Source organism: Talpa europaea (genome assembly GCF_964194135.1).
Source record: "Talpa europaea genome assembly, chromosome: X".
NCBI lineage: Eukaryota > Metazoa > Chordata > Mammalia > Eulipotyphla > Talpidae > Talpa > Talpa europaea.
Window position 1 is genome coordinate 6882430 of NC_140081.1, and position 72089 is coordinate 6954518.

Genomic DNA, 72089 nt, shown 5'->3' on the forward strand with positions numbered 1-72089 from the left:
TGCCAAAGACAGTGATTTCGTTAAGTGTGTATTACCAGGTTGTGTCATTTTCATAGATACATTGGTCAGATTAAGAGAAGCAAACCTGTAAACTTTAAAAGTATCCAAAAAGGGTATCTTTTTCTGTATCATTCTAATTCAGACTGAAGTCCCCTAAGTTATCACTTAACTAATCAAAATTCCCTTTAAAAAAAATTTTTGTGTAGGCCTGAATGAAGCAGCTTAGCAAAACAGTAATACTGACAAGACGCCATCTTACACCATTAGCTAACATGGACATGAAGGCAGTGACCATCTACAGTGTGAAATGCCACAGGAAGTCATCAACAAGGGAGGAGTTATGTCAGTCCAATTTCTTCAAGAACACTACGTGGGGTTTCAGCTTCCTGTGGAGGAAAACGTGAGACTCTGGTAAGCAGATCCCGCGAGGCTTGAGAATGTGATATTGACACAAGGGAAGTGCAAGTTTCAGAGAAGCAAGGGGTGCATTCCACTACGGAGCTGGTGGTTATTTAGGGTTTTGTGCCCCCAAACATCAGAGACCACAGAAGGGTGTTTTCAGCATGCATTAAGTACCTCACAGATTACCGACCCACGTGCTGGGCACCTGTGCTGTAACACAAAAAGCTGCCAAGCTACTGCAGACCCGAATTGTCTACAGCAAAGTTCTCTCTGCTAAAATTCAAAACCTCCCCCAAATAAAAAGCAAGGGAACCCTATGTTGCCCCAATTCTTCACTTAATTTTGTTTTCCGTGCTTTATTTTTGGTTTGTGTGGCACATGGACTTAGAGAGATATCTTCCTCCCTGGGCTTTCCTCCACTTCCCTGGGACAACCAACAGCCATGGTGGAGGAAATGTAAGAATGCTCTGGAATGAAAGAGCATTTTTGTCCTGTGTAAACGCCAATTCTTTTTAAATGTGAAGGAAGACAAAGCAGGCATATCAAGGAAAATGTTTAAAAATTTTAGAGTGGCTGCTTTGCTTATCACAAAATAAAGCTCAAATTTCCAGTGTTACCCAACAACTTTGTAGTTAAAAGGCATATTACTTATGAATGGAGGGAAATGATGATGGAATGGAAACTTGTTTGGAATCTGGTTCGAACAAAATGATTATTAAAAAATGCATTTTTCAGAAAATTAAGAGTAACTGAACTAAAAATATTAAGAATTACTGTTCATTTTTAGTATCCAATAACAACTTACTTTTGCATCCTAATTGTGGTACAGCACAAAACAAGAAAAAAGAAAGAACACATTAAACCATCGATCCAGACAACATTAGATTAATTGCATGTAAGGTACTACATGAAGTAACTTTAAGTAAATTAAACTCCATGGTCTGTTTCTTTATTTGGAAAACAAGAATCATAGTACTTACCTTCATATGTTGAGATTGAGATTAGCCTCAGTGCCTGACTTATATAAAAAGTGCTCAAAAATGTTAGTGGATATTGTTATACAATCACAATCTAGATGAAGGTATTTAGCAGTTAGTACTAGATGCAGTACTAGACACTGACTCTATAGACAAAGTTCATGGGATGACATTTTAGTATTGTCTGTATACTCATGAAGAATGGGAAATTAGTTTCGGTGAAAAAAGCTGTTTCTTACAGGCAGCCTAATTCGTGAAGTTTCTTGTCCCCCCCACCCCCCCATGAACCTCCATCTAATGGGGCTACAGACCGAAACCTATATGGAAGATAAAAAACATTAATCACCACCACAAGATTACAATCAGCCAAATACAGAATGGAGGAAATTCTATAGCACACGTGTCTCAGTTAAAAAAAAAAAGGGCAGGAGGGCATAAAGCCAGAGTTGTTCCAGATTAAGAGACTTAAGGGACAACTACTGGATACCAAGTGAGTCTTGCTTGATAATCCGTTTCTAAGAGATGATAAAAATGTATTTTTTGGACAACTCGGGAAAATGGAACCAGGAATAAGCTATTAGGAATTATCGTTAATTTTGGGGGTGTGGTACTTATCTCCTGTGGCTGCATGTATTCAAGTATTAAAGATAAGATGGTAGGATAGCTAGGGCTTGGCCTAAAACACTGAGGGAAAAATGAGGGAAGCCCATGACGTCAGTGCAGTAACAAGCACCGAGGTGATGGCTGTGGCGGCCGAGTGACGCAAACACGAGGTTCTGACGCCCTCCTACCCGCATTTCTGGGAGTTTTCATTGATGAATGTTTTAAAAGAGTCTAATGGAAATGATGCAATAGTTCCCCAAATGATATAAGTCAACCTTATTTATGTTTAGTCTTAAACATTGAATACACTGAAATAATGTCATCTGGATCACAAACACATTAAAGGAAAAAAAATTAATCATTTCTATTTAATGTTTTCAGAAAGTTATACCACCTTTAATGTATTTATTAAAGGACACCGGCAGTGAATTCTATCCAGGGAACATCCTTAGCTTACCCATGCAAAATGCCCCCCCATTCTCTTCCCTGGAGCTGGTCGGATTTCCCCCATGTGTCCACTGTTTGCAATCTCATATAGCATTTCTTCAAGAGAATCATGTTGCTTATTGAATATGCATTATTTAAAATATCCTTTCTAAAGGCCTAGTTTCAAAGAGCCATTTACACATTTTATTCCTTTGAGATATGTATAAATAGTACATTAGATTTTATCAAGTGTTTATACTAGAAAATGTAATCTTCACATGTTCCCCTTAAAAGTGCAGCTCAAAATTACCCAGAAAAACTACTGTCTAAGGTAAGTCAAATTCGTGGACAGTGAAAGTAGAATGGTTGTTAGTTATCAAGGGCTGGGGGAGGGGAACGGACAGTTGTTTCATGGGTACAGAGTTTGAGTTTTGTAAGATGGAAAACTTCTGGAGATGGTTGCACAACAATGCGAATGTACTTAACACTACTGAGTCAGGCACTTAAAAATGGTCAAGCTCATGAATTGTTATGTTTTTGTACCATGAGTTTTAAAGATTACCTGGAAAAACTAAAATATAAAATATATTATCAACAGGGATGGAGAAGAAAAAAAGTCATTCACATGAGACAAAGTACATGCAATACTTTTATTTTAGACATGCAAGGAAAGCTCTTTCAGAATATTTAAAGCAAGCAGCTGTATACAGATAACAAAAGAAGCAACATCTTGTTACAGCACACAGCATCCAAAGCAAACAGGCATGAGACAATGCATATTTATGCAGCGTCAAAACCAGATGAGTAACATTGCAGGGCAGTGGGAAAAAATGGAAATGAAAGGCCAGTGTTTCCCAGCGCTTTCTACGTGTGATTCTAAATTTTGTATTTGGTAGGCCATCCTGGTGCTTTAAATGAACGCAGTCCCTGAGCATGGTAAGAATGGAAATAACGGACCTGCATACCTGTCCAGTGTGCATCGTCAATAGGTCTTTCAGTGGCAAACCAATGTGAGCATCTTTTGAATTTATTGTTTGATAACTTACTAAACTTAGGCTTCAAACTCTTTAGATATAAATATTAGTTATTTGGTACTTTTCCTTTTATAATAAAATATGTTGCATGTTTTATTAAGAGTATACACAATAATGATCAACAGTAGTGGTTTTAATATTTAGAAATATAAAACTACAGTTAACAATTTAATAAGTATTTAAATGAAGGCTTAATATATTATAAAACAAGAACTACTAAAAATAGGTATTTAAATTTTAACTATATAAGTAAACCCAAAATTAATGCTTTGAAGGGGGTTTACTTTCCACGGAACTGATGACACTGCATCAGAGACTTTGGACAGTTTTCTGATGATTCCTAAAGGGACTGATTGTTCTCGCTAGCACAAAGGTGATTCCATGAATGTGGCATTACACATTTCTTAAAACCTGTGCTTTACTTTCAATATTATATACTAATACAGATTTTTACTTTCTTGTATTATTTCCAAATATACTTTTATGTGATACATTAGAACACATTAGCTCATTCGTTCATATAGACGGTGTAATATAATCACATAAATATAGTTTCATTTCTTTCAACATTTTCAGACCAAAGCACACTGTGTATCATGGCACTGTGTATTTCAATCTAGTGTTTCACTTTATCTTCTTTGGTAAACATTTGAAAGATTACTAGGTTTTTCCTCTTGGAGGATTAATCACAGATGGTTCAAAAATGGTGACATGTATGTGGCTTAAGATAAAATTACTCTAAACATTCAAGGGTCATATTTTTTCAAGAAGAAATTCAATCAGTTGTGAGCAGGAATAAGCTACATCAAGAACACATATAGAATGAAAATAAAACCCAAGAAAGACGTGCGAGCAAGGACAAAAATACAGTTGTAAAGGTATTGGTTCTAAAATGTTCTATTATTATACGAGATAATATGAGTCACCAAGCTGAGGATATTTTCTTTCATAAGCATATCAGCTTTCTAGTTCCTCTGTGAAATGCGGCATACACGATGAGCAGTCACTTAGTACACAGGCACATTAAAATATTCATGACGTGGCTGCGAGAGAAATGCATATATTCTTACACACAGCATGTGGACTCACAATCAGACTTCTAGAATCTTTAGTTGACAGTAAAGAAAACTGAAACTCAAGTTGTCTGTTTTTATTCTTTGGTTCATGAATGAATATTTAACTTCTAGACAGTGCCCAGGAGTTCAGCTTCATCTTTTATGATTTTACTGTATATAATGACCACTAAATGAGGACCCACAGCTACAGAATCCTAAAGCAATGTGCTTACTAATCACGCACTGAGAAGGTTTTCAGTGAAGTCATCTGATGGTTACTGACTTAACTGAAAGCTCAAGTTCCCTCTCACCAGTGTTTAAATTCGTCAGGTTTTTGTTAGACAAAGTAAAGGGATTAATCCCTGAATAAAACCCATCACCTTCTAAGGTGACATATACTCTTTTTCAGAGATCCTGAAGGAAAATCTTCCCCAAGAAAAGATGGAAAAGCAGTCACCCATTCGGTAAAAGTTTCAAGAGTTTACTTAGCCTAAAAAAATCCCAAAGATTATGCCTTTGAGACTAAGGGTTATTTATTACTTTTTAAGAAAAGTTCAAGATAGATTTTAAAGAACTCTCCAAAAAATAGTTGTTTAATGGCTCTACAAAAGTGTTTCTCACATCAAGAAGGTAACCTGAGGTTTTAAGCTGACGGTGGGTGTCCAGAGACGGATTTCTAGGGACTCCAAGAACCTCCTGAAAGTACGAGTGAAATAATGGACAGACTTTCTTGAGAAGAGGGCCAGGGCCCTTCACACTCTCTAAGGGCTTACGCCCCTGCCAGAAGGCTTGGGACTCAAAAAAATTAAAAAAAAAAATTTAAACTGTTTAGTTGAATGCTTTTAAAATACCCTCATTTTAATATTTGTTCACCTTGGCACTTTGAAATGTCAGGCTACAAAGTCATGTAAACTTCTAATAAAATATGTAACAGTTCCCTTATACTTATGTAACCATTAAGTACAAAAGTACCAAGAAAAAAAAAGCCTGTTCAATTTTAATCCTCAGATAATTCCTAAACAATTTAAAGAAATAATTGCCCTTTTCCCCCACTCAAATAGATTATAGTGAAAGGAAGCAAGTTAAAATATTATTAATAATAAATGCCCAAATGCTTCACTTTCTGATGGTAGCTCTTATTTTCATATGGGAATTCTATTTCTGTATCAATGGCATTAGTGTTTCACAGTATTTAATTAAGCATTTTTGTCAATGAATCTATTTTAATATTCTCTTGTGTAAAAAAAAATCAATAAATTACAATCCCCAATGATGGATCATTATCAGAGCAAAATTCCCTATGAAAATATCAGCTAAATGAGATAATTGGGACCATCCCTTGGGATTTAATGTAATAAGACTTTACAGGTAATGCTAAAATAGAAATAACAAACTTGACAAACTTAGACTTATAAACCAAACATATAAATCCTACTACATTGTGATGCATGTGAGTACTCCAGCACGTATTCTAGTATGCTTTCTTACACCCAATGAAACTCTTGCTGTGACAGATAGTTTCTGTTTTCTGGAGAGAGAACAAGAAAAGTTTAAGTCTATCAAAAAACCTTCCACCTAAGTAATACCAGTTCTTTGAGCCTTACATTCTACTTTTTAACCTTTTAGTTTTCTCAGTCTTATATCACACTGTATAACCAACCATTGAAAGCTTGTCCCCATTAAAAGAAAAGAGCAAGGCAGTTACCCAAAAGGGGTGATTCTTCCCCAGAGGAGACTTCTTATGAAAGACAACAAACAACTTGATACAAACCATTCACATGAGCCTGCCCAGGCATTTCTGACCTTGTACTACACCTCCAGGAAAGGAAAGGGCTGATGATAAGCAAAACTATTCTTTATACCAATGATCCTTATTGCTGAACTTAAAACAAGAAATAAGCATCCAGTTAGTGTAAAGAATACTATTCATGGGGAGAAAACCCTCTTCACTGGAGAAACATCCTTTAAGGAGAAAAGAAACCCTAAAATGCACAGATATATATTTTTGTGCCATTTAAAATTGCTGCAGCACATTTAAAGTAATTTCCCAGTTTCTATTGCTAAGGTATGAAAAAGTTCTGCTATAAATAAATGCCTTAATGACCTCTTAAGATTTAAGGTTGATTTTTATCTAAATGATATAGATGACCATAAGTAACTTATTTTTCTCATATACAAAGAAAATATTCTACTGTATTAAATATATCCTCTTGTCACCAATACATCTTATGAGTCATGGAAAATTACCTTAATTAAGACTGGGGGAGAGTAAAGTCTGTAGTAACACATACAGGGCCCTGGGCAGAACCAGAGCTACTATCGTAACTACCCAGTACACCAAGTTTCTTCATATGCTAAAATGCCAGTGATTTCAATTATGTGGAAGACAAGACCAGAACGAAAATAGTGAGAACAAAATTTTAATCCTGTCATATTACACAAATACAAGTCACAAGATGCCTTTAGTATAGATTCTTTAGACTTCTTTTTTTTTTGGTAAGTAGATCACACATTACTACTTTCACTCTGAACTGGGCCTCCAACCCCAGACAATCCTTCTGCTCATCATCCATTGGCTCGTCATTAAGTCTATGTGAAACCCTGATCATTTTTCTCAAGTTTCCTACTTCTTCCCATTCTCCTCAGGCCCCAGTAGTCTCTCAAGGTCAAGAAAATAACTTTTGGGCCTCCCTGGTGGCACAAGGGTTAAGATGCAACCTATGAAGATATCTGCCACTCCAGCACCAGTTCGATCCCCAGCTGGCGAGGGAGCAACCCACATGGCGCAGCAGACCTCTCCTGTCTCGCCCGCTCGCTGCTCCCCTCAGCAGTGTATTTCAGTGAGTCTGCCGGTTCTGTTCCCTGCTCTGTCTCTGGTGAATCCTCTCACCCCCTGCACCTCTGGCCTGTACCCCAGCTCTTGTATGCATAAATAAGTAAATCTTAAAAAAACAAAACTTTCTCAATTTCCCTTATTTTTTTAACTCATAAGGGAAAAAAAAAACCTACTGCTTTATCTCTATCATCTTCTCATAACAAAGGACTGCCCAAGCCCAATGCTTTTGACTCCATTCCCATTCTCCCTCCCAGTATACCTCCCCCTTTATTCTATCCTGTGTTTCATAATCTCTGCATTAGCACGTACATTCAACTTTCCTCCTCCCGAGAAGAGTAATATTTTTCTTAATCCCCTACACAAAGGACTTGATGTAGTGGGAAGCGAAGAATGACAAATACAGCAGCGAGAAATGAAGTTGCACCTGTCTTCAAAACCACCTCCTTCCGAAGAAAAGACAAACACAACTACCTTAAAAACCCCCAGATATTCATCACACCAGGCTGATGACTCAAGTGAAATGAGCTGGGAAAATGTAACGAAAACGGTTAAGCTAGCAATGATCTGAAGGCTTAAGTCTTGTGGAGACAAGAGGTACTTAAGTAAATTTAAAATATTGGATCCAAAATTAAAAATCTCATCTCCTGATTTTCTCTTTCTAATACCCAATGCGGTAAGAGAAAATAATCTACATTCAATGAAAAATAAATGTAAGTATAATCTGAAGTTATTGCTCCACTCCAGCTTTTCTTATAAATGGACTTCACTTGTTCCTCGTACTACAGAGTAGTGCCCTTTCTCTTTTGTGTTCTAGAATACAACAGTTCTTTTTACTGTCCCTCACTGAACTCTGTAGCCACTGTGGAACCCTATTCTATCTGTTAAAGACTGAAGAGCTGGACAGTATCCAAATTCATTCAGATCTACATTTAATAATGAATGAAAAGAGAAAAACTGAAAGCACTTAACAGGGCACCTTTCAAATGACGGGACTCTTGGTGTCAGTCCTATTTCATGAGCAAGCGGAGGCACCAGGAGAGTACAGTGCTTGTGTCTCCCGCTAACTTAGCAGGGAACGGCAAGAGTAACATGGTCGCTCCAGCTGGTTAGTGTCTAAAATGGCCAAGAGCACACGACTGCTTCACTTTACATGCTACAACCTTATTTTTATCCTAGTTTTACCTTCTGGAGCAACACAATGTATACTTTTTCTTTCACACCGTGTTTTTCATTAAAAAAATTCTATCATACTGCAGGGTAGGTAAAATGTCAGGCTTTTCTGCCCTCCCGCCATTAGGCTGGATGACGGAACCCTGTGGTCCTGAGTGCATGCCTGATGGCGGCCCCTGGAGTGGGGTGTGGGCCTATGTAGATGGGATTCACCTGGGCTCATACCGCGCTTATAAGGGCAGCGTCATGGGGACGCCAGCAGAAGCAGAACCACGAGCAGTACCACCAGAGAGAGACGAACCGCGAGAAGAGAAGCAGGAGAAGCAGAAGCAGAAGCAGAACCACAACCACAAGAGAGCAGAGAAGCAGAGACCACCAGAGAAGGCCAGAGAGCCCAGACAGAGTGAAGACTTGCTGGGGGCTGGGAGGCCTGCCAGCCTCCCGGCCCCCCCCCAGCCCCCCAGCCTGCTGTGTACCTGGTAAATCCCAATAAGAGCCTGAAAAGCCACCGAGGGCTCCAGGACTCTCTCCTCCTTACCTCGTCTGCTGGGATCATAGAGCTCCTGCTCCATGTCGTCCTGCCGCTACACATACTAATTGCAGGCTTCTTTCACACTTCTAGAAAAGGGGAGGAGAGCTGACTTTTCCAAAGCTAATACTGGTTATGTCGATGTCCTGCTCCTAGATCTTTTCTCATTTCATATATCATTACATAGAAATCTATCTCACTTCCTTTACAGCCAGATAATGGTTTCGTGTATGGTTGTACTGAAATTCTCTTAATTTATTTCCCATTGATAGACATTTGGGGAAGTTCAATGGCTCAATATTTTACATTACTGTGTCTTGGTGTATTTGTATCTCTGTTGGATAAAATTCCTTGAAGTATAACTGATGGGTCAAATGGTGTGTATATTGAACTATTAACAGATGCCACCAAACTAATCCTCCAAAATGGAATACAAGTTTAAGAGCTCATGAGCAGCAAACAACAGCGTTTCTCATCTTTGCCAAGAACAAACAAAAAGATCTGATTGATATTTTAATTTCCATTCCCTTAATTTGTTTTATTTCTTCCATCTGCAAATTATTCATATCAACTGCTGTCTTTTTCTGTTCTGCTGTTGATCTGTTTTTCTTATATGTGTCTTTAAAATGATGGGGATAACTACATCTTGCAAACCCGCCTCTAAAACCTGTTAGTGATGAAATACTAAGAATATGTTAACTTAGCAAATATGTTTAGTCTGTAAGGAAATAGTTTTATAGCCTATTGTAGGCTTTTCCGCCCTCCTGCCATTAGATGAAATGCATGCCTGATGGCGGACACCTGGAGTAGGGTGTGGGCATGCATAGGTGGACGCACCTGAGCCAAGAGACTGGGCATATAAGGCCAGATGCCGGAGGAAACGGAACCACCAGAGGGGGAACAAGCCAGAGAACGCTGGAGAGCCCAGAAAGAGTGAAGATTCACTGGGGGCTAGGAGGCTGCCAGCCTCCTGCCCCCGCCCCCTGCCTGCCATGTTCAGTAAAAGCCTGAAAAGGGCACCGAGCACCCCAGGACTCTCCCCTTCACCCATCTGCAGAGGATCATAGAAAACCTGCTCCACCCTTCTGCCGCGACGCCTATTCTAAGGTAACTAAACTGTATTTGCCTGATCTACATGGAGCACTTGAAATGCCCTAAATTTAATCAGGGTTTTCCAAACATGAAAGATTTCTGGGAGTCACTGAATTTCAAATATTCAAATGCTAAATATCTTTAAGTAAATTCTTTAAGAGGGTACAAAAGAATAACAAAAAAATCTAAATATGGCAAATTCTGGTCATTCAAGCTAGTCCTTTAAGAAATTACCAAATCTCTAAGGGGGATGGGAAAGTCAGCAGAAAATTCAAAAGTGTTCTGACTGCCTGCAGGGTGTATACGCAATTCTGTTTCCAGGTAAAAATTCAATTACTTTAATAGACATTAATGGATTTTGGTTGCTGTTAAGGAAATTAAATTACACAGTGACAGCCCACAAGTTTTTTGCTGTGAGTTAAAGTCAAGCAGAGACTGTCTCCCAAGTCCTGTAAAGGTAACTGGTGAAAGAAGTGATTCTTACAGTCATTTACATGTTCTTAAGCACAGCTGTCCTTCCTTCACAATTAGGATTTTTTTTCTTTCCACCTTCAGCTCACTTTCAGCCAGTCACGTTCACTCTGGAGTACCTATTCCACTGAAAAGAGGCGGCAGTCTCCAGGTGCAAAATTAAACCAGGGATGCTCAACCTGGGCACGACTGACACTTGAGGCCAAATAGCTCCTTGCTCTGGGAGGGCTGTCTTGAGCACTCCAGGCTATTTATCAGAGTCCCCCATCTTTAGGTGCCAGTAGCACACCCATTACCAGTGTGTCAATCAAAAACATGTCCAAGCATTGCACAATGTTGCCCAAGGAGGCACGACTGCTCTACTAGCACCCCAGTTGAGAACCAGAGTTAATCTAATTTGCAGTTGATTAGTGGCTAAGAGTAATGTTCTAGTGTGCTTACCTGGGTTTGCTAATTTTTCTGTAATGGGAATTTTTATTTAATAAAAAGAGGCAACAGAGGAAACAAAATAAAAGTGTCAATAGGGGAAAAGAGAACTCAAACCCTGAAAATTTTCAGAAAGCAATTTTTAAAGGAGGAAAAAAAAAAAACCACCAGCAACAGCTAGGAACTTGCTCTTTGCAGGCCCCGATCCTAGCACCCATGCAACCAATTCGGTAGTTCAGGATCAGAGGTGAAAAAAAGAATAGGATAGAAAATGTGAGAATACAAAACAAAAATTAATAAAAAATCACTTTTGGTTTATAGATGTAACTATTGTGATATTAAAAAGTATTTATTACTATGAATTCTAGTCAAATATTGTTGAATATCAATTTACAGTTACTGAATATTCTAATTTATCCCAACTTTTCATTATTAAATAGTCCAGAGTAGCAAGAGCTAGCTCAAAATGTGTTGAAATCAAAGAGCATGGGAAGAAACCCTCAAAATTCTGAAAAGCTGTCAAATAAAAAGAGCTCAAAAACAAACATTTAGCAAAATGACTGTTATAACCTGAAAACCAGTGACCAAGGACATTGGTCAAACTGATTAATAAATACGAAGTAAAAGGTAGATTTGTTCTATATTTGCCGTCTGTAGTTTCCATTTCAAACATTAATATAAACAAACCTCACTTATCCAGAATTTGGCCCAGCAGACCCCAATCAAGTTTTCCTTAAAAAAATGAAAATATGCTGGCATATAAGATTACAGCCTTATCTTTTAACCAATTTAAAAGAAAAAGATTTAGGCTTAAAGGTTTTAACATCAACAGTGGTAATTACAAATTACAGTGTACAAAAATACAAAGTATTACAGGAGTTTGTCTTATTAAAGCAAATCCTAAGAGGATTTATATCAAAATGACTTCTGCTGATAAATATTGTTTTAAAACAACGTGTAAGATACTCTTGAGTTTGACTAGTAAGCCCAAATATTCTTAACAGCAATAGCTTGTTAAAACTTACTAAAAAGCATGTTATTAAGTATTTCAAAGGTCTTCTTATTTAAAATAATTTTAAGTTAAAGATTCATTTTTCTAAATCTCCTTTTCTCCTAAGATTCTTACCTTTCCATTTTTATGCAGTCCAATAGATTTATTAATTATTACTCCCACGTAGATGTTGCAAAGTGCTAAGATATTATCATGCAGCCCCAGCACTAAAACAAATCAATTTTAGCAGAGCTAATTCTCCGTAGAGCACCCCTTTCCAGATGGGGGAGATTAACAACTGTAAATCCAGTAAATCTAGTAATAAAGTAGATCATCTCAAAGTAGAAGCAAATTCGTGAGTATAATGCTTGCTTTTGGTACCTCACTTACTTTTCATTTCTCAGATGACTTTAGTGAGAAACAATACCAACAGCAAACAAAGCTCAAAAGGAAATCCCCCACAAATTTCAAAATGATGCTGTTAGTATAAAAAGAAAGGCTGACACATCTCCAAGCACTGATCCACGCCATCATGCATCTGCTGCTGAAGGTTAAAGCCCAACGCCCAGTATTGAACTATTTGATCTTCACAAATCAAGCAAGGACTTGAAATCATCTCACGTGCAACAGTCTTTACATAACATCCCACTTTATCCATGCCACAAAAATGGTAAATTTAGTAGTTACCAATAAATAAGTTGGGGTTCAAAGGGACTAAAGCCTTAGACTGAGCTTTATCATAAGATATCCTCAGACAAACCTCCCCATTCTTCATTCTGGCTCTATAAAAATTAAGGAGCAGAGAAAAACTGTAAGTGCCTGATTGTACAAAGCAAATGCACCCTGTATTTCCTTTGTCATTATATATGTACATTTATAAAATCCAACTGAGCCCCCTCCCCCAAGAATCTAGCTTAAAGTATTTAATTGATGGAGGGGAATGTTCGAAGTATTGGAAAAAATGTCAATTTAGTAATCTCAGCATATTGCACTTTAATAATTTCAGAATCAAGTACCAGTGGCAGGTTAAGAAAACCTGTTTTAAATGCCAACAGTCAAATATTAAAAATTAGGTAATGGACAAATTTTTCTGGGCTTTGCCCCCAAATCTAATTATGGATTTACACAACCAAATACCAAAAGGAATAAACATAGGTGTCTACAAACGTCAAAACCAAGTAATTAAGCTAAGTAAAAAATATTTAACCGTAATGTCTGATATTTTAGCATTTTTTTCTAATACAGGTTTATGTTATGTTCTCAGTACTGTCTTTAATATGCTAATAGAAAACCTACTTCATCCACTGACTGCCATTTGCCTATAAAATGAAAGATGTCTGTGTGCGAACTACCTGATGTTTACACACAATGGATAAAATGGAAAATTTAAAAAGTTTTTCCGAAGAAAAACACTCAAGGATAGACATATACATTTTACAATTTAAAAGAAGTGAAATCAAAGTCATTTTGTGGTTTGCATATCTTTAAGTCAACATTTTTTTCATTATAAATTTAGTCATCTTTGATGCTTAGAAATAATTCAAGAAAAGACTTTACACCACATAGAAAAACACAACTCATGAAAACCTAAAAGGTAAATAATCAAATAGTTGGAATTTCTAAAAATGTAAGGCTGTGTTTAGAGAGGTATGTCCAGTTATATTTACAATCTTGGAAGCAAAATCATTTCATGACTTAGATTAAGTCCATAATATACCCCAAATTATAAGACAAATGCTACTACAGATCCAAGTGTTTATGACAAATCCAACAAACAATTTGAAAGTATTATTGATATATCCAATTTTAAAATTCCAGTCACTGGTAATTTGGACAATGAAAATTCCCAGTCTGCAGAGTAAAAGATGGCATCTGTCTTAGGAAATCTACTCTGTCCAATACAGGAGAACTATGAATTTACTGGTTACTGAGAAGATAGAAGTTGGTATATAAAACAGAATGTTTAAATACATAAGACAATACATGAACAGGGAGGAACAGAGCACAGCAGTTAAGGTTTCACACAGCTCTGGAGTTTGGCAGATCTGAGTTTGGAATCCTCGTTTTGCCAATTACTAATTTTGTGAGACAAGCTTCAAGACCAGTCGCTGGACCCTCACTGAATCTCTACTTCTTCATCTGGTAATAAAAGGCTCTCCTGGACCCTTTCTCAGGACTTTGAGGATTAGCACAGGATGCCTCACATTTAATCAGTCAATAAGCATTAGCTATCATCATAGTTCATTTTTGCTACTGTGGTGTCCAGACAAATACTAGCAGTTTGTGGAATGCTTTTTCTCCTCTTACTCCATCTTTTATAAACATAATATTAAAATATTTATGTGAACATAAATCATGTGCTAACAAATAAATGAATATATTTTAGAAAATACAGACTTTATTTAGCTTGGTTTCATAAAGGCCTTAACCTGCAATGCATTATAATTCATTCTAGATTCAGAATGGGCCAACCACCTTCTGCCTCAAGATCTGAATGAAAAAAAAAATGGTCCGCCCAGACCACTGAATAAAAGATGTCTTAAGGTACTAATCATTTTGATTTATGTACAAAACAATGTAGTCGTCAGTCACAAACAACAAGCAGGGCCAAAGTGCTCTTCTAAAGATAAGAATGGTAATTAACCATAGTCAACTTTTTTTAAACTAGGGTGAGGTGGGGTAAGGAGAATTTTACATGGGATCACAGACATCTTATGCTTCTCTCCCCATTTATACTTCCCCAATTAAAGAAAAGTATTACTTCAAAAAGGCAGACCTTGCTTCCTACTAAGATACTCCAACAAGGGAGATACATACTCACAAATAAATATGGACCTGAAATAACTTTTTAATCCATGAGTATACTAAAATACTCAATACATGCTGTAAGATAAATGCAGCAAAACTGCCATACAGCAATTTCCAAGTAGAGTTGAAAAAACATTCCAGGCACAAGGAGCTATCAGTGCCCTAAACAGAACTCCCCAGAAAAAACTATTAAAAGTTGAACTTCCATAACTTTAGAAATGTTTAAAAACAAATGTAACTAACCAGGAAATAATGAAGAACTTGGAGAAACTATTAGTTTGTGACAGAGCAGAATACAGTGATCAGGGGAAGGGACAAAGGAAAAAACCCCAATTCCTGATCCTTGGCTTTATGTAATTTTCAGAAAAGTTTGATCAGTCAACAGCAAAAGGAGGTGGTAGCTTTAAAACCAATTTTACAACAGTAGACCATGAAGTTGTGGCCAGCCTATGTGATGTTAAAAAAAAACAAAACTCCCCAGTGACATGTTTCATGTTTAATAATAAAGTGTAGCAAATGCACACGTGGAAAAGGGGCTACGCTCAGCTCACCACCGAACCGCGGGTGGCATCAGGGCTGTCAAAAAGACTTTGCAGGCTCCTGACCCACTGTTTGGTAGCTCCAGATCATGAAATATATTTAATATATGCGTATTCCAGATGAAGCCACCCCAACGTCCAGCAATCCCCACAACTAACCCAGGCAGTCAGTTACTGATGCCAAGGGACTGCTGAGAGGGACTGCTCCCTCCTCTCCCTACAGAGGCCAGCCGTTAAAGTTATACCAGAGAAAAGGGTATTTACTCTTCTTAGTTCACATTTCCATTATAACAAAAATGCTAACAAAACTGAATTTAAAGCCTCCTTTAATAATTTAAAAAAAAAGACAACTGCCTTAATGAAAATACACTGTATTTATGGGCCCTTCTCCCTCATGTTATAAATGTCCTGTTTGATAAAAACCAGTTATACTGCTAAAACATAACTCCATTTGGTACCTGAATTAAGGTGTCATTAAGTTTTTAGAAAAAGGTAGCCTTACCTATGAAATTTTAAACTTCAGAAATCGAAAGTACAGAAGCATCAAGTATACAGTTAACCCAGAACAACTATGGAGATTAGAAAGGGAGGGGGGTTGTTAATGGTTCTGGTGACATTGGACCTGGTGACAAAGACAAGAATGTTGTCATTTGACAGAACAAGGTTTGTTATTTAAGAAGAGCAAAGAGAAGTACAAATACTTTGCAGTTAGTTTGGCTAACATAAAACTAGAAGGTTCTAAAATTCTATCACTATCATTTGCTTGGCTACATTTACACTTACTGGACATGAGGTGAAAATATGAATGAATTTGGAATAAAAATGCCACAATCTCACAGTCAACTCCTGATTCTCCTCACTAATAAGCACAGGGATTAAGTAATTCAGAACAACAGATGGATAGTTCTCAAATCACCCTGACTTTGGATGAATCTTTTCCCTTCTTAAAGTAGTCTTCCCTCTCTGAGTTTAGACTCTTAAGTGTTTTGGGGGTCCAAAATTGGGCCGTCAATATGAGGTCTTAGTGACAGACCATCTCCAAGTGAACCATCCATCCAGAGATCACTGAGTTGACATGACTGACACTTATTCCAATCAGTCCACTGCACGTGGACACTACATGCCAAGCATGCTACAGAGTAATCGGTGACACGGGTAAGAATAAGGCAAGATGACTGAGACCGCCCCATCAAGAGTGAACCATGTTAGTGTCTAGTCAAGAGAACACCAACTAGCTTACCTCCTGCAGGAGATCGGCCTGCTCAATGGCTTTAAGCACATTTTTCTTGGATGTTTCCTGAACTTCTCCTCCCAAAAGAAACTCATCCAAAATAAAATAAGCCTTCTCAAAATTAAAGATGATATCAAGCTCACACACCTGAAAAGCAGAAATAAACAAGACATCTAGATGTAGTAGTTAAAATCGAGGAAGCAAAATAGGCCACTATCAGGTAGTAAATAAAATCTGACTAGAGCGAATCAATCTTAATTTGTTCTAAAAATGGCAACCTTGCTAACTAAGCATCCTGGATTTAGTCAGCTTAATTTTCAAATCTCAAACACAAGTAGGCATTGAAAACACAATGCTAAGTAATATCTGACTCTGCAAGTTCCCAACATGGTCAACTTAATTTTCTACTCATAAAAACTTATCTTCTTAAATCCATATGTTCTGAGCAATGTAATTATAACTGTTAACCCAATCTAAACCTATACTAAGCACTTCCAGACTATTAATGTTCGCAGTCACTCTCCTTTCTATTACACTACTTTAAACCCCACTCTTACCACCATAATTAAATGAGTAGGTCAAGCAATCCTGGCTATTAACTGACTAGGCACACTGACAAGAAACAGTTATTCCTTTCCCAAAGTTATTTTCAAATAGAATTCCCAAGACAATCAAATAATAAACCTGTTATAGAAAAGATTAAAAAAATACTATGGCATTCCATTTCATAAAAATACTACTACTCACACTGCCAAAGTACTTGTCAAGTAATTCCACGTAACGATGAATTATTTCCAAGGTAATTAGCTCATTGTCCTGGTCCTCAATAGCACAGCAAAAATACAGGCTAGCATATCTGTAACAAAAAAATGGATGTGAAAACATTTTACTCTATAATCATGTTTTCTGAATACATTTTCATATCCTATTGTGAAAGACACTATGCTTCCACAGTATTTTTCCTTTTACAACAGTACAGACTATGTTTCTTCTAGAATACAAAAGTAATAAATGCATAGAAGGGAAATTTTCAAAAGCATACACAAGCAAAAATAAAAACCCATCACACCATCTAAAGGAGTATGAATAATCTAAAACACGGCTGACCTAAGTTGTGAAGTTTACTAACAAAATACACTGCATGATTAATCCAAACAACAGGGAAAATAAATTCTCCAGTTGACATACTTATTGAATATACTGTTAATGTGATGTCAGTGTTTTAGAGTCTCACTGAAGTATAATATACTCACAGAGAATACAAGCCATAAATGTACAAGTCCATGAGTTTTCAAAGTGAGCTCACCCAGGGAGCAGCACCAAAAAAAAAAAAAAAAAAAGATATTCCTGAGTCCCCAAAGGCCCTCTCCTAACCTCTCCAGGTTACAGCCTCCCATCCCCCAGGGTAACTACTCTCTTGGGTTCTAAAGTACTTGTTTTCAAAAAGGAGGTTTTTAGGATTGGAGGGTGGGGGGCAAGAAAAAGAGCAATAGCGCCAAGTTATTATAGAAGTTAGTGAAAGAACAGAGGAAATTGAGACTTGACCTCAGATTTTCAAGGTCTGCCTGTTGAACTGAACGTTGCTACCTCTGAACAAGGTCTAATGCTGGAAAACTCACACTGCGCTCCAGTGAGGACGCCGGACACGGGGACTAGGTTATCCTTAACCCAAAGAAACCAGAACTTACTAACACACAGCCCTGCGGTTACAAAAGATGACTAAGTTGTTGGAGGAGAATTAAAAAAGAGTATTTCCAAATGGTTTAAGTACATTTAAGGGTTTTGGGAAAAAAACCAAAATAAAAATCTAAGACATTCTAAACAAATCTCAGTAGAGACTGCGGTTTCCACTGGGGAGCACTGAAGTGACTGAGGAAACACATGGGCGACTACTGCTTTCACTACTACTGTTTGTGAAAGACACAAACACACCTGATTCCAGCTTTGGGAGTCAATGAGTGCCTGCTCTTCCGTATGAGAACAACTAGTATCTGTGTAACACTTAATTTCATTATCAGAAACATTTTTTCAGCTTATTGGATTTTTTTGTAATCCAGTGGCTCGTCGTTGATTGTAGGTTAAAATTTTTTTTAAGAAATTAAAAAAGTAAAAAAAAAAAAAAAAAAGGTCCGAGAATACAGGGTCTGGAGGGAGGCAGCTCTGGGACAAGAAAGGAGGAAAACTGGAAAACTCTGATCTGACCTTGCCCCCACGCCCATACCTACTGCACTGACACACACGCCCATACCCACTGCACTGACACCCCCCCACACACACCCCTGCCACATCCATTCCACCCAGCTCCTACGCTCAGTAAACCATTTAACACGGTGGGACTCCTACAGTCTCACAGAGGACATGTTCAAATCGTTCCTTTACCATCATGAAGGATACAGAGACGCCACCGTCATCGCGTCATCTCTCATTACAAAACTGTTCTGTTTAAAAGGCAATGGAGAGGCCAACTTTCCGCCATCCCTAACCCATGCTCCCTGTAGAGAAGTTTGAATGGGGGGAGTGATACAAATGACACGTAAGATTCCCTGAAGGAAGAAAACTAAAGGCTAAAGGAACAGACATTAAAAGTAGTAGATAGAAACCTGATACAAGATGAGTGCTAAATAAAACATTACATAGAATTTAATAACAGGTTAGGCTAAAGTTCCTTTTCCTCTTTATGTTCAAGATTTCTTCAATGTTACTGCTTCTCACACTGCCTCTTTACTCACAAATGTACAGCACTTAAATAACAGCTAAAGGTCCTAAATTGTGCAAAGCATTAAGAAATATTAATTTAAGTATCAAGTGTCTAAGCACCAACCAGCATTTAAAAATCAAAACCAAAACCTGCAACGGTATCTTAGTGTTTGCTTTCACTCAGCAGGGACAAAGAAGCACCCAGCTAATGAACTCTTGGCTGCGGACGAACATATACTTATCAGGATTAGAAGGCACCTCTGACCAGAAAGCTTAGGCAAGAAAATCACAAGCATAATGAACAGTAGGTAAGACATCCACCCAGGCCTCACCGTGAAGGAGGCACGCGATGCTAGCTGAGGCTTTCTCTTGTTGCCCCTGTGATCCTAAGACCAACCCTTTCGGGGAGACGTGGCCATTCCTTGCATTTCCTGGAGACCCAGCCTTCACTGGGGAACCTGCCCAGGGCCAGCCATGGGACTCCAGAGACCAAGGGTTATATTAAGGGCTAGAGCCAGGGACTGTATTGAATCAGGTATCCTGCTCCTGGCAAAACTTAAAACATCGTCAAAGCAATATTTTAAGAGCTCCGAAGAGAGAAAAAGAAATTGTTATACTGATTTAGTAAAAGATCACCAAGAGAACCTGAAGTGCACTCCCTATTTTTAGAACCAAACGGTTTTTAAAAATTCAATAATGAGCTCATTTTGTTCTCTTAGTGCATATTTGTAGTCTAAATCTGAAGTAAAATTAATAACAGACTAGTAAGAAGAAAGGTATGTTTGGTTATTTTTAGCAGAGTGGATTAAGGATTACTCTAATTACTGCTACTGAGAACATCTGAAAGTGCCTATTCTTATATTCAAAACACATGACTTCTTTGCAGTCAGCTAAATAGCAGCTGACCGTGGGTGACTGTAACTAAACTGTTCTCCATACCCACTGGTATGTCATTAAAAATTCTTAGTAAAGAAAATCAATATAGTAGTCTTTGACAAATTCTCAAGTTACCAATTTGGAGATGTATTTTTAAATTAATTTTAAGACTGTAATCCAGTGGCTCTTCCTAAAATGCTGCATGAAACAGGAATGAAAACAACACACACTATTCTGTCTTGAAGGGATCTGCAAAGAGCATTCATTTCGGAGATGAGGAAACAAAAGCAAAACGACTTCTTCAAAGTCATAACACCAGCTAGCGGCACAAAAGGAACAGAAGTCAGGTCTCCAGATTGTCCATCTATTTTCCCAGCTATCCTGGCCGTCCCCAGTCCCACTCGCCCTTCCCAAGAGGAGAACTGTTGTGGAAAATGCTCCAATGAGGAATGTGGATGAGACAACTTGGGGAAGGAAGACATAAAGATCACTTGCTGACGTGAACAGCAAAAGTGTTAGTTTCGAATTTCTCAGAAGCTAAAATGTCTTCTCTTCCAGCTGGCCAAGGGAAAACGAGTCTGTTTACGTCAGCAAAAAGTATGTCCTAGAGTGCTATGCTAGATGAGGTTTGCAATTTGAAATTGGGGGGGGGGGCTGTAGAAAAACTTTAATAATTCTAACCTGTATGTTTGAATTATATTTCAATAAAGTGTTGGTTTTTGCTTTTTCTTTGAAGTCCACCCTTTATTTGCAGGAACTTGATGTGAGGATCAGAGTCAAGTCAGATTACCCTCTTACAGCCTTTAAAAGAACAGTGGCGGCCCACCATGAGTGGGCTGGATGAATGCCTGAATGCGGGAGCAGGAACACTGACCAGCGCTATTTCCTTCAGTTTAACAGGCCTTTTCCTTCAGCTGCAGGAATCTTGATTCGAAGGATTGATTCCCTTGCTGGTATTTTCCTCCTCCACACGGGGGACTCCTTTCCCTATCTAGAAATAAGCTTAAGTCGCACACCTTTTTTTCACTGAGCCCCTGACTTCCTATGTCTACGGGTGGTTACCTCCTCTTTGGTCCTTCATAGCAAAGCTCCCCAAATAGTCTACACTTGCTGTTTAAATGTCTCCACCTGTCACACTTCATCCTATTTCTTTGCAAGTTCTGTCTTTACTATCTCACCAAAAATGTTCAGACAAAGGGCATTTTAAGAAGTGCTCACTGTTTGCAGATTTTAATCTACTAGATTAAATCTGATAATAGTCTTAATAGATTAGATTTTAATGTAATCGATTCTTTTTTCAATTTAACTGAATTTTATGTGACACTTGGTAGCAGTGATCTTATTCTCGAAACACCCCTTCCCCGACATTCCTGTGTCTATACTATGGTTACTCCATCCCCCCTTGCCTGCTGCTCCAATGTTGGTGATCTAACAATGGAACACTTTATGCCTAGTTTCCCCCAACTTCCATGTCTAAGCCCACCCCAAGAAACCTAGGGATCCCCAAATGGAAGAGGCATAAGCATCTCAAAGTCAACCTTCCTACTGGGTTACAGTTTACTCCGTCAGCTGAACAGAAATGTGAAATCACCCCATTCTTTCCCTGCTCTCCCCACCGCCAGCAGTCATCCAGTCTTCTAAAACGAACTTAGGTAAAGACTGCCTTTCCACTTGCTGAGGCCACAGCAGTGTTCAGGACCTCAGGCTCTCCTAACAGATCCTTCAGGGGTCAGTCCCAGCCCTCTTCCCCCACCCATTCTCCAAAGACAACTTTAAAGAAATGCAAATCTGTTGTTCCTTCCCCCCCCCCCCCAATCAATTTAAGAAATCTCTGACTTCACATCAAGGGTTTGAACCCCAGTCTGGGTGTCAGTCTCTAGCTATAGCAGATGACCTTAGACAAGTCACTTCTCCCAAATTCCCATCTGTCATAAAATTGAAGTTTGATCAACAGTGGTTTATAAATTCAGGCGCCATCTCCAATGCAGGGCATAGGGGCCAAGCCAGCAGGGATACAGGATTCCATTTCTGATTTCCCAAAAGTTTCTCCTATTCCACTCATTTCATTTAAGGTTCGATCCTTGGGCAACAAGTTTGTTTGTTTGTTTTTTTAAATCACCTGACTAGATTATTCTAAGATACCTTCTAGCTCCTAAAATGGTATGATTTTTCTCAACAAGTACTAAACCAAACACTGGATACAAGAATCACCCAAAGATGACCAAATCGTTTTAATGTAGAAAGGAGTCTATAGTATTGAAGTAATCTCCATTACTCCTCTTCTATCTCCTTCACAAAAAGCTCCATCCATAGTTGGAGCAGAATAAAGGATTTCTCTTTAACCCATCTTGCAGCCCACATAGTTAGTTCCCTGCATATCCACCAGAAAAGGACTTTTTATATGCAGAAATGCTCTTAAATTCAGTAGCGGATTAGTAAAGGAACATAAATGGGCAAGGAAAATGTAACTATTTTTCCTTTAACCTGATTAGAACAATCTTGAGAAATTTATTTTTAGATATTAAAAGTTTTAGATATTAATAAAGATGGATAGCATTAAAAAAAGAGTTTAGTGTTCAAAGCCAACCTGAACCATTTTGCAACATCAAAATTAAAAAATTCTGTTCTTGGCAAAATTCTCCTCAGATCTAATCACACCTCTACTACAGCAACAAGTATACTTCAAATTAATAAACACAGTACTAAGGAACAAATCCTGTCTATACAGTTTTAAACATCCATCTGACTGAAATGGTCCATGTATCCAAGGTGTTTACATGTATCCAAGGTGTTTATAAGTGACTAAGATTCTAATAGTAAGATGAAAGGCATGTCAAATATCAGTCATTACAGATTTGCTGGAGAAATGCTGGTCTAAATTCAGAGAATTACACAATTTGAAATACTGATCCTACATTCCCCTGCAAACAAATGAATTTATCAAATATTCCTTAAAAGATGATTAAGCATAATTGTCTTTGATTGTATAATTAATTTTTAAAATATTTCCTTGACTTCTATCACTTTAATCTGGGTAATCGATCAAAATAGCAGTTATTTTAAAAATGCAAAGCGTTAGTTTAAACCTGATTCATCTAAATCTTTATTAATAATTATTTATAATTGCATCTCTCAAAAATCTGCAATTTTTACATTATAAATGACCTAAGATTTTATTTTGCTATTTTATCTTTCTGATAAATAAAAATTATACCTTTTGTAAACAATCTTCAAATCTCGCCACTCAAGAAAGCTGCACATTTTAGGTTTCCGGGCCAAAACGGTTTGAACGAGTTCTCTTGTGATCTTTTTCTTCTCTTTGTCTGACAGCGGGACATACCATTTCTGGAGTCGAAGCTTTCCTTGACGACTAAAAAGCAACATAAACTGCATCTGTTAAGACAAATGGAACCAACAGGATCAAGATTACAAGCCATACTTTGATTCAACAAAGTTAAGCTGAGGTGACATAGTTCATAGAGAAACTTTGGAGGGCAGGTGCAGAACAGGGATTAGTAGTCATCAATATCCATATGCCAGTTAAAATAGCAGGAAATTCTGGTAGAAAGGTCTTCCCACTAGATACAAATCTCCTTACCCCACCTAGTTTCACTAAAGTTTGGAGAAGAGAGTGTAGGGGTCTAGGGAAGAAAAGCAAGTAATAATTTGGAGTGAAAATTTTGGAGAAAAAAGATAATTCTTGCAATTTAACTATATAGTCCACTTGTGTTACACGAATGTGTATGGACGAAAAGAGAATTGTTGACATCAGTGGTTCACGAAGAGTTGTTAAGACACAGATTACTATTTTTCAACTCCAGACTATTCTAGTTCCAGGCTGAATTACCTGATAACAGACTGGTACCATGTAGGATGCTTTCTTCAGTTTCTGCTTACATACTTAAAGCATAAGAGAATAGCAAAAATGCAGTTTTCTTAATAAAAGTCGGAATTTTAAGTATCTCTTCTCACTTTTTAAAATTTCAACATAAACATACTCACAATAAGGTGAGTTAAATGTGGTATTTTAAAAGAGAATATACAGTTTTTAAAAGGCAAAATAAGTTACACACAGAGACATTATGCAAAATACTTCATTTAAAACAATAAAAACACAGCAACTAGATGGGGTGGATGCTGAATTCTAGTGTATTTTATATTTAAACTATTTAGTATATATTTATTTGGAACGTGCAAATCTGTTGGCCAGTCTACGTGTTTAATTTTTAGGGAAAGCTGCTTGCATGCAATTCAACTGGTCTTCTCAACTGCCAACAGAGAAGCATGGCTTTGAGAAAGATAATTTAAAGGTAGAATTCAGGCAATTTTTTCCTGTGAACTATCTTAAGTTTGTTTAGTAGTCTTATTGCAAGCAAGATTCCTGACTGATTCTTAATATTCACCACACCATCTTGGATTTGAATAGGGGTGGAGGAATTTACACAACCAATTTAGAATAGAACGGGCCCTAAATTTCGCTAAGGAATTATTGTCGCTTCTTGCAATTATCGAAAACGACATCAACAAGAGTTGGAAATTTAGGATGCGGCCATGTAACTTCATTCAAGTTAAAATTAATCGCCCTATTACGCCTCACTGAAAACGCTTCACTGGCACAAGATAAACGAACACTGTTCGGTGATGTCCAAGAGCCTCGCAGACCAGCGCTGGCGAGGGAGCGGCGTTCGGAGGGGAGAGCTCGCGAAGGCAGCACCCGACGCCGTTGAACGCGGAGCCGCGACCCCAAGTAGGCAAAGAACAGCCCGCATTCCGGGATCTCACACACCAGGGAGGGTGAGGGCTGGCTCTCGAGAGGCGTTTGCGCTCCAGGCGGTCGGGAGCGGGGTCCTGGGGGCCCCCCGCCCCCCAACACACACACTTTACAGGACGAACCAAGAAAGCAAGAATCGACTCTCTTGAAAACGAATTCTGTGCAAACGCGGGACGACACCGGCTCGCGAGGCGGACAATTCCCCCTGCCCTCTCGTCAGACACCGAAGCTCCGCTTTTGCCGCAAATCCCCGGGCACCTCGATTCCTCGAGATGGGTATTAAAAACAATGGCTCGGCCGCGGCGCGGGCTGGGGGCCAGCGTTCCTCGGTTCCTCGGTCCCGCCGTCCCCGCCGCCCCGCGGGGCCGCACTCGCCCGCCGCTCGAACCCGGCCGGGGTGACAGGCCGGGAGCCGGCAGACAATGGGCGCCGCCGCCGCGCCGGGGGCGCCCCGGGTCCTCGCCCCCCTCCGCCCCGCCAAACTTAGGGCGATCCCCGCCCCACAGGTGCCGCGGGGTACCCGCCGCCCGGGGCGCCGCGCGGAGTGGCGAGAGGGGCGCGGACGCAGAGAGAAGTGAGTTGCGGGGCGCGGCGCCCCAGGGGCCGGCCGGCCGCGCGCGGGGTGGGGTCGTCGGGGGGCGCGTCCCACCCGCTCCCGGCTCCGCGTCCCCGGCGCCTCGGCGGCTCCCCCCGGGACTTACGGCGGCCGCGGGCCGCGGACGCGGCGGGGCTTGGCCGGGGGCGGCGGCGGCGGCGGGGAAGCCCCTGTCGCCGAGCTCGGGCAGAGCAGCCGTGTTGCCGCGGGGAGGGAGCCGGCTGGCTGAGCCGAAGCTGAGGCGGCGAGGGGAGGGCGAAGCGACAGACCCCGCCCCGGGGGCCGGGCGAGGGCGGAGCCGGGGCTGCGGCGGGCGCAGGGCGGGCGGGGCGACGCGCGGGAAGCCGCTCGGCCGTCGTCAACGGACCCGGAGGCCGCGCCGGTGACCGCGCAGTCCCAGGAAGCCGATTGGCCGCCGCTCCGCGGGGGGGCGGGGTGCGAACCGGAAGTCGGGCCACGTGACCCGGAAGCGGCTGCGGCCCGGCCCCGGCGCGCTGGCGCAGTCCGGCGCCAGGCTCCCGGAGGCGCGCGGGCGGTTGTCCGGCTCCTCGGGGGCGCGAGGGCAGGCTTCCGCGGGGCGTGCCCGGAAGGCGTGGACCGCCCAGAGCCCAGTTCGGGCTCCGGGAGCTCTGCGTGCCCCCGGGGACGGGCCGAGGAGTTGTGACGGCCGGCGGCGACGGTGAGGGGCGCGAGCACTGGTGGCCCCGCTGGAGCAAACCAGCCAGCGCTTCCGTGGAGCTAGGGGCTCGCCTTCAGGGTCCCCTGGGCAATTGCTCGGCCCGCCCCCCCCCCGCCCCCTCAGCTGCCCGGAATCCTGCCCCTCCTTGCCTTCGCACTGCGGCAGCCTACACTCTTTTTGCCCCGGCCCATGCCGGTGTCTCTTCCCCGGGTTGGCCTCGCCCATCCTCAGTGCGGCGGACCTGCTCGTGGACTGTCCGTTCTGCCGAAAAGCCCTCACAGCCCCTCATCTTCGAAAGCCCACTTCTTCACACGAAGTGCCCCCTGCCCCCCGCCTCCCGGGGTCCGGTTTAGTCGTGCCGACGACTTGCTTTGCCTGCCGGGCTCTTGCTCTCAAATGCCACAGCGCCGCTGAAGCCTCACCCTCCAACCCCGTAAGACCGGATCCTTCTTTCACCCATGTGCCCACTAGCCCAGTTCACGTCTTGAACTGTATTCATTTTGCATCCCCACCTAGTTCGCTGCCTGGTGGATGACACACCTAATAAATGTGAGTTGACCGCTAAGGACTATGAAACGATAGATTTGTTAAAAGCCATAGAGTTGAGCCTAGCCCCTGGCACGTTCATATTTGGGGGGAATGACAGCATGAATGGGTCATGTTGTCCGACTCATCATTTACAGATGAGAAAAGGGGAGCCCCACGGGATTAAGTGACCTTGCTTGAAGAGCCACGGGTTTCTCATGTCGAATGCTATTCATTACCCCATCACCTGCGTTCTTAGAAAAACTAGTACATTGCTTCTGTTGAGCTGTGGTAGAGGTTCCCGTAATCGCCAGATTATTTTAATGGCCCAAAGTGAAAAAGAAATGCTAAGTTTTTCCATACACCTAAATTTAATCAGTCTAAAGCGATCCTTTATTAGGAATTGTATTCTTTGTGTTAAAATACCTACAAAGCTAAACTAGTATATAATAGGGATTTGGAGACATCTTTAAAAATCCCCTTAACCTGGCAAAATAAAAATGTGTAATACCTTCCCTTTTCAGCACTATGGTGCTCGGAGAGTTTCCTGCTAATATGCATGATTAATGTATACTGGAGTATTAAATACGTGGTGGACACAGCACAGAACTGGCTTTCTGCAGAGCTCAAGCCTCCACCCCCACAAATTTCTCTGGGCTCCCTCACCAATCATGCCCCAAAGGCACATGTTAATGTCCCATTGCTTTCTTACTACACACATTAGCCAGTGAAAGATAGATCTAATACTATGCAATGAAAACTCATCCTCTGTTTCCAAATGCTGCTTTTCTCGTTTTCCGTACAAAACATATTTTCAAGGTTCCTAAGGTAATCACCTCTAAGTTTAAACTCATCGGTCGTGCTCCTAATGTTGGTGTGTGGTTCTGAAAATGAGGATGGAAGACTGATGACATATTGGCAGGCTCTGGGTGCGCCTAGCCAAAAAAGGTGGGGGTGGGGGGTAGGGAGGGAAAGGAATTATGGGAAAAATAATTAGCAGCTGAAAGCAGCTATTACATAATCTTGGCCGCTTATTAATTTAGCAGAAGGAATGGCTTATTAAATTCGAATAGCAACAGCACAACTGCAAACAACCTAGCAATTAAGAGTGCAGGGCCCATTATTTTGTTAATATGTTCTCTTCTTTTGGCAAGTGTATAAGAACAAAATTTATAGAAGCAGATGGTCTTTTTCCAGTAGATTATAGATGGTTTATTCCCCAGTCTCAGTATTAAGTGCTAATTGTGAGTTCATGGTGAAAGACAAAGGGAGCTGTCTTTGTTAGTAATTAACTGCTTGACTTTGATTCCCACGATTTCCAAATTATGGGCTTTGTTATATACATGTTATATGCATGTTTCTTCTCACCTAGTATCTTCTTTATTCTTCATCTGTCTTATTAATAGGGTATCTTTTTTTCTTTTTTAATCCTCTCTTTTTATTATCTGGCTGTTTCTGATTTCTTCGTAATACTGGCACAAAGAATTTTTCTATGAAAAATTAAAACTTAGATTTTATACTTTTTTTTTTTTTTAAACACTCAGAGGCCTTTTTTCTCTCTGCACCTCTCATGCCATGAATTCATAGGGAACGGGTTCCAGCAGCTCTGGCTCTTTTCCCTAGGTTCTCACAAAGCGTGCTGCTCTGGTGGAGCAGGCTAACCCCAGTGCCTTTCTTTTTGGCTGCCCCTGTTGTCCGATCATTTTCTTTGACACGTTTCAAGATGTTCTCTCAGCAATTCAAGTGCTTCATACACCCAATGCGAACATGAATTCTCTTGGCAAGAATCTTGCTCCTCTCTGTTTACAACAATGCCAACAGCATGCTGTTGTGTCATGGTAATGTGTGGGGCATCCCCTTTCGAGCAGTGCTGGTCCCCTGGATGACTACAATATCGCCTTTCTTGTAGATTCGCATATGTGTGCCCAAAGGAACGCCTGCATGTTTTCTAAAAGGCCTAGCGAGCACATAGCAGGTGCCCTGATGTTGTATTGGCCATTTTGATGAATTACTGGAAGATGGCAGCTCCAACTGAAAGGAAGGTATATATTTCTTAAATACTAGAACAAAGTTCCTAGCTTTCGTTTATGCTAAATGCAAGATGTGAGGGTGATGTAGGGATTTCACCTTCTAGTAATGAAGTTCTGAGATATTTCTATGTAATCTTATATTTTTATGTAATCTTTAAAAGTGTTCAAAAATAGTTTTAGTTTTCTGTTAAATGCGTGCTGGCAATATCCTTTCTTACCTTTCCCTCTCAAAACATCGGTAAATGAAAAAGAAAGGAATGTTTAAAGCACACGCCCACGGGACAAGAAGGGGACATTAGCAAAGGATGGCAACAAGGAAGTCTGCTCATCACTAAATACTGGTGACTGAAGTAGAAATGATATATAAACATATATATGTATATTTATATTGAGAATATGGAAGAGCAGAAGGGCGGGAATGTTAAAATAATGCTGAATGAGTTAACAGTAAGAAAACAGCTAATATAAATCAATAAATATTATTCTTTGGATACCAGAAAGTAAATTCTAGAAGCAATGACGGCTTTCTTTTCAGGGGCAGACACTTGAGATGGGATGTAAAAAGGGCTACTAGTACATTTTATTTTAGTGCAACTTTTACCTAGGTAAATATCTTAATGAAGTAGATTAAAATCCTTTTGTTAGTACTAACGCTATATTTGTGCAGAGTTCCTTTAACAAGCATAGGTCTTATTTCGAAAATTAGTAAGTAAAAATGCCTTGTAACGAAATTCAGTGCTGAGTCAATGTAGGAGAGCACAGTAAGTGTAAAAAAGATGCTTAGAGTATGTGAATTTGTACCTCCAAGGATAAAGTTATTCCAAGGAGAAAACTGGTCTAAAATAATGAGGATTTGTGAACCGAGTCATTTCAAATAGATAGAGCTGTCACTGCCAAAGTCCTCAACAATGAACTGAAGAGAATTGAGGAACATATGCTCTTTCTTGAAGCCTGTTTCTGTAGCTTTGAATAAAAAGGAAAATTATTCTTCTTTTAATATTAGGTTAGAACTGTGATTCTCCACCTAGGTAATTTTCTACCCCTCAGGGGATACTTGACAGTGCCTGGAGACATTTTGGTTGTCACTGGGGGGCGGGGAGATTGGTGATGCTGCTGCAAAGTACAAGACAGCTGCCACCACAAAGAATTATCTAGCACTAAATGTCAGCGCTGAAGGTGAGAAGCCTTGACTTTGTCATGGAAAAGGTTAACATGCAGTAACTGAGATCTGTTATAGACATTTCAAGAAACGGAACACACACTGTCTTCCGTAAGCTTCCCCTCACCCTCCCTTAGAGAAGGTAGAAGTATTATTTTTAATATTTGGGAGGTAAAATCCTTAACTCCTGAAAAGTCTGGCCGCACACAAAGCAATCAGTCATCTTTAATAGTAACCAGGATAAACGATCCAAATGAGTCTTTTTTTCAATGTGAACCTGACTCCATGAGATGACTATTCTACCCATTCATTCATTTAACATGCATGTTTATTATGCATCTACTCCCTGGAAAGTAATGGTGACACAAATGGTTTAGATGACTTTGACTTTGGGGGCCTCCCTGATGGCGTAGGGGTTAAGTTTCAGAGCTATCACATTATCACCACTGTGGCCAGAGTTCAGTGGCCTGAGCTCAATCCCCGGCCAGCGAGCTACCCACATGGTGCAGCGGACCTCTCCTGTCTCGCCCACTGCTCCCCTCAGCAGTGTATTTCAGAAGATCTGGCTGTTCTGCCCCCCACTCTGTCTCTGGTGAATCCGCTCACCCTCCCCCACCCCCTGCCCCACAGCTCTGGCCTACACCCCAGTTCTTCTATGCACAAATAAATAAATAAATCTTTTTTTTTTTTTTCAAAAAAAAAAAAAAAAAAAAGATGACTTTGACTTTGACTTAAGACTCCTGACACAGAATTCAGAGTGTTTTAGAAACAATCCCTGGGTGGTCAGAGGAGCAGTCACCAATCAAACATATGAAGACATTTTCTTTTAGGAACCCCCTACGGGGGCTTCACGGAACCTTAGATCCCTGTTGACTGACACCTTTAGAAACTCTTTGCCCTAATGACCTCCAAGGGCTTTTAGCAATCTTTTCATTCTATGAGTTTTCTATAGCACTCTTAACTCACAGCAATATAAGAGAGAGTCGATATGTTTTCAACAAAATGATTTCAGAGAATATCCTTTTGACCTGGTCCTTGAAATGTTTCAGCAGTAATTTAACTCAACTAGACCAGTGCTTCTAGGATGTTCTCTAGAGGCCTTGTGAAAACACAGATTGCTGAGCCCCATCCCTAGAGTTTCTGATTCAATAGGGCTGGCCTGAGGTGAGGCCTGCAAATTGTTTCTAATAAAGTTGATGCTGCTGGTCCCTGGACCACACTTTGAGAACCCTGCTGTATACCCAAAAAAAGCTGTGATATGTAACTGGAAAGTTGCCAGAACCAGCAATTCTGATGCCATTTTCCTAGACAAATGATCCAAAGGAAACTGGAGATCTGAGAGGTTTTTTTCTTCATTGCGACCTCATTAAGTCTGATAACATTAGGAGGTAATATTCCTACTTATATGAACCTGAAATTAAGTCTAAACACGTAACCCAGAGTGTCATATGATCATCATATGCCTCGTGCAAACTACTGTACTGCCGTAGTCTAAGTTAGAAATTAGAGCACTTGGAGAAGCCTGAGGGTCTCACCATGAAAATCAGATGCTTACTTTATGAATAGCACTACTCTAAAAATACTTTCCAGCTACTCATGGGAAGTAGGAATCACCTCTGAAATAGTTTGTCAGCAATTACAGATGTGAGGTAGGAAGGAGAGAGTTGGGAGGCAACAGCCAGACAGAATGAGTATCCCTGGAAGAAGCAAAAACCACTATGTAGTAATCAGAATCTGGCCTTTCTCTTCTTGGCATGCAGAGAGACCCTGCCCCCCTTCTATTCCCCACCTGTCAGTGTGCACAGGGGGCTGAGCTCCAGCTGATGCGGTGTGGATGGAGGTGATACCAGGTCAGGCTCAGAAAGGCCTCCCCTCAGGAAAGCCTCATCCATCCTTCCCTCCTCTAATTGAAGGCTTTTGCCCCCTGGATGGTGACACCAAGGGTGAGCTTGGAACTCAGGCTTTGAAGCTGGCTGAGTCTCGGAGCCTGGGCTCCTGAAGGGCACGTGGGACAGGTGGGCACAGGCCACTACTGCCGTCACCATCCCTACCACCAATTGTGCTTTCATTGAATGAGAAGTCACTTTGGATTAAGCCACTGATTTTTCTAGGTTCACCTGTTACAACTGCTAGCGGCAGGCCATTCTTACAAGCTGTAGCAGGCTTGGTTACAAAGAGACCAAGCTGTAGTGATGGGGAAAGGAGGTAAATTTGCAAGTGGATAGCTCTTTTTCTAAACCCTTTTTTTATGCTCCTTCATGTGTTTCCTTTTCATTGACATTTAAAGAAAATTCTCAAACAGTTTTCTTCGCACAGAATTTAAAACGACTCCTCTACGAAAGGGGCAAAAAAGATGGATTTATTTGAGGTTTTCCTTTACATTTGTACCAGGTCATTCATAGGCAAAATGTTAAAAATCGTAAGGCTGAAAGAGTTGAGGGAAGGGAGGCACATTCCAATGAACTGCCCCTAGTTGTCGAAAGCAGATAATGTTATCCTCAGTCACTTAGAATCAAGAAACTAAAGTTTATAGCTTATTTGTCCAGGTTATGCCCTTGTCTTCTAAATACTAAAACATGTACCCAAAAGCATTATTTGAAATACATTTCTATTGGATGATTTGAAAATTTTTTAGAACTACTGCACACATTTTAAACATTAACAAATATATAAGGCAACAGAGTTTTAAAGGTCGTTTCACTTAAAAACTTCATTTTACAAATGAGGAAATTAAGCCCCAGGGAAGTAAAACAAATTGTTCAAGATCAGACGGCCTAGTTAGTGGCAGATGAAGAACTAAAACCCCCATGTTCTGTCTCCAGACAGTTTCTTGCACCCCAGTACACTGTCTAATGTCCATAACCTACTAGCCCGTTAGCTTTAGGCAAAAAAACAAACTGAAACACCCCCCCAACCCATACACGGCCTCTCAAGACATAAATTCTTCAGTTCTTCCTCTTATCTCTCTACCTGGCAGTAAAGTATTTGTGTTTTCACTAGTCCACTGAAACCCTTGCTAATCTCTGTATCACAGAACCTTAATACAATGTTTTGCATAGAGTGGACACTCAAAAAACATACTAATGGAATTGGAATGCAAGATTCAGTAGGCCCCTGTCTCATTATTTCTTGAGTGTTAGGTTTTGGGTTTTTTTTTTTTTTGCCTCCTTCCCCCTACCTGTGAAGTAGCCTCTGCTTTCCATCCCCACAAATAGGGCACTAGGTCAGGCCAAGAAACGGGACTTTCTATCTCAGCCCCTTCCAGGCAGCTGGTCCCATCACAGTGCCTTTTGCACATGGCCACCTGCGTGTTTTTTCTAAAACAAATCCAATAGAGATTAGGTCCTCTGCTTTAAAAGCCTCAATTTCTTTACTACTTTATTAAACGTGTATCTCTAAGTGTGGGCTAGGCAATCACTGGGTACCGTGGATAAAACACAACAATGTAGACATGAAAACCTTCCACCAGGTTTATATGTTATATGGGGGCTGTGGGGGAGCACATAGTTGACAATCACTACCCCCATTACAGTGGAGTAAATGTTTCAAAGGATAAAGGCCAGGGTGCTGTGGGGACTCATAAGAAAGTGCCTAACCCAGAGGGTTGGTGGTAGTGATGGCTGGTGTGTCAGAGAAGGTTTCCTGGAGGACACACCTTTAGGCCAAGATTGGAAAAAGAGGGGGCAGTTAGCCAAGAGAAGACAGGGTGAAATTGTTGTATGCACAGAGAATAGCCAGCATAAAGACAAAAAGAGGAGTCTGTGACAGTCTTAGCAGAGTGTACATCTCTGCAGATGAGTCTGCAGAGATAGGAGAACCAGATTAATCAACCAAGATTAAAAACATTTGAACTTTATATAAGGACACTGAGGGATATTGAAGGATTTTAAGCCTGGGCCGTGCCATTACTGGATTTGAGTTTGAATTTCAGAAAGATCACTCTGAATGAAATATGGTTAATTGCAGGATAGATTATAGTTGGAGTTTAGTTGTAAATAAAATAAACCATTCTGCTACAAACAGAAGTTATCTAAAAATGATTGGAAGAGCAAAAATCTAAGCTAAGTTTCCAGAAAAACCTTCCAGAGTAGCATGGCAGAACTTGATTGCCAGGAAGCTGCTGTGTCTGACATGATCAGTGAAGTGGAATATTAAGGAGCTGTCTTCATCAGTGCTGGTTTCAGGACTGTGCCTCATCTATGGTGATCAAGAAATCAGGAAGCTGCTACCAGCAAAGTGGATGTGTGGGCCCTGCCTCCTTTTACTATGTGGCCAGGATGTAGACCGCATGTGTCCACAGAAATAACAGAGTCAAGGCCCCTTCTTCATGATATGCCACTTCCTCCTTCCAAATTATTCATGAGTGCAACTGATTATTGGAACCTGCATCACAACTAGAAACCTAACTGAGGGATATGGTTTTTTGGAAGGTACACTGAAAGAGGTTGGACTGGGTGTTGAGCAGGCAGGTCCAGAATGCCCATGACAGAGGTGAAGACTGGTGGCCTGAAGACAAACTGGGAAGGTGTTGAATAATTCACTTGAGAGGTTAAGGTAGCCTGAACAGGTCATAAAGAAGATAGACTGGAAGGCGTTTAGGTGGTAAGACTGATTGATGTATGTTGCTTTGAAGTGGGGGCCATGGGAGTGGGTATAAAGTGAAGGATGACATTGAGGCATGATTCTCTGAGAGAGGAAACCCAGGAAGAAGGTAGATTGGTGGAGAAATTAACTCATTTTTTCAACCTCCAAAATCAGATCTCTGCGGGGCCTCCAAATGGGCAGCGGGTGTTGTTGATACAAGCCTGCAGCTCAGGAGTGAGGATAGGGCTGAAGCTAGAGATTTGTGAGTCATCAGCATAGAGCTGGTAAATAAAGCTGAGTAGGAGGATGAGATCACTCCAGAAGAATGTATACAATAGTAATTTTTTAAAAATGTACTTGGGAAGACAGAATGATAACATGGTTCCTGTGATATTTGCCACCTGGTGTTACTCTGCTTATGTTAGGTTACCTGGCCAAAGGCAACTTCCAGATATAATTAAGGTTACTAATCAGTTTACCTTCAAATATATTATCCAAGTGGACTTAATTACGTGGCACTCTAAAAAAGAGAGTTTTCTCTAGCTTGTAGAGAAAATCAGACTTGAAGCATAAAAAAAGGATTCAATGAGAAGGGAATGTTCACTGCTGAGCTGGAGGGGGCTGTGTGGAAGGGCTGTGGGTAGCCTCTGAGAGGTGAGAATGAACTTAGCTGATAGCCAACAAAAACCAGGGACCTCTGTCCCGCAACCACAAGGAACTGATTTTGACAAGTTGAATGAGCTTGGAAGAGCATGTGCTCCAGATGAGATCACAGCCCCAGCCAAAACCTGGCGAGACCCTAGCAGAGAACCCAGCTAACCTAAGACTGGACTCTTGAGCCATACAAGCTGAAGAATAATAAATGCATGTTGTTTTAAATGCTTAAGTTTGCATTCATTTGTTACACATTAATCACTTACACGAATATCCAGGACACAACTCGAGAATACTGACTTTTAGGGGCCAGGCAGGGGGAAAGCCTCAAAAGAAGACTGAGAAGAACTGGTCAAGAGCATGAGAGGATCCAGAAGTATGTAGAGTCATGAAGCTCAAGGAAGAGATGAGAAGGAGAAAGTTGCCAAGTGAGTCAAATGTAGCTGAGAATTCAAGATGGAACAGAAAGGGCCCACTGGATTCAAAAAAGCCTTTGAGTGAGTGAAGTGTTGTATAGAAATGTTCATTGCAGCACATGGGGGAGAAAGTGGGACGGGAATAGCGAAGACAGCTTCAGTACGTTTGTACTTCCAGTGGAGGAGAAAGGTAGCTGGAGAGGGGGATGTGGTGTCAAGTTAGATGCTGTTCTTGAGGAGGGAGTGACATACTGATGGGTAGGAGTTGGTAGAGAGGAGACACTTAAGATAGGGGAGAAGGGAGTAAATACTCCTTTCTACAGATGTTTGCAACCATTCTGGGCCGGGTAAGTTCATTGTTGGTTTTTGCAGACAAAAAGAGAATTTCGCAGCCATCGGTAGATTTTTACAGGCCTTTGATGCTGAAGCAGGAAAGAGAAGGGGCATTTCTTCCATTTTGCTCAGAGCAACTGAATGGTAGGAGAGGAAGAAGCAAGTTTGGTGGTGGCAAAGATGCTTTCTTCCTCTCTGACCTAGCGGAGGAGGTTGTATTAGCTGCTGGGAGTGAAGAGGGAGGTGGAGGTGGAGATAGGTTGAGAAGTGTGAAGTAGGTTTCTACTAGAGACCTTGGAGAACTGCAGAGAAGCTTCTGGAATGATATGAAAGGATAACTGAGGGCACTGAGAGTATGATGGAGATGACATCTGTGACTGGGTCATTTTATAACTAGTTGCACTGAGGGAGGTTTGCAATTTGTCAGACAGTTGAGCTACCAGGACGAGAGACCGAAGTGGCGAGGCGTGGTATCAAGCCCATCAAGGAAAGCAGTGACAATGGAAGTGGGGAGTTTCAGGGCAGGGAGAGAGGTTTATAGATGCTGATAGAAGACAAAGAGAGAATGTGATGGGGTCGAAGAATAGGAAAACTCCAGGAAGACTCCAACTGAGTGAGCAACTGAAGGAGACAGCCCAAGTATTGGGAGCTGTGCTATGAGAGCCCCGTGAATACATTCTTTCAGAGGTGGAGGAGGGGGAGGTTGTGGGGGCAGGCGGGGGGGGGGGTTGTGCACCAAATAAGGGCAGAGTGGGTGGCCAAGAGGTGAAGGTCACTGGTGAAGAGAAGACCAAGGAAGGGGTTCACTTGGCATTGAAGAGCAGGCCATCTGTATAGATGTCACAGTTGTTTGGGATGGTAGGGACCCGCGGGAAAAGGTGACAGTGCTCCAGTTGCTAAAGATGCCAAAGAAATGTGGAGAGCATTATATGATGGTATGTGAGGAGTGGTGTGTGATATTTTTATAGAACATCTTTATTGAGGTATAATGCACATGCCACACAAGTCATCCATTTCAAGTGTGCAATAGGATGCTTTCAGTGTATTCAGAGTTGTGCAGTCATCACCACGATCTATTTCAGGACATTTTTGTTCCTCCAAAGAAGAAACCCCACATCCCTTAGCTATCACCACCCAGTCTCCCCATTCTCCTCTCTCCCCCCCCAACCCCTGCCTCTCCATCCCTGGCAACCACTTACATGTTTTTTATCTTGGATTTGCCTGTTTTGGCTATTCCATATAAACGGAAGCACACAATATGTGTTCCTTTGTATCTGCCTTCCTCCACTTCGCATAGTGTTTCCAAGATTCATTCATGTTGCAGCAATTATCAGGATTTCATTTCAGAGCATGATTTTAATAGGTGGGAAGAACCTCAAAAGAGCTTCAGGGTGGATACAAGGCAGACATTTCCCATGGACACCAAGTCAGGCATGATCATTAGCATTCAGTGCTGAAATTGTCGTAAGTACCTCTCTTTCTTGGGAGTATCTAAAATAAGTCAATATTACGTACGAATCCTTGTTTCTTCCCTCCCTACCCCCAGCAGGAACTATAACTGAAAGCCTTGCTTAATTATAAAAACTGACTCAGTCATTGTTGCTTCACATTAACTACTTGCCTAAGAAACACATTCATCTTGTAGAGGAGATAATGAGCAAAACTGGCAATGCCCTAATAAGCTCTAAATTAAGCATACATAATGTTGAACAAAATATAAGAATCAGCAAAAAATTTTTTCTACTTATTGATCATTAGTGTTAATGAGAACAGCAGCAAGTAGCTTTGTTCCTATTCATTTAGAAAGTATAAAAACAAGGTAAGCAAGCAATTAGGAAGGTTAATGCAAGGATTTAGTTTTCATCCTGAAAATGGAATAATTTATTTCCTCGCCTATTGACCTCAGAAGCCCGGGATGGCTTCATCTTCTCTGGTCTTTGGCTAATTTTCAACCATGTTACAGGAGCAGAAACTGAAAATGGGGATCAGGGCCTACTAAAAGCAGTAAAACTGAGCAACTAGGTCTCCCTCCAGGGAACAGCAAATCACAAATAAGCATAAGGGACTGTTGCTTGTGTGAAAGGACTAGTGCCTCTTGTTAACAACAGTGGAGGAGGAAATCCAAGACATGGAAGGTGCTGGTGAGAGGCGCTGAGCGTCTCTGAGGAGCTCAGATTGTAAAAGACACACTGAAGACCCGGGAAGAGAGATTGCAACCAAAGGCTCAAACCACAAGAACAGCACAGACCCATAACACTGCTGTAGGAAAGACCATCTGGAGTGTCTGAGGCTTGCTGAAGGGTTTCGGAATTTGAAGGTGCCCTGCTGGAGTAGAATCCCTTTTGTTTTTCCAGTACTCCATTCTTCTGGGAACTCTTCCCTTCCCACCACCACTGCTCTCTTTCCAAGAATGCAAAGTTAAAAAAAAAAATGCCTGTCTTCAGGTTTGGATAAATCATGTCTGAGAATAGGAAAGCAAGTTTCAGGAGATTTCCTTAAAATATCATCTGCTGTCTATGGGGAATAGAAGTGCTTTCCAGAAAACAGGAGACAGGCAAATATCCTACTTTTCAAAAATGGGGAGAAGGAAGGTGTTGGGAATATTAATGGGGATTGCAATATTAATTCCCTATTAGGAATTGAAGTGGGTGGTATGTGAACTCAGAGAAGAGGTGATCCTTAAAGAGACCAGCTGAATTTACTAAGAAAAGACAGTATGACAGACAGACCATGGTTTCTTATGTGATATGTTTATTACACGAGTAGATCAAAGGAATCCTGTGGACGTAGTGTCTGTATTTCTGCCAGGCATTTTTCTTTTTTTTAAAGATTTATTTTATTTATGCATACAAGAGCTGGGGTATAGGAGTGAGAGGATTCACCAGAGACAGAGTAGGGAGCAGAACAGGCAGATCTACTGAAATACACTGCTGAGGGGAGCAGTGGACAAGACAGGAGAGGTCTGGTGCGCCATGTGGGTCAGCTCCCCGGCTGGGGGTTGAACTCATGCTGCAGTGACTGGCCATAGCTTGATAGTGACTTAGCCCCTGGGCCAGCAGGCAGGGATGCAAAGTAAAAAAAAAAAAGCCTCTGCCAGGCATTTTTCATGGTATTCCTTCATGGTATACCTATGGTATACCATGGTATTGGTATACCTTCTTGGTATTCCTATGGAAAGGATAATAAGATAATTTAGCAGCATAATCATTCTATTCCATGAATGCTGATTAATAGATATATCTTTGTGAAATCTGGCAAATTTTGTCCAGGGCCTGTATTGAACAGGATAGTTCCCTCCCCCCTCGTTTTTTTTTTTTTTTTTTACATTTTAAAAAGACAGGTTTAAAAATAGGGGATGCAGGTGCCCTTTTGAATTAATGTTTCCGTGTCCTTTGTGTAAATACCTAGGAGTGGAATTGCTGGATCATGTGAGAGCGCCATCTTTAGCAGATTGAGGAATCTCTACACTGCTATCCATAGTGGTTGGACCAGTTTGCACTCCCACCAGCTGTGCAGGAGAGTTCCTTTTTCTCCACATCCTTGCCAAGTTTGTTGTAGCTAGTGTAAGATGGTATCTCACTGTAGTTTTGATTTGCATTTCCCTGATTGCAAGTGATGTTGAGCATTTTTTCATATGCCTGTTGGCCATTTGCATTGCCTCTTTGGAGAAGTTTCTTTTTAGCTCTTCTGCCCACTATTTACAATAGGGAAGCTATGGAAACAACTCAAATGCCCCAAAATAGATGACTGGATCAAGAAGATGTGGTACATATATATATACAATGAAATATTACTCAGCAATCACAAAAGATAAACTCATGCAATTTGCAGCAACATGGATGGAGCTGGAAGGGATCATGCTCAGCGAAATAAGCCAGAAAGAAAAAGAAAAATACTGGATGGTCTCACTCATAGCAGGAATTTAGAAAACCTAAATAAGGGACCAGGAAAAAGACTGATTATAATAAAGTAAAAATCAAAATCAACAAGCAACTATAAACCAGGGACACACTGCGGGGGGGCGGGGGGGAGTGGAGAAAGGAGTAGGATGAAAACAAGTGAGGTGGGAATTGTATGGGGACTATAACCAAGATGAAAATGCATACATTGTGCAAAAATGAAAAATGATGTAAAAATATATATAAATGGATATAAAATAAAAATTAAAATGTATAAAAATGATATAAAATATATAAAATAAAATTAAAAATATAAAAAAATACAGGCACTATTTCTTAAAAAAAGAAATATATTAAAGCTTTCAAAGTGAAAAAAAAGGACAGGTTTATTAGGAAAAGGATAAAAAAAGAGAGGTGCCCGCATAGTCACAGGTGGGGAGGAGAGCTGACTCATTGTCCTTTTTTAAGTAACCTGGATGCTGACTGAGTGGGCTTGGCTATCAATACATGGAGAAAAAGAAGCTGGAAGTGGGTGTAAATAAATAAGATGACAAAATAGTTTCCAAACTGATATTGGCGTGGGGATGATGTGTCACTTAGCATCTTTTGGAATAGACCAGGGCAAATGTGTAGATAAATACATAAATGGTCATCTCTATTTAAATGAAATTTAAATGGGACAAGTTTTGGTGCTCTGTCCTTGGAACCAAAGTTAAGACTGGGGAAAACTTGTTAAGTAGCAACATTGATGTTGTTCTGGTGAGATGTTGGGTCCAGTGAGAGGGCCCTTGGGTGACCTCTGAGAAAAGTTTCAGCAGAGCTCCCCTTTCAGTGGCACATGGCGAGTTTGCCAAAGAGACAGAAGTGTTTGCTTATATCCAAAAAAGTTAGATTTGGGGCCTCTCCAGTGGCGCAGCGGGTTGAGCACAGCGCTGTGAAGCTGTCCACAGCCTCTGCACAACAGGTTCCATCCCCGGCCTGCCAGGTTGATTCCCACGTGGCGCAGCAGACCTCTCCTGTCTCACCCGCTGCTCCTCTCAGCAGTGTATTTCAGTCAGTCTGCCTTTTCTGTTCCCCACTCTGTCTCTGGTGAATCCTTTCACACCCCACACCTGTGGCCTGTACCCCAGTTCTTGTATAAAAATAAATAAATCTTTAAAAAAAAGTTAGATTTATTAAAGGAAGAGAGAAGATGCTTGCATAGACACAGGCAGGCAGAAAGAGCTGCATTTTTCCAGGGCAGAATTTGTACTGGTAAGTGTTCTTCTTTGGAGGAGGGGTTCATTTCTTTGTGGAATTGTTATCTATTGTTAAATTAATCATTTTTAGGGTGTGATTGGGTTGATTTGTAAGGACCGGTGATTCCCTCTCATGGCCCTCTGCCTCCAAACCCCCACCTCTGGTCTTCTCCTTGGATACTTTCTACACCAGTCTGCTTTCTCTACAGCAGTCTGGAGTTTTTTCATTTCTATAGCTGTTTTAACAACTATGTTTATCATTTCTATCCCCACCTCCAGTTTCTGGTTTAGTGACTCCTCCACCCTAAACTTTCTACTCCAAACCTCCCTCAGCATATAGGGGGAAAAAACTTGGGGATTTTAGTGGCTTGAAGCCAGTAAGAGCCAAGAGCATGACAAAGCTACAAAACAAAGAAAAAGCCCCAAAGAAATCTTGAGCTGTTTAGATGGAAATAGTGTATTCTGACTATCCTGTGCTTTTGATAATCAATCTTACCATATTCTGATTTATTATGTTCAGTTCTGGGAAACATATTTCACAAGGGACGTAGACCAACTTCAACTCCTTCAGAGGAGTCATATCACACAGTGTTATAAATCATGACGTGTGAGCAACAGTTGAAATGAGTAAGGACAGTTAGCTCAGGGAATAAAATGTTTAGGGCAAAAGGATGGGTCTTGTACAGCATTTAAAGAGATGGGATGTAAGGCAAAAATTCTGTTTTGCTCCAGGAAGACACCAAAGATCAATGGACAAAAGTTAGAGTGGTAGATTTCACATAAAATATGGACAAGTGCTGCTAGTAGTTAGGAACCTGGAATTAAAGTGGGTGAGCTCCCAGTTGTTGGAAATGTTCAAACAAGTGACATGGTGGAGGGGTCCCCTCTGCTACATGAAGGCTGCACACTCAGATCTCAAGCCTCCTTTCAATTCAGAGATCCTGAAAAGCCACTTCAAGTTGTTTTGGGATTTGTGTGTATGTGTGTGTGTGATGTGGGGAGGGAAGAGGCTGGAGTTGTTGCTCCTCACCTTAAACAGAAATAAAGTGTTTCATGAGTTTTGTGTCAGATGTCTAGAATAGTTAGGCAAATATGGGATAGAAAGGTAGTGTCTAGAATTTCCCCCATCATGCATAATGCAGAAGAACTCAGAAAGAGACCTTTCTGGAAGTTTCTCTGTGTTTCTTGTGAAGATGCTGTCTTCTTTTATACCTCATATATATTCATGATTTATTGAATTGAGATTTCTCTCCTTTTCAATAAATTCCTGTCCTTTAACTGTTTTCTTTTTCTTGTGGATATTTGTGATAATTTAAGAATGGAGATGCATGTGTTTTTACAACTGCTTAACCCACTGTGCTTCCTTACTGTGACTTCCATCATTGAAAATTTTTTTTTAAAGATTTATTTATTTATTTATACAAGCACTGGGTACAGTCAGAAGTGCGGGAGGGTGAGAGAATTCACCAGAGCCAGAGCGGGGAGCAGACCAGGCAGAAGTACCAAAGTACACTGCTGAGGGGAGCAGTGGGCGGCAGGAGAGGTCTGCGTGCCATGTGGGACCCTCCTCTGGTGGCCAGGGAGCAGCCGGGGATCGAACTTGCGCTGCAGAAGCTGCTGGCAGCTTCGCAACCCAGCGCTCAACCGCTGCGCCACCGGGGAGGCCCTCCATCATTGAAAATTTAAGTGAAAATCACCTCATTCTCATCGTCTGTTTTGGAAGGTGCTTGGTGTTTACCTGAAAAGAGCTTTTAAGGGCACCATATATAATAACGTGCCTCCCAGTGAGGCAGACCCAGGCTTTACACTTTAACTCTGCTGTTTAGCTTAGCTTGTTGAATCTCACAGCACCTCAGTTTCCTTACCTATTAAGTGAGGTGAATAGTGTATCTTTCTGAAGGTTATTTTAAAGATGAAATGAAGCAAAATGCCAAGATGCCTAATGCCTAGTATATAGCAGGTGTACAATGGAGTGTGAATATTATGATTAATTCCTCGTACAGTAACTTTCCAGCAATTCTCGGCTCTCCTTTAATGAACAGATCAAAGTTAGTTTCTTAACACTGTAATTTTTATATTTAAAATATTTAGTACTGGTTGTTTTGTTCCCTAATCTATTCATTACACTACTGCATGATCCTAAACTAAAATGGCTTAACGTCATAATTACTTATAGCTTTGTTTAAAAAAAGTGGTGGTGCAGGGGCTAAGGTCTCAGTACTATCAAACTATTGCCTGCCACCGCAGCATGGGTTTGATCCCCAGCCAGGGAGCTGACCCACATGGCGCAACAGACCTCTCCAGTCTCGCCCACTGCTCCCCTCAGCAGTGTACTTCTGTCAGTCCACCTGTTCTGCTCCCCACTCTGTCTCTGGTGAATCCTCTCACACCCCTGCACCTCTGGTCTGCACCCCAGTTCTTGTATGCATAAATAAATAAAAATGAATCTTTAAGAAAAAAAGTGGTATGATTGTAACCAATTCTAAGGCGTGAGTTTATCATTAGCCTAGACTTTTTTTTTTTACTATCAATTTCCTGCCTAGGTCTGAAGCTGCAGTTTTCCCAAAATGCTTTGCCCAGAGAAAAGCAATTGCAGCGTTCCTGCCTGTGTAGCCTAACCAAACCCAGGGCACTGATTGTTTCCGTCCCGTACTTTGCAGAAATTGGCCTCCTCTGTTTGATTTGAAGCCATGAGTCTGTATCACAGTGAGCGGTACACTCTGCTTAATGAATCATTAGTAGAACAGAGAAAAGAACAGACTCAATTACGTGCTGGGCTGGTTAACCAGTCTTTCCCTGAACACTGCCCTGTTCCAACCTACGCTGAACAGGGAAGCTTTTGTGTAGTAACGACTCCCTGGCCGGTAGTTTTGTGTGTTGAACCTAAGACCCATATTCTACATTCTTGATTGATTTTAATCTGACTTGGCAGCTTTCTTAAATCCTGCGGTCATCTGCAAACAGGAATAATAAGGGCTTTGTATAAACAGCATAGCTGCTGGGCTCCCAGCCTCGCTTTCCCCCTTCCTGTCTTCCTCACTGCACACTCCGTCGTCTGCAGGTGTCAAACTCTGCCTGGTGGCCATAAGCCTCAGTAAGAAGTGAGGGAAGAGTGGAGGGGCAGTTAAGCCACAAACAAGTAATGAAGTGAGGATGAGTGTGGCCTTTCTTTCCGCTGCATCAAGGCTCCGGCGCCCAATCATCAAGTTCCTTGAATGAGCTGTGTTCCCCTCTCCTCTGTGACATTGAACACTTGTGGAAACCTGTTTCAGCCTTCAGAAAATCTCAGCCCTTTCACCTCTTCAGGGAGGCCTTCTTGACATCCCCCAGATCTGGCCTTTCCCGTGACCTGCTGTTGTCTGTCCACTCCTGCTAACCCAGAGGCTCCTGACAAGCAGGGGCCGCATTTCCTCATTTTCTGTGTCCCAGAGACTTAACCTAGTGCCCGGCCTATCGAGAACACTCAGGAACTTTGGTTAATTCACTGGGTCAGGGGAGAGTTGAAGCCCAATTATGATTAATCACATAAATGGTACTGAGCACCCATGATATCCCAGGGGAGCCAGACAACCCCCAAATAACCGCATAAATATGTCAGTGAGTGAGAAGTGCCAAAAGGTGAGGGAAAGGCAGTGGCAGCGGGAGACATAGAGTAAGCAGATAAGTAACTGGGTCAGGAGGCGATGAATAGCACGAGACAGATGCCAGTAGGGGCCGCAGAGCTTGCTCTTTCAGAGAGTGGCCGGGGAAGGCCTCCCTGGCAAAGTGATATTTGAGCACAGATCTGAAGAAAGTGAAGGCACGGACCAGTAGAATCTGCAGAATAAGCTTTCCGGGCAGAGTAAAGAGTGCCCGATCTGAAGTTTGTTGCAAGGAAGCATGGCATCTTTGATGTAAGGAGTTGGAAGACTACCACAGCTGGAAAAAGTGAGTAAAGAGGACAGTGGTAAGAGGTGAGAGCAAAAAAGGAGAAGGAGAAGGAAAACCAGGGACAAAAGATACAGCGTGCATTTGCTATAAGTGCAGGCGCTTGAGCGCGGGTGAATATGCCAGACCAGCTAAGGAAACTTACAGATAAGACCCTAAATTCCCATGGTTGAAAAGTAGGCCAAGAGCCAGTGGGATGGAAGGCCGTGGGGACACGGTGTCCTCATTCTGAAGGAGGCAGGACCAAAAAGAACAGTCTCTTATGCTCGTTACCCCAGATCATTGATCACAAAGTTCAAAGAGTGATTGGCGAACACCCACCCAGGAAATTAGTGAGCTGTAGAAGCTCAGAGGATGGGATCATAAAGATCACATCAGTCATTCAATGCCTTTTTACTTGTACCTTCACTAATGACATGAGGCTGGTCGATCAAAGTGATGTAGGACAAATGGGATACGGGGATTTCTGCAAGGTATTTGGCAGGGTCTTGGTCTCTTCCTGCACGAGATGGACAGATAGGCTCTGAGTGGTCACCTTGTTTAATGACTTCCTTCTTTTTTGTTGTTATTTCTTTTTTTTTTTTTAAACTAAGGTTGTTTTTGTTGTTGTTGTTTTCCAAAGATTTTATTTATTTATTTATTTATTTTATATATATATATATATATATAGAGGCACGTTTTCTTTCTTTCTTTCTTTCTTTCTTTGTTTTTGTTTATACATGCACTGGGTACAGTCAGAAGCGCGGGAGGGTGAGGGAGAATTCACCAGAGCCAGAGCGGGGAGCAGAGCAGGCAGAAGGACCGAAGTACACTGCTGAGGGGAGCAGCGGGCGGCAGGAGAGGTCTGCGCGCCATGTGGGACCCTCCTCCGGTGGCCGGGGAGCAGCCGGGGATCGAACCGGCGCCGCAGAGGCCGCGGGCAGCTTCGCAACCCAGCGCTCAACCGCTGCGCCACCGGGGAGGCCCTTATTTATTTATTTATTTATACATGCACTGGGTACAGTCAGAAGCGCAGGAGAGTGAGAGAATTCACCAGAGCCAGAGGAGAGAGCAGAACAGGCAGACAGACGAAGTACACTGCTGAGGGGAGCAGCAGGCGGCAGGAGAGGTCTGCGCGCCATGTGGGACCCTCAATGGCGGCCGGGGAGCAGCCGGGGATCGAACCGGCGCTGCAGAGGCTGCGGGCAGCTTCGCAACCCAGCGCTCAACCGCTGCGCCACCGGGGAGGCCCTTTTTTGTTGTTATTTCTTTTGTCTCTTGTGATAAGATATTTATAACACACCTTTTAACCATTTTCAAGGGCACAGTTTGTTGGTATCAAGTACATTCACTTTGTGGTGCAACCATCATTACTGTCTAGTTCCAGACTTTTTCATCACCCGAAGGATGCCCTGTACCCATTTAGCTGTCACTCCCCATTCACCTCTCACTCAGCCCCTGGCAGTCACTAATCTCCCTTCTGCTTCTATGAACTCACTTGTTCTGGATGTTTCATATGAATGGAATCATACACCATGTGGCCTTTTTTGGTCTGACTACTTTCACTTAGCATAGCAAAGCCGAAGTTCATCCGTGTAGTCACTGAATCAGAATTTCCTTCCTTTGTAGCGGAACAATATTCCAGTCCATGGATGACACTACATTGTACTTACCCCTTCATTGGTTGATGGTAACCTGGCCTTTTCCCCCCTTTGACTGTTGTGACTGTTGTGAATAGCCGTGCGATGAGCATTTGCGGACAGGTGTTTGTTTGAACACCTGTTTTTAATTCTTTTGGGTGTGTTCCTCAGAGTGGAATTGCTGGGCCATATGGTAATTCTATGTTTAACCTTCTAAGAAAATGCCAAACTGCTTTCCACAGCAGCTGCACCATTTGTACATTCCCACCAGCAATGCATCAGGGTTCTAATGCCTCCATAGCTTTCCCAACACTTGTTTTCTGGGTTTTGTGTTTGCTTCCTTATTTATTTATTTATTAAAAAGATTTATTTATTTATTTATACAAGCACTGGGTACATTCAGAAGCGCGGGAGGGTGAGAGAATTCACCAGAGCCAGAGCGGGGAACAGAACAGGCAGAAGGACCAAAGTACACTGCTGAGGGGAGCAGCGGGCGGCAGGAGAGGTCTGCGCGCCATGTGGGACCCTCGACGGCGGCCAGGGATCAAACCGGCGCTGCAGAGGCTGCGGGCAGCTTCACAACACAGCGCTCAACCACTGTGCCACCTGGGAGGCCCTGCTTCTTTTTTTAATAGACTTCCTAAGAGTTTGAAATGGTACCTTGTAATGGTTTTGCTTTGCATCCCCCTAATGACTAATGCTGAGCATCTTCTCATCTGCTTGCTGGCCATTTCTCTATCTTTGGAGAAAGGTCTGTTCAAGTCCTTTGCACACTTTTTTTTTTTTTTAAAAGATTTATTTATTTATTTAAACAAGCACTGGGTATAGTCAGAAGCGCGGGAGGATGAGACAATTCACCAGAGCCAGAGCGGGGAACAGAACAGGCAGAGGGACGAAATACACTGCTGAAGGGAGCAGCGGGCGTGGCAGGAGAGGTCTGCGCGCCATGTGGGACCCTCGCCAGCAGCCAGGGATCAAACCGGTGCTGCAGAGGCTGCGGGCAGCTTTGCAGCCCAGCGCTCAACCACTGCGCCACCAGGGGAGGCCCCCTTTGCACACTTTCAATTGGGTTGTTTGTCTTTTTCTGATTGAGTTATAGGAATTTTTTATATATTCTGGACATTAACCTCTTAGCAGGGAAATGATTTGAAAATATTTTCCCCCATTCTGTAGGTGTTTTTTTTTTTTTTTAACTTTATTGATAAGTATCTTTTAATTCACAAAAGTTTTACAGTTTGGAGTCCAATGCATCTGTTTTTCCTTTCTTGCTTGTGATCTTGGTGTCATGTCTAAGAACTCATTGCCCAGTGCACAGTCATGATTTATAAAACTCATGATTTATAAAACTCTTCTAAGAGTTTTATAGTTTTAGAGATGCTGCTCCACAGTTGTTCCATATACTCACGGAAAAGTTGGAAGGGGCAGGGAGCACCCTATCTCTCATGTAGCAGTGGGAACTGAAGGCCTTGGACTTCAGAGGGAGGGTCTCCTGGTGAGAGGACCATCCTTGTGTGGGAAACTCACTAGGGCAGTTTGCTTCCCAGCCTTTAAGTCTTCCAACCTTATGGACCTTCCTGCTGGGGCTCATTACACACAAGCTTCCTTTCAGGGACAGAAATAACAGCATCGATGGAGGGTTCCTACTAGTGTTAGTCAGAGGTCAGAGAAGACACGGTGTTAATAGGCAGTCTCCAAAAAGTAATCCCTGGCCAATTATGCAGCCCTGCAGCGCTCAGGGCTCATATGAGTAATTTCTCTATCACTGACTCTGTCCCGAGTCAGTGTCCCAAGAGGTGAGCAGGAGCCACTTGGCTGCTTCTCCAGGCCTTTGCAGGGACTGTGTGACTTGGTCTGGGCTGAAAGCCAGACAGAACAGGAGGTGTTAGCCTCTGCACACACTTCTTCCTCGGCTGGGTGCCTTCCCAAAGCAATCTGACTCTCACTCTCTGCCTCCTCCTTTCACTTTCAAGGATGCTTGGGATTAGATTAGGTTCACCCACCCACTAATCCAGGATAACCTGTCTTTTTTTTTAAGATTTTATTTTATATAATTCTTACATCATTTTTCATCTTTGCACAATGTATGCATTTTCATTTTGGTTATATTCCCCATACAATTGCACCTCCCTTATTTTGACCCTAATCCTTCCCCTCCGCCGCAGTGTGTCTCTGGTCCATAGTTGCTTGTTGATTTTGATTTTTACTTTGCATTAATTAGTCTTTTTCCTAGTCCCTTATTTAGGTTTTCTAAATCAGGATAACCTGTCTTAAAGCTAGCTGATTAGCGATCTTAATTCCCCTTTGCCTGTAATGTGATATGTTCCCAGGTTCTGGGAATTAGAACGTGGACCTCTTCAGGGGCACATTATTCTGCCCACCACACCTTCCCTGTCATTAGGACTTGAAAGGATCTCCAGAGAATTATGGGTAGCTCTACCATCCCACATTTTCCTTTCATGGCAGATGTCCTGCCCTGGGACTTCTGCAACCTTCGAGCATAAGCCTTAGGACCATCCCACCCTCACCCCCCTCCCCCGCCACCCCATTCCAACTCAGCCAGGCGACTTACCAACAACCACAGGGAAAATGTATCCCTGTGTTAAGGTGTTCACTCCGGGCGAACCCTCTGTCCTTCCAAAAGACAGCAGTGTCCGGTGTTTGCCCCATGTTGAGTGCCAGCTGTTAAACCCCAGTGCGGGGAAGAGCACTGTACGCAGTACATAAGGTAGGAGTAAAACAGGTTTATCCAGGAAACTTAGAAGACGGTCTTTAAAATGTATGATAGCTGCACTGTCTGTGCCCCTGCTAACTCTACGCTTTCCATAGACAGTTGTTTGGGGGCAGAACTTGGTTGCAGGGAAAGGCCTCTGCTCCTCTGTACCTCTAAAGCAGTTGGGAGGGGCAGGAGATACCCTACTGGGAGCCCATCATCAGGAATGAAGAGGATTTGGGTTAAGGGTCTGAAGAGTGGTCTTGCCAAGGTCAGAATCATCCTAATCTTGGATGCGAGGCCCCTGGAATGTGCACACAGCACCACCCTTCTCAGCAAAAATGTCAAAGTCCTTCCCACGAGACATCCTGTTGCTAGGCTTCCTGAGGGAGGTCCAGGCTTCCCAGCAGACCAGTCCACCTGTCTCTCTTGAGATGGCCAACTGACCAGATTTTCAGATGACATCTGAGTGGAAGGGACACCAAATTCAGAATCAGGATTTTGAGAGCCAGAAAGATGAGGAAACTTTAACCTGATGTTTATTTATATTAGTAATTTTTCTTTCTTTCTTTTTCTTTTTTGCAAATGTGTCTAAATACTGCAACATCCTAAGTTAGAGTGGGTGAGATGGGTCACCTGTGGGAAAAATTCAGCTTTTCTAGGCCAGTGAGTACATGCATATATATTTACATATTATTTCTACTAATAATATACACTGATATTAAGAACAATATTATATATATCCAAGATTAATTTTAAGACTTATTTTTTTTCCTTCAAAGAGTAACAGGAGCTAGAAAAAAAGAATGCCCTCTTAAAAAAAAATCAACATGAAAATTACTATTAGAGCTCTTAGCAAGAAACCAGAGGCTACCCAAATAACCTACTGAGGAATGCATTAAAAGCACCTATTTCCAACTTCTCATAACAGATGAATGGTAGCATTTCTGCCCTCTGTATCTTAACTCAGTAAACTCAAAAACCATTGGTTGCCAAACATTTTGCTTGATGTTCTGCTATCTCTCCTCTCCTCTTTGGAGCAGCTTCCACTAAGTATGTTTCCCTCCATTGCCATATATAATGCAATTAATGAATGGGGAGGAGGGGTAGGAAAAATACAATTTAGACACGAAATCAGAAACCATATAATTCCAGAATCAACTTCCTTGGTATAAATTTTTTAAAGCCTCAAGATCCATCAAAATGCTTATATAATATTTTTCATCTTCAATATCATGAGCACAGCAAAGAACAAGCCAATTACTTTCTCAAAAATTTATGGAAAAGTAAATCACAGAATTCCATTCAATTTTTAACTACGTATAATATTTATGAGTTCACAAATTGCAAATGAAAAACAAGAAAAAGGTAATAAAAGTGATTTGTTTCCAACTGGGAAACATGCATTAGAAAATCTGAATCTGCTCTTGCAAAGTCTTGTTCACCAGATTTTCTCCTGGGGGCCTGGACAGTTAGCATAATACTTACAGATTTTCAGATAAAGAATGCCTCCTAAGGCTTGAATTTTAACAACTGACTTAATTTTGACAGTTTTAGCTGAAATCAAAGCACCTAACTCTCAGCCAGACCCAGAAAAAATCCACATAAGTGGAGCTAGGAATATTGGCAACCCCCATCCTCACTCCCTGCTTCCAATCACCAGCATTTACAACATTTGCATGACTTAAACTTAAATCTTTTGGCTTGCACTGTTCCTGCAACATGCAAACAACAGTAGGAGAAAGGAAGCTGATAAATAAAACATCTAAGAATATTATAATTTCCATGTGTTGAAGAAAAAACACATCTGAACAGTACAGCAGGCATAATTTTAAAGTAATATTTGGTGTTTGAAAACACAAACGAGTATCCTGTGTTAACTGGTAGAGTTTAGACTTAACTGATTACTTAAAACTTTTCAGAAACACAAAATCCTGTATCAAAAATATGTGTCTATCCTGGTAAAGCGAAAAATGGAAATTGTTCCAAAACCCGGGGTAAAATTTAAGTGCTGTATCTGGCTGGATAATGTGACATCTTCATGAACAGCACATACACAATTCAAGTCAGTATGGGGCTATCGGACGATTCAAAAAAAAAACCGAGTCTCCAACAGTCCTCAAGTAGGAAACACCAAAATTGCTGTTTCTATTAAATCTCAGTACTATCCATCTCAAACCTGTCTTTTTCTGTCTTAAAATTACTTGCATACCAGAATGTTGGTATTTAATAAGTCATAAAAATTACAAAAGATAGGCCTCCCAAGATGTTCAGTAACAAGCTTTTCCAAGATGTGCCACTTTGGCGCGTGGATTCTTTAGAGCTGAGCTCAATGGAGGCTCTGCAAACTCATGAGAAACCACCACCCCCTTAACTACCTGGGGAAATGAAAATTGGGGTTCTTACCCAGTATTAGGATTTTTACTAGCTAGACCCTTTTTATTAGAGAAATGTTTATGGCAGGGGAAATGTTAATGGTGGAACCTCTGGTCTTTGTTACATGAGCCTCCCTCTCCTTATGAACCCCTCCTCTCCTTGAAGCTGCGGGCCTGTCCCAGGCCTTAGCTCAAGACAGATGCCCTCATTTTACTTCATTGGCTTCAGAGTCCACATTCCTGTGGATTCTCCATACTATGTAATTAATTTTTTTCTTTTTTCCTACTAATTATCTGATGTTCATTTGACTGCTTGACCAGCCCAAGAAGAGCTCAGAAGGGTAGGGGAATTGTCCTTCCTGCTCCTGTAATAAGCACCGCAGACAGCAAAGGGCCTAATAAACTGACATTTTTGGAATGCTGATAACAAATAATTCCCTCTTTTAGATAAAAATCTGCCTCAAAGATGATGTGTATGCACTTTGAATTATTCCAAATAGCTGGTTTTCGTCCACAGCCCAAAAACCAATGGCAAAGATGAATCGTTCCAAAGAAAAATTTTTGTTGAAAAGAATATTATACTTTCCCCCTTCCCCAAGATAAGATCATATTAATTTAGCATAGGGAATGGAAGAATGAATATATATAATACGTATATATTTTTTTACCCTCTTCAATCTATCCTTATGCTTGCAGTAATAATTAGTGTCATGATCTAGAACACTACTACTATTTTAATTAATATGTGAACATCCTGTACTATTAGGAATAAAAATGTTAGATTACAGACCAAGCCCAACCCTCTGTTCTTCCCATTCCTACACAGAATGTTTGGGTATAAGTGGACTGATGACTAAAACAGGAATTGTTTATGGATTTCAGAAACTACAACCAAGGAGGTCCAATACACATGGAATATGCACTAACAAATTCAGCTTCTCTTTGGAATTTCCACTCCTTCCCGTTGTCTTTTTCTACCCGCTTCCTCCCCCTGAAACTTCTTTAAATGTCCTCAAATTCCTGCCTTTTCAGTCCACATGCCTGTTGGGTTAGACAGTCAAAAGAACCTGACCACCTGTTGACCAGTGAGCTGGACCTGAAGGCCCCTGTCCCCTGTTCTCGAAATGTGTGTTTCACCAGCCTTCCCTGCTCAGAAGCTGCCCAAGGATCTATGCTTGTGATAAAATATGCTATTGAGACCATCTGGACTGTGCTCATGAGAAAACCCAGTAAAGCCTCTCTAGAAACTCTTAAGATTTGGGAGGGCAGGTTCATGAAAACTCTCTTATCTTCCTATTGTTCAAGACAGTGCTTTGTAAGTACATTCCCTTGGTTGTTAAAACTGCCATCTACCAATAGGGGTCTGCTTGTTTCTTTGGTCTCTCCTTGCACTGGGTGTGGAATGGTTGCTTTCAGATTACACCTGGGATGCAACTCAGTGATGCCCTTCTGTTCGAGGAAGCTGGACCCATGCTGCTTCCGGATCTGGCCTGCCCCTTGCTCAGGCGTGCAATTAGGATTAGCAGTTTTCCCTGTTTTGTTTCTATTTTATTTTTTATGAGTATCACTGTGTCCCTTTACACTGTCACCCTCTATGAAGAGACACTAGTCTTCGCACCCCATTTTGTCATGACCATGCAGGCCAAATCCTGCATGAATGAAATTGTGTGTTGTAATTAAGGTCAGGGCCCAGTGGGTCAATAGGAAAACTTTGGGAGATTGAAGCTTCCTTTGTGGATATTATAGTTTAGCCATTTCAAGAAACTATGTAGATTTTCTTGTGAAGTCACTATAAAACTAAAAGTTAAAGGAAATATACAAGTGAAGGAACCTTAACCATACAGTTAATGTGGTACCCGCACCCTCCTATATAAATGTAAAACTTCTAATCTTGTTTTTAAGGAAGCGCTTTAAAATTCCTTCAAATACAAAGAATAGAAATCAAACCAGCAGGAAAAAGGTCCAAACTGTAGAGAAGAGATTGCAGTTCTGCTGAGAAGGAGCCCTACTTTCAGTGAAGGAAATTGCAAGGTGGCCAGCCCTGACTCAGCACAGATGGGACAATAATAGCTTAAATCCAATTCTTCTGCCGCAGGATTATCCATTTCATTAGGGATTTAGACTCAGAGAGAGAGAGAGCTGTGCATTTTTGTTCATTCTTATTCTCAAAATAATAATATCCTTCCCTTGAACCAGTCAATTTTATTTAAAGTTTTCTATAGCTTAGATTGCTATAAGCTATAATACCCAGCAAACTCATTTGTGTGTCACAAAGAAATGGCAAAGGTATATTACTTTTTGTGGTGCAGTCCCAATGATCTCCCCCTTTCTGTCTCATTTTTATTTAAATTATAGGACAGAAAAAAAATGTTGAATTTCTGTTATGCGTACTCTGTGACCCATGTTAAATTGTTTCTATCTCAGTGAAGTCTTAATGTATCTCAGTAACATGAACATTATGCTTCATGCAGTTTTACATAATGAAGCATGAATGACTCTTCATGATAATAGTTCAAAAGAAAAAAAAAAAGCAGCTAGCCATGACTTTGTTGTACTAGTTGCTGAAACAGCCCCTGTATGAAATTATCTTATTAGGATTATTTCTGATATTTTTAGTGCACGGGGGAAGGAATTGTTCTGTGCCTGCCTTATGATGACACAGGGACACTTTCCTCTCCAGAAATGGACCCACGGTGGCCATTCCCAAAGCCTCTCGCAGTGGGTGTTAGGAGCCGTTGTCCTTCAGCAATCAAAATGATAGTGTTTGTGAAAACTCCTTGGAAGCGATGAAGTCTATATCCATATATAAGTTGTATAGAGCATTATAGGTTTAGTATAGTATTGTTATGGTGATGCTGTTGGCTTAATGCTTAATTATACCTGAGGTCAAAATGAGACACCTGGAGGTTCTCAGACCCTGAGACTAGGATTTGGGGCAGAGAGTAAGTGGGGAGGGGACCCCAGGAAGTATAACGGGGAGGGAGTGGGGGCCCTTAGGTGAGGGAGGAGGTCTCCAATGAGTTAAATCCGCAGGGTAAATGGAGCTTACTGAGGCCGGTGGCTGAGACTTCCTTCCCTCCATGATTAAGGGCCTCCCCTGAGGACAAAACACACTTCTACAGAGCCTGGGCTGGGCTGAGCCAGTTCTGAAGGTGCTGGGGAAAGCCCTCGGGGCAGAGATGCAGAGAGACCTGGCTGGCTGCTGGAGGGTTAGGTGTCTGCAGGAACAAGACTGTCCTCCCAGTAGCCCCGGGTAAGCCCAGCGTGGCCCAAGGGCACCCCGCGCTGTGTGAGGAGATGCCTCCCAGCACATGCAGCCTCCTGGGATCTGATCTGTGCTGTCTGTCCTGCCCCAGGCCTGTCATAAACATTTTGTCTGAGGGAAGCATCCCAGGTGAAATTACCCGGAGTCTCCTTTAACACTGCACATTGGTGCCACTAGCAGCTATTTTTAGACGTCAAGATTGAAGTGCTGTCCGGCCTCTGCTATGTTTCATGAAATTTATTGATATGATTTGAGAGGCAGTGCATTCTGGTACAATTGGTTTTAACCCTGGGTTTTCATTAGAATCATCCAAGGAGCTGTGAGTGAAGATACTGATACATGGGACCCATCCATTTAAAATGTGCCTCTCTAGGAGGGGGGCTAAGGTCTTGTTTGTTCATATGTGTGTGCGTGTGTGTTTAACTCTCCAGAAGAGTTTTATCACAGACAAAATTGGAATCCTTGAGTAAGAAAGAGAGTGTAACTGGAAAATCTTGGAAATCAGATAACCTCAGCTATAGATCTGCACTCCACTAAGCAGCTTTATAACTTTCTGTGAGTAACATATCTTCTCTGGAACTCAGTTTCCTAACTTGTAAAACTGGGATACTCTATCTTACTGACTTCTTTGAGAATTAAATGGATGCAAAAGTGAGAAAGCCTACTCATGTCTGGCATGTAGTTGGTGCTTAATAAATGCTAGTTCTCACCTCCCCAGTACCTCCTGACTTACTCTGAAAAGTGCTACAGTGACTCCATACATTGGAACATGAAAATTAAGTTTTCATATGTAGGTGGAGAGGGTGGAAAGCTGTAAGAACGGAGGGAGGAGGGCAGGGTAGGACTCTTACACTGTCAGGAGTTAATGAAAGAGAATATAACAAGAGAACAAACAACGCTAGAAATGGAAACAAGAAAAGCACTAACTGGCTAAAATATAATTATGCAAAGACTTCTGGAGCAGATTTAGGATGGCATGGGAGCCAGTCTCTGTCAGGAATAAAGGAGTGCCACAGAGTCAGACCTGGCCCCGATGGAATGTCTCTCTGAAGTTGAGGTCCAGACTGGAAATACCTTCGAGCTCGGATGAAATATTTCCCAAGGAGCCTTTGCAAGACCCTAGGTCAGGCTCCTCAGCTTTCTTGGGTTATCCTTAAATTAGCATTCAATATGATATCCAAGGTAACTATTAAGTAGAAGTTTCTTTTGGGCAGACCTATGTTCCTTCATTGACAGTACCTGGCACACAGTTGAAGTTCTTTATCAGCTAAAACTGAGTCAAAACACAGCCCATTCAACGTGGTGAACTTTGAGATGGCCCCTCCCAAGTGGCAGCCTTAATTCCTTCCCCTTTGTCTTGGAAATGCTGAGTTTGTCTAATTAGGAAAGGGTTTAATGTCATGGGAGACACACTCCACGCCCATTTTGCTTCCATAAAGAATGCTAGTCTCGGGGCCTCCCTGGTGGCGCAAGGGGTTAAGATGCAACCTGTGAAGCTATCCGCAGCCACTACAGCACAAGTTTGATCCCCAGCGCTACCCACATGGCGCAGCAGACCTCTCCTGACTCGCCCGCTGTTCCCCTCAGCAGTGTACTTCAGTCAGTCTGCCTGTTCTGTTCCCCACTCTGTCTCTGGTGAATCCTCTCACCCCCCACACCTCTGGCCTGTACCCCAGCTCTTGTATGCATAAATAAATAAATCTTAAAAAAAAAAAAAAAGAATGCTAGTCTCCGCTGGTGACAGTGTTACATAGGAAGGAGAGGAAAGAGTCACAAATAGATGCAGCTGAGACCCTCCTGGACTTTACCAGTTGTGTGAGTCAATTTGTTTGAGTTGGGTTTTCTCTACCTTGCAAATCGGAGTTTCCAAATGGGTATGGTTATTGTTGGGAAAGACAGCTCAGGGGCACAGTCTTTTGACCTGCTCTAGCTGCGTACGAATGGGCCATGGGCCTGGAACACTTCCTTGCCTAGAAATAAAGAGGCCGCACAGCAGGTGCTGGTATATGGCCTTGTTGGGAACATCTTTTCCTAGATCGTGTTCAGTGAATGTTCCTTTATTGTGCTTTAGCGTGTAGGTCAACAGCCCGCAGGCGTGCCCCTAGCTTTCTGTATTTCAGACACCAAGGGAGGGGTCAGCGTCCTCTCTGATGCCGCACAAAAGGGGTGTGCATAGGCCAACTGCCCTGTTTTGGCTGCCCTGGGGAACCTACTGTCCATGGGGGAGCAACACCCACTATTGAAGCTGATCTTGCTGTCCTTTCTACATAAGTCAAGAGTTGTTCCATCTAGTGCTTGACTGTGCTTTGTTTTGGGTGGCAGCTCTTTTAATATGAAGCTGCAATGGGCAGAATGTTCAGGGTCTTCCTCTGGGACTGGTAGTCGGTACACTGTGTTCTGCTTGACAGTTATATATAGTCATATTTTGCACAGAAGTATAGTGAGTGCATTATCTTTAGATAGACAGGATAATGACTACATTTCTTACCATTGGTAGTTGTATTAGTTGGAACGTTCCAAAACAGATGACAAAGCAAACAGAAAGGACTTTAGTGAAAAGGGATCTATTGGAAAGATCTTGGGATGATGCATTGCTCCGTTTGTCTCAGTGGGACAGTGGTGTGCTTGGAGGAAAGATGTCCATAGACATAGTTAAAGGGATGTGTTTTCTCTGATATCAAAAGATACAGAAACTTAGCTTGGGGAAACAAGAACAAGGGCAATCCTGGGAACCTCAGGGACAAAATGAGGATCTACCGCTCCTCAAGACATTGCCTCTCTCATCTCTGTTTCTCTCTGCAGGTTTCAACCAGGATGTTGAAACCCTGGTTGACAGCCGCTCAAGGGCTCGCATGTCCCCAACACAGATCCCTGAAAAGAACCAGTTCCCATCCCGCAGGGCTGACTTGAAAATGCCCAGGGACGGCCTCTGACAGAGCAAGTGTGGGCCATGCGCCCTCACCCATGAACTGGGCTGTCGTGGTCAGCTAGGGCAGCTGTAATAGAATGCCATAGATTGTATGGAGGCAGCAACAAACATTTATGATATTAAAGTGCTAGCATGCTGGGGTTGTGGGTGAGCCCTCTTCCTGCTTTCTAGATGGCCACTTTCTTGGTCCTCTTAACTTTGCAAGTGTGGGCCCTTCGCCAGCCACGGCAGCTCCGAGAGCTCGTTAGAAATGATCATTCTCACCTGCTACCCCAAACTACCAAAGCAGAGTCTTTGGCGATCACTAAAATTGAGAAAACACTAATTTAAGTCATTACTGCTTTTGATAAATGGGAACTCCTTCCCTGGCAGTGTTCAAGGTGCTGTCGACAGTGCTTTCCAAACGGCAGGTCAAACAAGACACGAAAGCAACTATACTATAACATATTTTTTTTAAATGTTACTTGGGCAAAGGAGCCTTAATTCTTTACGTGGCAGATAAGGATACCAACATATCAGGGTTGTAATGGTTACTTGCAATGAAGGTAGTTTATATGCTGGAAGCTGGTGCAACAGTTAACCAGACTGATGTGCCATGAAGCTGCAAGTATTTTCTCCATGACGTGCTGGAAAGATGCCTCTATCATTTTTCTCCAGTGAAGATGCTGAAATTGGTGTGAATGCAATGAAAGCTGAGATGCAGGTAGAAATTCAGGGATAGTTTTGTCATCTTGAAAGCCAATTACTTGCTCCAATGCCACATTTTCAGATCCAAGGTTTGAGGACAAATTTATCTCCTGCGATCCTGGGAAGCATTGTAAGTGCTGCACACATATTTGAAATAAAATACCAGAGCAAGAAAAACAATCTTAAGGCTGTTCTTGGAAATATTTAGAAATGATCTTGTGTGTAAGCTGCACAAAAACTGGTTGGTAAACTTGCTTCAGTGAGATGCTCAGTTACCGTCCAACTAACTTGACTCCAGGAACTAAATTTAGATTTTGATCAGCTACTATTAGGAAGGAACCTTAATATACCGGTGGTGACATCACACGGAGTTGAGCTCCAGAATGGCAGTGCCGGCCAAAAGCACCGTGCACTTGCTTTGATTTGTCTTAGAAGGGAACATCCATTGGATAACAAATTGCAAACATGTGTGGGTGGTTGAAGGAGCAGCCTGATGCAGAAGTTTGTGGAGCTACAATAAAATATTATACTTTCAAATGTAACAGCTATAACTTTTTATTATAAAATTTGTCATATTTAAAATCAAGTTGTATGTATGGAAGTTCATCCCAAGTAGAATATTTGGTTCTGGTCTTGGCTTGCCCCATTGGGCATGTGGCTAAAATGTGCACTCCTAGTGTACAATGGACAGTACTTAAAATTAGCGTCAGATATCCTGTTCTTAAATTAATTCCTTCTTGACCCCTTCTACAACTGCACATCAGCTTGTGTCCTTGTTCAGCTCGCCCTCTCTTCTTCCCCTTCTCTGGTTTTCCCATCTCAGGAGCCAAATACAGATTCCTTCCATTGTCTTAGGGGAACAATTCAGCTGTCTCCAACCTCTGCCTCCAAATTCAGCCAGGGCCTTTCTTCACATAACTAAGACTTTTTAATAAGTACTGAAACCTACAGCAACCATCCCCAGACTCTAGCAGGAACAAAAGGATCTATTAGCAAATATATGTCATGCAATATAGTGTGTTTATAACATACACATTATATACAGATGCAAACAGTAAAAGCTACTAAGTATTAAATGGAACACGCATTTCTAATGAATGGTAATGAAGGGTATCTGGGAACTCTAACACTATCTTTACAATTTTTCTGCAAATTTAAGTTTATCCCCCAAATTTTTAGAAATTATTTTAAAACTAGGTGGAAGAGGGGCCTCCCTGGTGGCAGAGGGATTAAAGTCTCAGCGCTATCAAACTATCACCAACCACTGTGACACAGTTCTATCCCCGGCCAGGGAACTGAACCACATGGAGCAGCAGACCTCTCCTGTCTCCCTGCTGCTCCCCTCAGTAGTGTGTTTCACTAGATCTGCCTGTTCTGTTCCCTACTCTGTCTCTGGTGAATCCTCTCACTGCCCCCCTATGTCTGGCCCACACTCCAGTTCTTGTATGCATAAATAAATAAAAATAAATCTTTAAAAAATAAATAAAACTAGGTGGAAGAAACACAACAATCCTGCTAGCAATACCCGCCCCCCACCCCCCATGCCAGTGTAGAAGAGAGGAATAGACGGTACAGGTGGCCCACCAGAGACTATGAAATTAGGACACAATCTCACATAATTTATAGAACAAAGCGGAGGAAAGAACAATGACTTCTCTTATCTCTAGGAGACAAAGGACTGTGCCTTCTGAACGTCTCCCACACATCTCTCAAGAGACCCCTTAGCTAATTCTGGAGGTGTACACATTTACATATCTAGAGGCTATTTGGCCCAGGCCTTGGAACTAACTACAAAGTACAAACTGGAAACTGGGCTTAATCCCTGGAGACACGTCTCTATTCCAAAGGTTAGAGTAAGGACTCAGATTCACAACGTCACCATGTCTTAGGGAACACTGTAAGAAAAGGGATACAGGGGAGAATGGTGTGTTCGCCCTCTGTAAACATCATTTTTATTTACCCTCACAATACCCCATGCAGCAGATGTGCGGCAAGGATAAGTGATGTTCTGTGGGTGAGAAATTGAGCTGGTAAACTCCTTGGGAAATAATTTGGCATCATCTAGAAAAGTGAAGATGCACCCATCCCATGGACTTACATCTAAAGAAACTCTGGTCTGTGTGTGCCAGGAGACACGAATTGTCCACTGTAGCATTATTCAAAATGGCAGTAAGCCGGAACCCACCCAAGAGCCCATTGGCAGAATAATGGATAGACAAATGATCAGATAGTCACACAGCGGAATGCTGTTGAGCAGTGATCGCTAGTGAGCTAGAATTTCACCCATCCACATGTCTGTGTCACAAATATGCTATTAAAAATCAAAATTCATCCAAATAAATTTAATAAAGTCTAATTGACTTTATTAAGCAATTCTTGAGTCGGCCAGCATCCCATCTAGCAAGTATTAATAGAAAGGTGCTGCTCATTAGAAAGGCGTTGTACTAAATGGAAGGTTTTATAGTCACAAAGTGAGTGGGGCAGGAAAAAGAAGATTTCAGGCAAGGTCCCCTTCCCTTTGGGGGATCTTACTATCAGGTGACCTCATTGGTGCTGACCAAGAAATTGCAGATTGATTGGTAATAAAATTCCAATTTTATCTGGGGAGAGATTGCAACTCCAATTAGGGTAGGTGTTTTGTGGGGGTTGTGTGTGTGTGTGTGTGTGTGTGTGTGTGTGTGTGTAGAAGAACTGGGTATAGGCCAGAGGTACGGAAGGGTAAGAGGACTTACCAGAGACAGAGTGGGGAGCAGAACAGGCAGACTGACTGCTGAGGGGAGCAGTGGGCGAGACAGGAGAGGTCTGCTGCACCTTGTGGGTCAGCTCCCTGGCTGGGGATTGAACTCGTGCTGCAGTGGCTGGTAATAGCTTGAGTGGGAGACTTTAACCCCTGTGCCACCAGGAAGGCCCTCTGTTGTTTCTTTTTTAATATTACCAATGAGTAAAGGAAGTCACAGAATTTAGAATTCACATAGGTACGCACATATAACATGCAAAAGCAAGCAACTCTAAAAAAAATTTCTTAAATATGTGTGTGTGTGTGTGTGTGTGTGTGTCTTAAGACTATTAAGAAAAGCAAGGGAGGGCCTCCCCTGGTGGTGCAGGCCGTTGAGCGCCTTGCTGTGAAGCTGTCCGTAGCCTCTGCAGCACTGGTTTGATCCCTGCCAGCCGGGGAGGGTCCCGGTCTGTCTCTGGTGAAACCTCTCACCCTCCCGCACATCTGGCCTGTACCCCCGTTCTTGTATAAATAAATAAATAAATCTTTAAAAAATAAAAAAGAAAGAAAAGCAAGGGAGTAATAAAAAAAAAGAATAACAAAATTCAAGCTGGTGGGTACTGCTGGGGTGAAAGGAATGGACAGGAGCCTTGAAAACATTGGTAACATTTCTTTGAGTGATATATAGACATTTACTTTATTGTTCTGAATATCTTGTATAAAGTGATACAGTCCTTTAAAATGTGAAGTAACTCAGGGAAGAGTATTTTATTCTAGACCATGGAGATAGCAAAAGGGAGAGAGTTGCTGACAGAATTTCCAGGGCACAGCCATGCAGGGAAAGGTAACACTGAGGATGGGGCCCTGACAGGTGGAATCACAGAAGTTTTCAAATCTGGAATGGATTTGAATTCATCTGCCTTGCCCCTTCCTCTTGTGGATGTCAAGAGACAAATAGGGAAATACCTTTATAAAAACAAAAAAATCTTAATATTTTCTGCACGCTGTTGGACCAGTTGCCAGGTGGAACATTTGAGTGAAAACCCCTGTTCAGAAGAGCATTTTGGGAGTCGGACACCAGAGTCCTATAGCTGTCAGGGTGCAGTCTCTCTGTGGGCCTTTGCATGCCTCTCTGCTCTGGGTGTGCCCCCAGCCCTACTCAAGGAGCCCCCAGCCCTACTCAAGGAGCCCCGAGCCAGTCATTCAGCCACGCTGCTCAGGCGGGCGGGACTCTGTCAGTAGAAGGGCAGCCTGGTTTTCTGGCCCAGGGGGTGCTGCCTGGGGCCTCTAGATTACCTCCAGGGTTGTGGCTGCGGTGCTCCTAGGCTCCTGGGTGAGTAACCCAGCACCCCCGGGGTGCCCAGGGCAGAAGCATGGGGTGTCACTTATTTCATCTTTAAAAAGCCGCCTCGCTTCATCATAGGACTAGCACAACTGCTCAGTAACAGAAATGTAACCCCATCTCTCACCCCTGGGGTTTTTCTTTTTTAATAAAAGAGGAAGTGGAGACTAGGAAGTTAACTTGTCCAAGCTCACACCTTCAAAAATTACATTGTCAGGTTTCTACTGAAAACTGCCTGGCTCCAAAGTATGTGCTGTTTTCATTATAATCTACTGGCTGTGAGCCATGTTATCTTAGTCATTCTGTTTGACCCAGTTTTCCCTACCGTGAATTAGCACATTTTTTACTTGGTCATTTATTTATGATATTAGTACTTCACCAGAAATAAGGATGCCAGATTAAACACTATGCAGTACTGGGGACATGTTTATATTAAAAAAATGATTTGTTGTTTGTCTGAATTTCAAATTTCACTGGGCTTCCTCTATTTTTAATTTGCTCAATCTGGCTACCCTCACTTGAAACCTTTGAGAAAATGCGTTATTATTTCTAGTGAGGTAAGGAGAAACACTTGGGATAGGTTGACTCCTGAGTAGTCCTTGTAGACGTCTTCTCAAGTCTTAACTGGGGGTGATTTTGCCCCCACCCCCACACCACCTCCGACTTTAGCAATATGTGATGACATTTTTGGATTTCTTAACTGGAGGAGGGGCATGCTACCAGTATCTAGTGGGCAGAGGCCAGAGATGCTGTTAAACATCCAACAGTGTACAGGCAGTTCTTACAAAGAATGATCTGGTCTAAAATGCCAGTAGTACCAAGGTTGAGAAGACTTTCCTAAAAGACTCACTCATCTGAGATAGCACATATCCGGGGGGGAGGGGGGAATATATATACATATACACACATACGTATATGTATAGTATGTTATATATATTAAAATATTTAATGTATATATTTTTAATTGCTTTAAGGTTACCAATATATTTCCAGATTGTGCTTGGCCTTCTATTACCCAGAAAAATAATGCCAAAAATATTTATCTGAACAAAGTGACTCACAATTATGGATGTTGCTGGCAGCAATAGACTCACTTTTTCTATACATTAGCATGTATTAACAATAGGCTTTTGATATCGGATTTGCACTTTTTGTTGTGTTTGTTGAATAATGTGCTTGATTTGTACAAGGGGCAGTGCTAGGAATAAAGTGGCCTTGAGAAGTGGTGTCAATATTAGGTTGAAACATATGATAGTTTAAATGGGTAGAATATTGGCAGTTCTCATGGTTGACCTGATGTCTGCTGTGCCCAAAGACTTCACTCTGCCTCATGCTTCCAACTCCTGAGAGCTTTGGGTGGTCCCCAAAGTTGGTGTAGCTATTGGCCCTGGGGTAGAACTTTCACTGAGTGCTTGGAGGACTGCTTTGATCTTTTGTGTTAATTACTGATGGCAAGTGGGACACTTGTCTCTCAGCCATTTTCTGTGCCTTATCTGCTTCCTTGCATTTCAGTGAAGTTGGTGATAAGGAGCCCCAGATGCATAAAATGCACCCATGCCTTGAATAGCAAGTAAATCAATCTGTAAAGAGAATTCTGACTTCAATTTGTAGCCTTTAAAATTTGTGTCTAGATTTATCTCGGGGCTCTGAAGTGAAGAAGGAACATTATACTTTAGATTTATTTCTTGCCAAGAGCCCCAGGAGATAGCGGACTGAAGAGAGGCACCCAGTGTCCCTTGTTCAACATCCTGGAAAATAAATATTAGCTATAATTTGGTGTAATAGATTTAGAAAAGAAATATCTTTGTTGTTTTTTTTTCTCCAAAAGACTAAAGACAACATATACTAACATAACATGATTTGAATTTTACGGATGATACCCTACTAATATTTTTAGTTTAGCACCATCTGTTTATCTGAAATTAAATTTCTGGCAAATGGTCATGCCAGGAGATGCTGTTTTTATGTGCAGCTGAAACACAGAATAATAAAAATCTGCTTGAGTTGAAGAAATATGTTCATAAAATGTTTCTTTTTTAATCTGAGTTGGCTGAGAAAATGACTTTTTAATCTAGTGGCAGCTGCTTTCATTTGGCTGGTTTTCAGTCTAAATAGTTTATGTTGGAGACAGATCATTTGTTTTATATTTGGATGCAGTATAACAAACAGTGCCTTTTGAGCTCTGAGGAGGACCCAGATATCAGAGACATCAGATTCTCCCCATTGGTCTACCTTCCTAATTATTTCTTGTTCCTTTGACCAACACAAGTGACATGTGATAGGTCTGTAAATTAAAAACACAAGTGGCAAATTGCATGCCTCGCTGTTGTCGTGGTATTTTTATTCGGCTCTAAGAAAATCACATCCCACACATTAATTGGCATTTGTTTACAGGAGGGGAAAACGATGGCTTTTGAAAATATGACTCAGTGGAAACACTTCTCGTCACACTGGCTTGCAAATAGAATCACTGCACTCCCTTAGGGTACTATGGGTGATTCCACTGGGAACCAGGTTCTTCCCAACAGAGTGTTAATTAAAGAGAGCCACCTCTTGGCACCTCGCTCGCTCCAGCTCCACTTGAAAATCCCCCAGCCGTCTCTTTAATCAACAGCATGTGCTGGATGTCTACTTTTAGTGTGAGGTGCTGCAGCTACCACCCTGCTTTCAAAAGCAGAGGCAAAGACAGGGTTGCATTGCATCCCTTCAAAGTCAGGGCACCTAACCCTATGTCGATGACACCATTCATATCTGTCATTGACTTGGAATAATTGAAACTTCCCGGATAAAATGTGAATTTCATAGAAGAGAGAACTTGTCTTCTTGTCTCTGCACCCCAGCACTTAGCACACGGGTCTCATTATGTTTGCCTAATAGACCAACTTTTCTCACTGGCCAGTATGAAATGACTTAGGTGTGCTAAGTGCTATTAATACTGAAAGCACGACGTGTGATTTTGAAATGTGGAGACCGGTCTTCAGGGACAAATGTATTACTCAAAAAAGTGAAAAACGTTTTAAGGAAAATTGATATATTAGTCAGCCCAGGCTGCTATAACAAAACCCCACAGGCTGGGTGGCTTAAGCAACAGAAATTTATTTCTCACAGTTCTGGGAAGTCCAAGGTCAAGGTGCCTGCTGATTTTGATCCTGGTGAGTGCTCTCTTCTTGACTTGCAGGTGGCCACTCTCTAGCTGTGACCTCACATTGCGGAAACAGAAAACACTCGAGAAAGAGACTTCCTCTTTTTATAAGGATTATCGAATTATGTAGGATCAGAGCTCAACTCCATGACCTCGCTTGACCTTAATTGCCTCCTACAAGCATTATCTCCAAATAGAGCCACATGGTGAGTTAGGGCTTCCGCAGATGAATTTGGGGTAGCAGGACAAAATCTAGTCCATAATGATTGGACTGGACTAGAAGAGACACTTTAATATCAGGACACGTGATAATTTGATATTAATATTGCCTTTTAATTTCATGTCTTAAAAAGAAGTTAGTTTTAGAATTTTCTATATAGGTCACAATATGCCAAACTAATCTACAGTGTAGTAAAAGTCAGGTTCGTCATTCTGGGGGAGGGGAGGAGATGGTGCTATGGGGTGACAGAGGGGCTTCTGGGCTGCAGCAGTGCTCATTCCCTGTTCGGGTGCTGACTCAGAGGGTGTGCTCAGTTAGTGAATATTTGCTGAGCTATGCAGGTATAATTTGTGCACTTTCTGTTTGTGTGTTATCAGTCAATCAAAAGTTAAAACAAAAGAAAAATAAATCTGAGTGATGCATTTACACCAGAGATAAACCACACAATGGTTCCATTGTCCCAAGCTAGACAGTGAAGAGGCTGCTTCTCCTTTGTCCTTCCTAGTTCAGAAAGTCACGAGAGGTTCAAATCCAGTGAGTTGGAGCCTAGGAGAAAGCCTAGCCTTGTGTAAGGCTGAGTATAATATTATCTTCCCACAGGCACAAGCAGAACTGCAGACACAGGGAAAATTTCTAGCTGACATGACTTGATGCTGTTTTTCTCAGCCTGGTAGCTTAGCAGCTGGAGGCTGAAAAGTCAGGTTTCCAGGGGAAGGAGAAGACTTTCTGGGTAAGGGGCAATGTGGAATCCAGATCAGAGGCATAACTGGCTCAAGAGAGGCGGCAGTTTGCAGTGGGTTGTAAACAAATGCTGCTGTGTTGGTCCAGGGAGTTCCAAGTGCTTGGAGAGGCTTTGGATTGCAGCGAGTGCCAAAGCTGCCTTTCCTGGATGGTGCGTGGAGCTGCAGGGCCAAGTGACCCTGGATATCAGTGTCCTAGAAGCTACACACACACACACACACACACACGCATGCACGCACGCACGGCGGAACTTGGCTTCCTAAGGATAATTGCCGTTAGGGAGTTTGCACCATTTAACTTTTTAGATCATACAGTGGTTTTGTGCATGAACCGTCACGTTTACAAATAGATCACAAATGCACCCCGTTGTTCCCAGCGACGCATTTAGTATTTCATTGTTGCCCATTGTGCTTTAACATCAGGCAGAACTCTAACTGCATAAGCCAGTTGAATGTTTCAAAACCTTTTAAATTTATGGAGTTGACTGTGCCACACAGGCGAATGGAAATTCACTCTTCCAGGAGCGCTGGCTCTGTCAACAATAATCTTGGGATTCTTGTGTCATTTGTCTTGAGTAAAACAAGCCCATCTACCTCCATGTACCTTGTATAATTGTTGAGATATGATTAAAAATACCTGCAGAAAATGCTTTTACAAAACATTTGTCATCATTTCCCTGCCTTGTGGAAATTAATGACCTTTAAGTTGTTGAAAAATTCTCATCGGGTGTTTGTGGGGTGTGTGTGCGTATACCGGCAACAGGCCTTTTTCTTGACACTTTATGAGCTAAGAGCCTCTAGATGTCATGATCGCATTAGGCTCTACGTGTTGGTAAGTTTCCAAGCGTTTTGGGCCGAGGTCTCTTTTTTTCGCCATTACCTATCTCTTCACACGGTGGGGTCAGTCTGAGACTTTCCTCAATAGGCTCAGAGTAAGCCTCTCCTTACCTTGATATGGGAGCTAGAGGTCAGAAGAGCCCCGGGAACCTTGGGAGGTTTATGACCATTACTTAAAGAATGTGATTGTTTCTAGTGAAAGCAGTGAGGGCCCAGAGGTCTATGAGAAGCTTTTATTCTTGCCCAAGTCCTTCACTCTTCCATAATCCCAGATCAATGTGCCCTAAACTTCTACCCTTTTCCTAATCGAAGAAGCAATCCCTACTCCCCCTTTTATGACCAAGAAGAATGTAGTTGAGGTTCTGATGGAGTTCTAGGCTTATGCTTAAACATGTTTTCTCTACCTAAGACTCATCTTTACTCTCAGAGTGAGGATGTGGTCACCTCTTCTTGCCTGTCCTGTGAAGTCTCTCCCTCTCTCCTTGATCCCCAGGTCCCTAAACCCAGCATAAATATGCCCGGTCCCTCCATGATTTAGAAGTCACAACAATGTATATTCTCCATACATATGTCACTAATTGATTGTCTTTCCTTTGCTGACCCTTCTGTTGTTATTTTTGTGGAACCGAATTGTTAAGCACTTGACCATTGTATTGCCATTTTGTGTGTGACCGCCATTTTAGAGTTTTTCTTAGCTATAAGTTTAGGTCTCCTGGAAAATGATGCAACATTCTTGGGCTATGTCTCATCCTCGCCTCCTCCTGGACACCCAATGATGACAGCCTCGGACCACTCTGGCGACCAATGAAAAGAAGGCAACTAAATAAGGAGAGACTGATATCTTTGTCCAATCAATTTGAACTCGGAGCGCGCCCGCGCCAAAAATGCCTTTTAGTAGCCAATGAGTAATTGCCAGCTTGTTTCAAAATTTAAGCCTGCTTGTAACCCTATAAATACCCTCTGTTTCCCCGGTTCGGGGCTCTCGATATCCACCACTGCGACGGTGCGTGTCGTGGGCCCAGACTCAGAGCCTGCAATAAACTCCCTTTTGTTCTTGCAGCGGTTGTCCTTGATCTTTGGGGAATGTGTTGTTCGATCTTTAGGCACAACAATTTTGATTACTCCTCCAGCAGGAGAACTCGAGGGGCACGGGATGATTTCTTTTTTTTTAATTTAATATATTTTATTTTATATAATTCTTACATCATTTTTCATTTTTGCACAATGTATGCATTTTCATTTTGGTTATATTCCCCATACAATTCCACCCCCCTTATTTTTGACCCTACAGGGTAGAGGGGAGGGAGTGGAGGGATGAGGGATGATTTCTTTTGTGCCCTCAGAAGATCCCCAGCATTGGATGGATTACCTGGGAGCTCACTACAAATGCAGAGTTTTGGGCCCCACTTTAGATGCAACCTACAGTAGCAGAATCTGCATCTTAACGAGATCTCCTAGGGATTCCTGCACACATGCAAATGAATCAGCAAGTAAGCAATGGCAAGAACACCTCAAAACATCTCCTGTGGCCTGGCCAGGACTGCGTTGTTTAGGATGAATTTCTCTAGTTTATGCCACTTACTATAAAACATCCTGGGCCTGCATAACTCACTAAGTCGTTTTCAGTTCAAAGCCTTCACGTGAATGCATCCACTTGGGTCTTTCCAACTGGACAGATGGTGGAGAGCAGTGGACTGAGGAGGGCAGCGGGAGGAGGGAAGTGAAGCCAGGAGAAAATGCAGCACCTTTGGTGGAGGAAGGTAGGGAGCCACCATCACAGTGGCGCCCTTGGGGCGGTGGAGTTGCTGGGTGGGCAGGAAGGAACAAAATTGCAATGACAATGCTGCCCTCAGTGGGAAATAACTGTTGGGGTAGGGATTCCTGAGCTTGCTAGACCACAGCAATCACCTGGGTGAGGAGGGCGGATTTCTTTAAAACGGCACATTCCCCAGAGGCAGGGCACTGTGGACCAGTCTGCTTGCTTTATGGTTTATTCACGCTGGGTTGTGATGTCTGAATGTCTAGGGAAGAAATAGCAGTATTTTTAACAAGCAGCTCAGGTATCGCTTCCACAGACATGGCTGCGTGGATGGCGAACCAGGGTTCTGTGCGTAGTGGTCTAGAAATATTATTTCCAGTCCTCACAGTAAGCCTGAAAAGGAATCTTAGGGCATTTTCCCAGCTGCATTTTGTAAACAGAAGTTTGGTGGTTTGATCAGTGTCAGACAGGCAGTCGGCAGCAGAGGGGGGCTCCAGCCAGACTTGCCCAGCTCCAGAGTCTTTGTTCTTTCCTTTCTGCCTAGCATGACCTTGCATGAAGATGGGGGTGCACCCAAGGCTATACTACTCGGGGCACACTCCAAATGTCCCTACCCCCCACTTTGTGGGTGACATTTTCTGCAGAAGTTCTCTCACTAGATCTGAAATTACAACATCAACGTCCAGATTTGGATAGTTATGCAAGGAAACCACTGTGGTGAGCTCGCAGGGTGTGCCCTTCTGTCCCTCCCGCTGCAGTTAACAGCCAGTGTGAGAACGAGGCACCATTTCCCCCTCTCCTCCAGGCTCTCCTAGGCTGGCAAATAATCAAGTTACCATCAGACAGATGGACAAGAGAAAAAAAAAACAGAAAGAAGCTTAATGATAACATATGTAGCTCTGGTATACCTTGGAGAGACCCAGTAAAACTGAGTAACTCACCAAAATGGTTTACATCACCTCCTTTAAAGAACTTCAGCTGCAGACAGGGATGTTGGGGGGGGGGGCGGGGGAAGAGGAAGGTGCATCATGGGAGGTCACCAGGAAAGGCCCAGTAAACAAGGGTGTGACTGCTCTGCAGCTTGAAGTTGCAGCCTCTGCAGGGAGAAGAGGTCAAGAGATTGTTAGGTCTTCAGTGAGGGAGATTTTCCTTCACACAAGTAATGTCCTTTACAAAAGGGCCACCTCCACCCGGCTTTCAGAGCCCCTCCGATGAAATAATCTTAGGCCAAAGAGACATATTTTGGAGGTGGCAGAGTTTTGTCTTCTATACCGACATCCCAGAGTTAGGGTGCTGGTCTCAGAAGGATGAAAAGTAGCGTTCTCTCTGATAATTGAGAATTTCTAGTTGCCTTGGAATGAAAGCAGTTTCTAAAAGTGATGGAAGTGAGCATATATTGCTCCTGCCCTCTGAAGCCTTATTTTGTTTCAAGAAATCCCTAGAAAGAAAATACACAAATTTAATATAGCAATGTTAACTAGTGATAGTAGCAAGAACAGGGCACCATCTGGTACATTTGAATAATTGTCAAGGTTGGCTTTTCTTTAAATGCTGCTTATTCCTTAGTCCACCCGTATTCAGTTACTAGAGCTAGAAGTCATCTGGTGGTGATGTGTTGGTATTACAAGAATATACTTGTTAAATTCCTCAACTTGCGCTCAGTTTGGGAATTCAGAGGCAACATTTGGCCTTCCCTGATATGTAATCCCTTGTTGTGGTTACAGCCCCCTTTATAGATTTGTTTCCAAAACTTCTGATGCTCATACAGGGTATGCAAATCCCAAAATGAACCACGAGGTCTGGAAAACAAGGATTACCTTTTTCTCAACAACATTAAAATTTTTCATTATTTGTGTATCTTATAATAGCACTTTAGTAGTAAAATGTATACGTTTGTAAATAAATCCATATGAATATGTATAGGGAGTACATGATTAAGAAGTTCTCATCCTTTGGGGTACTGGCTCAAAAGTTTATAAACTTTTCATGCAGCATATTAACTCTTCTGTAACAGGGTGGTCCCCAGGAAATGGGGAGGTTCCAGGTTCCCTGCCCCACCCAAGGGAGGGTGGAGCTGAGCAGGGAGAGAAGCTGCAGAGGAGACTGAGGAAGGAAGCAGGATGGAGCCAGAAGGAGACCTGGAGGAGGCGCATGGAGCCTAGAGACACGTGAAGAGACTGTGCTTGTCTTTTGGTTGTGGACTGGGTGACACAGATGTGGGTGAGACCCGTGGGGAGGTGTCAATGGCAGCTTTTATCTTGATTTTGATTTCGCTCTTTTCCTTCCGGGCTTGTTTGGTTGTTTCTGACCCTTTTCTGTGGGTCCCCACTGGAAGATGCTTTAGACTTGGGGCAGGCTTTGGGGCCTTGCTCTGGGCCGATCCTATCTGGATGGACTTTTACCCATGAGGGGACGGGTAACTTTGGGTGCTGGATTTAGAAACTAGATTCTTTGCCTTTCCTGTATTGTTTCCTAGTTGTATTAAAGTTCCTTCCCATTAAAGTCTCCTATGTTTTGTGTTGATGCGGCGGATGGCAGAACCCATTTAGAATAGGCAGGTTTGCGGGGTTTGGGCTGCCCCTCTCCCTGCCCTGTAACATTCCTACCAGCATCATGTTATTTGCTCACTTGAGAACAGTCCCTTCAGCCTTGTTCTTTCCATTTATGTTTACTGAACTAGGTAATATCACGTGCTGAATATTCCAGTGTATGTGCGAGGATAAGGCGTATACGCTGCTCTTATGAAGTTTGCTATCTGGAATGAAGATGATGATA

At 42.0% G+C, this 72089-nt stretch overlaps 1 protein-coding gene across 4 annotated transcripts; it reads right to left on the reverse strand.

Moving 5' to 3' along the window:
- Nucleotides 1–338: 338 nt before the first annotated feature.
- Nucleotides 339–23556, reverse strand: AP1S2 (adaptor related protein complex 1 subunit sigma 2; the record flags this gene model as incomplete). 4 transcript variants are annotated; one of them, XM_084258746.1, is made up of 5 exons in its annotated part: nt 339–386; nt 1208–1216; nt 16600–16737; nt 17338–17446; nt 23378–23556. In XM_084258746.1, the coding sequence occupies 5 exons, from the start codon at nt 23554–23556 to the stop codon at nt 339–341; spliced, it is 483 nt and encodes a 160-aa protein (XP_084114872.1). The 4 variants fall into 4 exon arrangements, with proteins under 4 accessions (XP_084114872.1, XP_084114873.1, XP_084114874.1 ...); XM_084258747.1 differs by lacking the exon at nt 1208–1216; XM_084258748.1 differs by lacking the exons at nt 339–386; nt 1208–1216 and adding an exon at nt 4450–4485.
- Nucleotides 23557–72089: the final 48533 nt, after the last annotated feature.